At 44.5% G+C, this 72089-nt stretch overlaps 1 protein-coding gene and 1 long non-coding RNA gene across 3 annotated transcripts; both read left to right on the top strand.

Annotated features, from left to right (window-relative positions):
* Nucleotides 1–14959: 14959 nt before the first annotated feature.
* Nucleotides 14960–15437, top strand: LOC121202778 (uncharacterized). The gene is made up of 3 exons (XR_005898708.2): nt 14960–14975; nt 15235–15326; nt 15407–15437. It is a non-coding gene; the product is annotated as an uncharacterized LOC121202778 (long non-coding RNA).
* Nucleotides 15438–29748: 14311 nt separating this feature from the next.
* On the top strand, nt 29749–40238 carry LOC114847110 (SLIT and NTRK-like protein 5). 2 transcript variants are annotated; one of them, XM_029136494.2, is made up of 2 exons: nt 29749–30579; nt 32229–40238. In XM_029136494.2, exon 2 carries the CDS (start codon nt 32287–32289, stop codon nt 34915–34917), a length of 2631 nt encoding a protein of 876 aa, XP_028992327.1. In that variant the 5' UTR covers nt 29749–30579; nt 32229–32286; the 3' UTR covers nt 34918–40238. The 2 variants fall into 2 exon arrangements, with proteins under 2 accessions (XP_028992327.1, XP_028992336.1); XM_029136503.3 differs by lacking the exon at nt 29749–30579 and adding an exon at nt 31150–31628.
* Nucleotides 40239–72089: the final 31851 nt, after the last annotated feature.

Here is a 72089-nt window from a genome sequence, read left to right on the forward strand (position 1 = left end):
TGCACAAGTTCATCACTTTAATTTAATTTAAACATGTTACTTCCAGTGCAATGGTTTACTAGCATTCCATGAGCACCTACACTACAGACGCATTGGTTCATTGTACTGTGCATACAGTTGGATTGAGTTGAACATCGACAAAATGCTGCACAAATGCTGTTGTTGTTTTAACGTGTGCCACAGAAGCATGAGACAATATATTGAAAGTCACTGCTGCATATTTCTAATGTGAGTTAAAATCAGAGGAGCATCACGAGCATAGTATAGCGCCGTCGCTATCATTTGGTGAATCTCCATCCTTGAAGTATCCTGCTGTTTCATTGTCTTTAAACCCAGTGTGTGATCAGCTATAGGCCCAACAAACATCTTTTTAGATGACTCCTCTGTGCTCCGATCCATCAGTCACTCAAATTACAGCTACAGTAAGAGATTATTTCAGGCGACTCCAGCTGCACTGCTCAGTCTCAAAGCAGTGAATTTTAGACATGCTGTTCACCTTTTACCGCACTGATGAACCGATACTGTACAAACATGTACTGTATGTGACATTTTGACCCTTCAACGGAGAAAAAGCTATTACTACCCGATCTTTGCAGTTCAGTTGAGGCTAAGCATCTCTACCACTGAACATACAGTACAGTAGAGCATGCGACTTCTCATACTGGAGCTCTTATATCGCTTTTCATATGAAAAAAGAAAAGATCAGAAGCATGTTTGAGTTGCCCAGTATAGATTTACATGCACTACAGATGAAGAAGCAAATGCTTCAGTGAATCAAGGGCTGCGTAAAGCATTAAATGCATTAATGGAAAAATAACAAAACTTTAAAGATCTGTTTCCTTAAAATGCAGACCCCCACCATTTAATCCATCAGCCTTAGATGAAGACGCAAGATGCATCATTGTCTGCCAGCTGTTATTCAGAAACTGTTGCGTCCCTCCCCCCGTCTGTTTCTCCTTTTTGCTGCTGTTTGATGAAGCTAATTCACTGGGGCAAACACAGATCATAACGAATGACTAATGCTGCCAGGGCTTTTGTCAAAACAATGACATGAACATATATAAAAGCCTCCAAAATGGATTTTCAGGGGGCTCGAGGAGCATGTTTTCACAAATTCCGTGGAAGCTCGAATACATTCTCAGAAAACATTTCAGCAAAGAGAAAACATCTCATCAAAGAATTAAATTAATTAATACTTTTTTATTAAATTTTCAGAAAAGCCCAAAAAGAGTGAAGCACTTATTTTAATATAATCTACTGTACGTATGTCTTTTCATTTGAATTGCATATATGCAACGAGAAATTAGCAGCAGAGCTTCATTCAAGGCTTTGTTTTTGTACTGTCAACACTTCATTGTCATGTTGTTTCATTCAGTAGTTTGGTTTACAAATGCGCGTTTATAGTGATGTACGGCAGGTAAATATCTTCTACCCCTTCGTTGTCATGTACTGTACATACTGTACATGCTTGCTCCATGGCTGCCAGCCACTCTTGCACTGATCCAACCAGTTCACCTGCTGCTCTTTATGATCGGCAAATCGGTTACAGCGTCAGCTTCTTGTTTCCCACTTGTTCAGACACACCTGACAGGTGCGCTCGCTTGTGTTGAGCTGACGTTGTGCCTTTGAAGCTGAATTTTAAATGTATCTTTTTATCTAAATTAGTTTCAACGACAGCCATGAAAGAAATCAAATATTTGAAAATATGGGCTTTGTAATAAATATAAAATGAAACTTTCCAATGCGGCATACAGTGAAGATATTACTGTCAAACCTGATCTAACAGCGTATCAAATAATACTTCCCAAACAAATCTGCTTTTAAGAGCTGAAATAACCAGAACAGCTACTATAAGTAGTTACTGTGTGTTTTACTCAGCTGCACACGTGAGACTTCTACTTTAAAAAAAGCAAATTCACCTACTAGAAGAAAATCTATTTGTGACGATGGCGACCATATTGTTTTTAACCCGTTTTTAGCGTGTAGCGAATAGGTTGAAATGTGCCTCGGAAAAAGGAGCCTGCTGTGTTCGATGCAGCACGTGAACAGTTTTGAAAGGAGCAAACTAAATTTAGACAGGTTGAATTTGACACAGAGGCGCGGCGGCGTGCGCATGCGCCCGCAGACACAGTCATTAGGCTTTCAACAAACATCATCTGGGCGGAATGATGAGTCTTTAGTCAGACGCATTTGTTTCTTTCACATCAGCAAGAGGAAGGTTGGGGTGGGTGGAGGTTGGTGGCGGAGGGGCTCTGCTATTGATATGCCCCATACAGTTCCAACACCTGACTAATTTCCCCTTTTGGCTCGTCTGCGCTTCCTGTCGACTCCCCGCCGAGCCGGGCGCACAGATAAACAGGTCAATGCAAATGAGCCGCAGACCTTTAAAGGGAAAGTTGTTTCTAAATAAAGTCTGCTCAGTACGATACGCACGCTTCGATGAAAATTATAGATTAAGGTGATTGCAACTTTGGGGGGAAATTCAGCTGCTGGGGAGAGATTTTAAATGTCAGGAATCAAAAAAGCAAAGTCAGGGGCTGGATTTAGTGGATATTTATTCCGAAAATGTTCACAGGCTCACTGTAACACTTTCCTTCAAATTAGCCCTGGAAGTTCCCAGGCCTGTGGCACTTGCGTAGAAAATCATTACTTTCCAGGGGTTACAATAGAAAAGTGCTGCGTTCTGTTCTAATTTACCATTCAACTGGACCTACTGGAGCGAGAGTGGAGCTCCAAGATTAAAAATCATCCGCTTGTGACGGGGGCTGGTCATTAATTGCAAAATAGTAGAATGCATCGCGCTCGTCATACGGAGCATTAATACACGTTTGCACCAATTCCCCACTTCATAAACAAGCACATGAGCAGCATAATGCTAATCAGATGTGTTAATTGCTCCTTTTGAACACATTATATGACGCCATGCAATGTTACGAGCTAGTTGTTGAGGGGAAACACAATTCATCATCCTCAGAAAGCCGATATCAGGTGCGTGTAAACTGACCAAATCAGTCGAAACCAGCTAATTGGTGCGCGGAGTGTGGCTCCCACACTGAAGCAGGAACTAAAATGGCCATTATTATTTTTATGTTTGTTGCACCAAAGCCTGACCACAGTGTCCTAGGGGTAAATTAAACTGAAGAAAGCCTACATTAAATGCCGCTGTAATTGGGCTGTGTGGGATTTCACCTGTCAAGTAGTTAAATGTCCCTGTGAAAAAAGTTGGGACAACACTTTGTTAAACTAATAATTCCTAAGTTATAGGAGCTTGGCATATGCAGTATTTGTGCAATCGACGGGACGTGAATGACAATAGTAAAGGGACTTTACAGATGTAAGTGGATGCATCTAAACATATACTGTAATTAATTGTACAAATACTATTTTTGCACATGTGATGGTGAAGCGCCCCTGGAAGAATTAAAGTGCAGTTTAACTTGTTTGTATTTAAAGTGATGGCCTGATGAGCGACACGCTGCGCGTTGCTGAGGACTGCAGGTAGCCATAAATATGTATTTTTGGCAGCTATGCCTTCCCACCAAACCCCCTGCCAGCGAGTTCGCCAGACAGCTCCGGCAAGTTGGTGTCGGCAGTTTTTGGAGAAGTGAGTAATGGAATGCAGCGAAACAGGAATGAGAAATGAGAGTTTGTTGACACGGAGAGGCCGCTGAATAAAAATAAGTTCATCCGCTGAATAAAGTTTTCTGATTCCTGGACGATTCCTAGAGGTGTGAATTCAAAACAAAATTCATATCCTACTGGCTCGAAAATGATTCGTTTTACCTTCTCAATTGACATTTGCTACCATTTGAAGAAGCCTTGCGCTCTTTTATTCAGTTCACTGTGCAGGACCCACAGGCTTTTACAGCCGACCGCTGGGTTGGAATTTCCAGACTTCATTTATGAATCTACGCTGGGTACAGTAATGTGCAGCACTAGGAATAAGTGTCATCACCGCATAGACTGTCATGTACAGTATAACACGACTAGTTAAGTGCTCATTAGCAAAGCATCGTCACTGTGTTGCTCTGTAAATTAAATATTTAATCCATTGCGCAACAGAAAGGACTTCCCAACAGGTCACGATGGAAGAAAAGAAGCTTTGTGCCGTCTCCTACAGAAGTGAAACCATTCGACCTTCCACTGTTTCAAGCAGGCATCCTCACAGCAACTCTTTCTGCTGTGGATAACGCTAAGAATGAGGCCCTCACGCACTCATCTCGCCGTCTTTCAGACACCATAATACATCATCAGCGAAGTGCACAGGCTACAAAGACAGCTGGCTCCTCAGATTAATTTTACCATCTCCCTTTTTTTTTCTCCTGCATGGGAAAAAGTAATTCATTTACTCGATGCCCGGCGTGGGTGAATTTGCTCCTGTACTTTTCTGTGACTCTTCGCAACAACAATTGCTCGCCGACGGACGCGCAACTGCAAAATGTCAGGGATAATCGCTTTGACCAGGCACAAGGCCAAGGGCTGTGTAATAATCATTTCATCCTATAGCTTAGCTGGGTCACCTTATGTTTGACCTACCCGGTGGCGTGCGCATGTTTGTGTGTAGCTTAGATCAAAATGCATCCACTGGCAGGGAACCGCGTGAGGTTTAATGGAATGGGGAAAACAGCAGCAGCGTCGCTGGGCTGAGGTGAAAACGCTATTGTATACAGTACGTTTGTGACGTCGCAGGCACATAAGCTGCAGTGGGTTAAGTGAAATATATCCTGGAAACAAGCGAAACGCGATTACAGCAACGGTGGCTGGCATCTATGCAATACAGAGTCAATTAAAAACAAGAGGAGTAACCGCTGTGCAGGTCCCTTTTTATTTTATTTCTACACAAAAGAAAGTAGCAGGTGGTTCTCTTTTGTTGGTGTGTGTTAATTTTTGGTCTCCAGGCATTTATTTTAGTTAGCGTCTGATAATTTGGTCGTTTTATGTTAGTTTGGTACATGCATTCCTAGAATTTTGCTCATTTTTTTATTTTTCCCTTTTATATTCATGTCACATTGGTCACTTTAACTTTTTTCATTCACCCCCATTTCGCCTCTGCTCCTGTTCAAAACGTGTCTCACGCTGCACACGTGCGCCTTTGTTGTATCTTTCGAGAAAGTTGTGCAACCTTCAAACGATGAAACCTAAACGCTCGCTTCACGCTGAGTCGCCGGCCTTTGGGCCCAGTGCCCAGCGGGCGCATCCGCTAATCCACGGAAGCAACAGCGTCAGATTACAGAGCAACGCTGACATTGTGCAGTGTAAACAACTAACAAATGACAAAGTCCGGGCAATATCCCGTAATTCATTTAAAATGCAAGCTGTTATTAGTATTACATGGATAATGACTCACAGGTTATGTTATTATTTAAACAAGATTTATTAGCTGTCCTTTGTGAAACAACAGGCGACACAACGAAACCTTGTGTCTTCAGATAACAGTGTCACGCTGATTTCACACCTCAGGCAAAGTTAATGAGTATATGGACAGCAGCTTGAAGGGCAGCGCTGCTTAGTATGCAGGATGTGCCAACATACTAGTGCAAAAAATAACACAATAGGTGATAACAGTGAAACAGAACTGACATTAAACTGGCATTGTTTTAAATTGAGCAAATGAGTCATTTGAGTAATTCAACATTCTGGGCAAATAAAAGGGCTAATGATAATAGGACGCCAATAATCTATTTTTGAAATGTTTTGACTCCTGCTTCTCTCAGTGAGATGATGTTTTCCTCAGTGTTAATGACACTCTACATCACTAGTCCTACTCCTTTTGGTGCGTTGACAAAAAGTGTAGGACTGGCGGTAAAGGACAAATTTTAGATATAGACCAGTCGAGGGAGGAAATGTAGCAGGGCTGCCATGTGTAATGTCTGAGATAAATAATTTAACCCAGGACCTGCCAGCGCACGAGACAACAAACCTCATTCAATCTGCAGCTCCAGCTCCGTGGAGCGGTGTTGATAATGAAAACACAGCAGAATACTGTACAGTATGTTATGTACACACACAGCAAAGAGACAAACTCTATTTGTTTATCTGACATTTATTAATAATGGTTTTATGTCTTTCAGTCAGTCCTGTTCACCTGAGGAAAGGCTGTGTAAGAAAAACAAGCTAAGCTGATATGAATAATAATAATGTTACTAATAATGTGTTAGCAGTAAATATTTACTTGCAAAATGTTCCCAATTTAAAGACTCTGACCTCTGATGGTATCAGTTTGCAAAACTGATGAAGACCTCTAATAAAGGTGATTCAAATGGAATGGTGAATCAAACAAAAACTTTTTCCTGTGCTTTTAAGGAGAAACAGTAAGACAGTCTGAGTCTGAATAACAAAGCGCTGTCTGTTAAACAGTTCGGAGTTCGCTAGCATCGAAAAAATGCCTGTGCTCCAAGATAATATACAAAATGTTGCAAGTGTCAAGGAGTCAAATTAGTTCACAGGTTAAGTAGATGACGTGTGCGAGTGAGTGTTTCATTGGACTAAATCACTACAGTATGAGTACCTCAACATGAATATGGGAACATATAGTCATAAACGTCTTATTTCTTTTCTGTGTCTGCTCATTGTCTCAACTTCCTTCCAGATGTAAAAGCCTGAATTATTACACAACAGTAAAAGCACAAATCATATCACATCATTTTCTGGAACTCCTGAGAGCATTTAGATTGTGAAAGCAGAGGCCATTTTTGTCTGTGTTCTTGAAAGGGAGGCTTTAAAGGTGTTATTACGAGTAACAAGGCAGGATCCACGGCTGCACAGCTCCGCCAGCAGGGCTCCCATCAGCGCCGGCAGACTGATAGCGTGAATGATACAGCTGTTGATCAGCACCAGTGATTCAGCATTCATTTTGCAAGCTGCTGACTTTTCCGGGGTTTAACGGCGCACTCTTGTGAGGCGTTGTGCTCAGCATATCCAGCGCCTGGTAAAAATAACAGCAATAAACCAGCCGCAGCTCCAGAGGGGTGGAGTGTGTGATTCCACTGATGACCCTGAAGAAGTTTCCCTGCATGTTTTTAGTGAAAACACCACCTTCCTTTCCCTCCATATCCAAGGCAGATTTTGACAGACGTAAGTTTTTTTTTTTCTTTTTCTATTACATGAACTTCAGAGGATATTTTTTGGGGCAGCTTGTTTTTCTTGATACCATTTCATCACGTCCCTGAGAGCCCTTTGACAAACACGCAGGCTGTACAACTTAGCCATGAGATTTAGTTGTCACCCAGTGGTACTAATGGGGGAGTGTGTTCAAACACATGCTCCCGGTATCTTTAAAGAGAGTGAGAAGGCAGCAGAAACATACTTATCTCGCTGTCTGCAAAGGAACAGACGTTACCAAACTCCCACTATACTGGAGGTGAAAAGCAAAAGAGCTATTTGTTATATAACCACCACGATGAAACCTTTTCTGAATGCAGTATTGATGTATTTCTGACAACTTCTTGAAGTTAAGCTGGGGACTGGTGGAGACATTAAATCTTCACAAATCAAATTCAAAGGGATGCAAGTGTATCTGAGTCTACAAAGACAATGATGCATACTGTACAACATGGAGGGCCTCAGTCTTTTGCTCAGGGATCTTTTAGCGTGTGTCTAATTTGAACAGCTAAGCGACTCCTAGCTTGAATAAACCGCCGTCGTAGGTATAAAAGCATAGCTGCAAAGTATCCACATGTAGCAGACGAGAAATCATGTTACATCTGAGTAGACTGTCGGGATCCTCTAAAATTACCTTTCGCTTGCCAACACTGGTGTATTTCCAGCAGGAGAATACTTAACATCAAGCAAAGCCACTTTGCTGGTGGCTAACCTTAGGGGAACGAGAAACGAGCAGAGGAAAGTTTGCCATAAAAAGCACAGTGGAGGTTCAAAAAAGACAAGCCTCGGGAAACAGATTACATAATTTCAAATGATGCAAAACCTGAGCACAGATGACACAAAAGGAGACTAATGTAGCTTTCAGGTGCGCTTTTGTGTCAGGGTCCACATTTCCCATCAGCGTAATATCACCTCAACTGGCTCTTCGGGTGCCATTGTTACTTTTGCGGCGTTGCCATAGCGACAATTTCACAAAATCCTTGAAAGTCCTTGCGTTTTCAGCAACGGATTTCTGTTCTCATAGAATGCGATGAGACGCTTCTGAGTCTGTGTTTTTGTGACATGACTGTCAAGGATTCCAAGTGTTTGACGCCTGCCCAAGTGGAATCTGCAAATATTGTCTTTGTATTCAATCCAGACGTAGATTGTCACAGTCTTGCAGGAATCAAAAAGCTTTTTTTTTACGCTGCTCAAACAGGCTAATGCTACTTAATACCACATCAGTAAATACCAATGAACACCTTTCTAATTAGAAGCATTTTTACATGGCAAAACAGAAAAAGTCTAGATGTTTCACTATCACTGTATTTACTTACCAGCGTCCTTGACTTTACATCAAAGCTTTTAAAGTGCTTCATGTCTTTAGATGCTAACCTTTAAATCAAAGGAAATGCAGAGAAACATTTAGTTCCAGGAATATCCATCCCCAAAACCCACAAGCCAGGCCTGGTGTTAATCCAATCACAGTATGGATAATTTATCCCATCAACCAGTGGGAGACCAGTTGCTCCAGCCCAGTCGTTACCACTGGGTAGGTGACATTGTCTCTGTCAGCGTGGATCCAGGGGACATGAGGCAACAGGGGCGCACTGTTTCCAGACAGCCATTGTTCTCAGCCACAGAGAGGGGCCAGCACAGGTAGGGAACCGCCGAGCCTGGATGTGCTTAGCGGCAAAGCCTCGGAGGGCAGCGCGAGTGGGAAGGTGCGCGCCGGTGCCAGGAGCCACTCGCTTTGTCTCCTTTCGCTCAAGCGAGGAGCGACCCTTAAGCACAAAACAATCGCACCTGGGAGCTTTTCAAATCTCTGGCAGCTTCGAGCCTCTTAAGAAACCAGAGCCGAAACAAGCAGGATTTCTTTGGGTAAAAGCAGGGCGTCTCTGTCTCCAGCTGATAGGCAGCGTTTTGGAAGGGATAACCTGAGCAATTTAAAACCTTTTCTGAACAGGAAATGAATATGGTCAACTCACATTGCCAGTAGAAGGTGCTTCTGAAAGCTACGCATTATGCTATTCGCTTATTTTTCTTAACTCCTAAAATACCCTGCAATTTCTGCTGTTTACTCCAGCAGCCGCATGCCAATAGGCCAGCTAGTTATTTCTTATAATTTATATAATAGTAAGTGGTATAATAGTAAGGTTTCTCTTAGCAGTTCCACTTCCAGTGGTTTATATTAGCACACTCTTCTATTAGGATGGCTTTTCTGAATGCTAACTAGCTACTGATTTCGAGCATTTCACTCATTGCTCACTATCTCATTTCAAGATGATCGTGGATCGTCTCTGGTCCTGAGTCAGTGTCCAGGTGTTACCTGACGATGGATGGCTGCTGCCACTGACCTGCTGATTAACTCTGTGCATGCGAATGCAGCCCCACTCATCCGGGTCACGGTTGTCCCAAAAGTGCTATTTGGTAGTGACTGAAGTTAACCTCTCTGGAGTTGTTAAGTCGTTAGGACTGTGAGGACCCATTAAGTCACGTGTAGGTCAGCGTTCCAGCGCTGCCATTGCGTCTGATGCCTTGGTCACACAGCGTGTCACGGACCACCTCCTTTGATAAGTGGCGATTGTTCCAGTGTGACGCAGATGGTGTCCTTTGTGCCCCTTTGTGTTCCAACCATGGTCACATTCTTTTGAGTCAGCTAAATCAACACCGAATGTATCACTGTCATGTGAGCTTCAATGTTTTCCCTTTGGTCATTTGTTGTCAAGGCTTCATACAGCGACTTTGCAAAACAGGACAAGGACATGTCTGTCAGAGATATAGCTGGAAAACAGTAAGCCCATAGTTTTGGCATTCATTAAGGCATAATGCAACACATTACTGCCACTTTTTTCTAGCTCACGGCGAACATTGCTCTTATGTAGCAATGTTCATCTCCTGACGACATAAGATGACCGTTAGTTAGATTTCCACAGGTCAATTCATAATTAGAAATCGCCGAAAACAGCTTGTGCTCGTGTGCTGTCGTTGGCATTTGGATCATCGCAGAGGCATTGTCTGGTGAGTGCACCCACAGGGGCTCATTGTAGCGAACTGTGCGTGTGGATCGGTGTAGGGATGCAAATATGTGAATTTCACAGTTTTATTTTGAAATACATCTTACAAAACACTACTGTACCTAGGTGATGAACATGAATAACAGTGCAGTTGGAAATGAACCATCCGGGAATCGCTTCACAGTTTGCTAGAGACCTTTAAATGTTCTGTCAGAAACAATTAATCACCGGAAAGTTTAGCAGCACCAAGTGGCGTTGTGTGGACGAGGTACTGTAGATTCAGCGCGGACTTGCTGCAGCGATTAATGTCGGCGTCCAAGGTTAGAACGCTGCAAAGTGAGAAACAAAACAAACACCACCTACAAGCCAAATGCTAATAGACACCAGCCTTAGTGAGTCTTTGAGTGAACTGGACGCATAAATGTGTCAGCGCAGAGTGTTTTGGGAAACTGGAAATAAACTGGCTGCGACATTTACTAAAGGCTGCTCTCCGGCAGGGCAAAGGGCAGAATATGACATTAGTTGTAAGCCATGCACAATTAAACTATCCTCTGACTGGAGTAAAAATTAATAGATAGGCCCAAGTCTCTTATACCATCGTGATTGTGGTAGTTATGTCCTGGAGTAATTAAAGCAATCATAAAATCATTAATTATGATCATGGGAAAGACGAAAATACGGGCGCAATAATCTCAGCACGCGGTGAGACTCCAGCACGGCAGAAGCCGCTGTTCTAACAGACCCGCGTGACCTCAAACGGCAGCGGGACACAAGAAACGCCAGCGTGCATCACATCCGCGCACACGCCATCCATACATCGATTCCAGGCAGCGTCTCTGCTCTGCCTATGACCTGTTGTGCGGCGGAGCCATTAAACTCTGTTCCAGTCCAATGCTAAACCAAATTAGCCGAGGTCTTGAACTCCAGCGCCAGTAACATGTTACCATTTACTTGCTCCATTAGTATTCTGCGAGGACGCAGACGCTGTAATCGGCATTAGGGCTTCAAATGAGTGAGAGATTCCATGAATGAGCAAAGTGTGTGTGTGTGCGCAGCGAAAACTCGGCGGCAGAAAGCCCCACCGGTGCTCCCCTCCCCCTCCGGGGACGCTCGCCCTCCTCTCTCTGTTCTTTCTAAATAGAGCAATTCGATGAAATCCCACCGAGACACGGGATAAATCAATTTTCTAACACTGCTCCCAACACATCTCTGCTCCTTTCTGCCACAAGCTTTTTATTGCCTTTAAAGTTCTATTTTATTTCTCTGCGTTGTCTCAATTGAAAGCGGTTTGACCTTGTAATTAAAAGTCGGTAGCGGGATCATCTAATAATGGCTAAATGAGGACTGTTGAGGACCGAAAAAATTGGTTCAATCAAGGTGTCCCCCACCTCGAACCTTCCCTTTGTCGTAGCAGGCAGCATCCAACATGCTACCACTTCTGCAACTGAGTCCGTTCTGTCCAGAATTGAATATAGTGCGAACATTACTGCAAGAACCTGGCAGAAAAGGGCACAATCAGCCTTTCTGTGCCATCTGAAGTGATTTGGTTCCTATTATCAGGAGGCGATACAGCAGTTTTGTTTCCCAGGCTGTCAACTGCCTGAGAACTGCTGTGAATGGCTGAGTGGACCTGCCAAAGAGTCTTTGGTAGTGTGTCAGTTACAGTGGCTGGAGCTGCCCAAAATGCACACAGCCTGCCCAGCGCTTTTGATTAGAACCACCACATCCGGCCAGCAATTCACATGGCTGACAAAAGGAAACTATACAGGTTCTAATGGAGTAGTCGGCTGGGGATGAACTTTGAAGAAAGAAAAGTGTCACTGGGCATGAAACGCAAGTCTGGGCTGCTTTGGCCAGACGTCTTAAGCCCTTTTGAAATTAATTTATAATTAAAAACCTGGCTTGCCAACAGTTGATAATAGCGACCAGCAGGAGCTTCCATTTAAGTGTGCAAAGTTCTATTGAAGTCTCGGCTGCAGACGGTGCAGCCAGGCTCCAAAAGTTGTCCCTTCGATGGCAGGTTCCTGTAAATTACTGCAAAGCGGTTCCAATTTTAGGACTTATGACAAAGTCAGTGATGCTTGAAAAGTCAACGAAGTGAAACACAGCGCTTCTTGCTTTTATAGATTTGTTTTTCTGACTTCTTTGCGTTTGGCATCTGCAAACGTAACGTTATATCTGCAACCCGTCTGCCTCCCTCGGGACCGGCCGGCGATGGAGTTGCTAGCAGAGAAACTTTGTGGCCAGAACGGGCAAGGAATCTGCTTTCGTGACCTTAAAGCTCGTTTTCCAACCTGTTTGCTCAATTGTAAAATAATCCACAGACACCGAGGCCAAGAGCTCAAAAATAACTTTGGAGAGGTTTTAAATAAACAATTTGCTTCCTGGCACCACGTTCGGTTTCCAACACTAAAGCCGCCATAAAAGAAGATGAAGCATATTGTTGTTTTTATCGTCGCCAACCTCACATCCACCATCTCTATTTTTCTCTAACTTAGAAATATGACACTTGCTTTATGCAAGTGTGTTTTCATGCATTTGCCCTCAGCCAGTGACCCCTTCTTCTGTTTCCCTCGCTCTCAATCCATACTTAGACCCTTGGATACCCTTTCTTGCAGTCTTCTTTCATTTCACTCTGACCTCACTTCTCCTCTGGCAACCGTAACACCTTGTCATTGCCGCCCCCCCCCCTGCTGTCTCATGCATGGCTTGCATGACCGGATGGGCCGATACATGGCGCCGGCTTGATGAAACGTATTGATCGCGTTACTAGGCCCGGTCCATCAAACCGCCTTAGTGACAGCCTGCAACAGTTGCATTCTTCCAGCTTCCCGAGCACTTCTACTGTAATTATTTTAGAGATTTGACGATTAGAAAAACAAAAATCCTTTATTCTGTTTGTGCAATGATGTTGTGTGATGGGTGCAAAGATTTCCTTTTACACAAGTGCGACCCACCAAGGGCGAGTCTCTCCTGGCATACGTGCCTCCCTGTGTCCTTGCCAAAGTCAAATGTATCTTAATTATCACTGATATGAAGGCGGCAACATCACAGTCTGTGGCTCAGTGTGAGTCATTGGCAAGAGCACAGCGTTGTCACCAGTGGACGTCACCCATCGATACACGCTGGGGTGAATATATAATGTCCCCTATGATGCTGTGCAGGAACGAACATAATGTGATGCAGGGATGACTGTTCCCCTAGAGTAAAGAAAACAGGAGTTTAGAATAGAGTCAAAAAGACAGTAAATGCTTTAATATATAAATCACAAAACTGTAAATGTGGCAAAAATGTAAAATGTCAAGATGAAAGCCAGGATCAAACCTCACATTATAGCGGTTTGCTCCTAGATGCCCCGCAACTCCACTCGAAATACCGAGCATCAGCAGAGTCATGTTGTCAGTCAGACTGAAGTCTGACCTTAATGTGGCCTTTTTAATGTTATCTCTACTGTATTATTAAGCGTCTTCCACCAGGCCAGAACTGCAACATGTCAGGACCGGGGGCCCTGCGAGCTGGAGAGAAGAGCACCGAAGCCTTGAAAAGTAGAATAGTTTTCTTGCCCTGAAAGTTTTAATGGGACAATTATCAGGTGCACAATCAGCAGGAGAGAGCAGCATAATAGAGAAATGTGCCGCTTAAATTGTTGGTTCTAATCACTTACGTTGATGAAGAGATTTGGATCCAAAAAAAATAAAAACGCCTGATAAAGTGCATGTCAGCGAGGCTGTTAACCCCTGCCTGGCTTCGTGAACCGCCTCATCAAATAGGCGTCGTTATGTCTGGTTTGAATACGAGAACAAATATGGATATAAATACTTTATAGGACTGGCTGTTGCTGAAACGGTGCGCACATGTAATGCCTCCCCGGAGAGTTAAAGGTCAAAGGCATGAATGGCAGTTGTCAGACTCAGGTTCCTTCCGCAACGCATCACCTTTGGTTTGAAGATAATACGAATCACGCTGACAATGTCTGACATGTTGTGAAGGCTTATGTAAATTCACAACAGAACTGTTTTTACGCCGTTCATAATGTTACAATTTACTTTCAATTTTCAAAGTGGTGTCATTTGCCAGGGAAAGAGGCAAACGACAACACTCGGCGACGATGAAAGATCTTCCCAACGTATAATTTTGCTTGACAGCCTTTCCCCTGGCTACGGGAACTTTTAGAGTATTAGTCACTTCGGAGTCTGCGCCGCACCGGAGACAGTGTGTGGGAGAGAAAAGGAAGACGAAGATGGGTCGGGGGAGCGGGAGGCTGCATGGGTTTGCTGCTTCTTTCCCATCCCCACGGCGTATAGGCACCATAACACGCCTGGAACATACCCTAATGTACACAGCCGTTATTAAAATCACCCACACACTAATAGGATCTCCACTGGCTGGCGTCCTGTGTATACAACCCCTCATTCATCCATGCATCTTTTCATTTTACTTAGTTTTTAATGACTACACCCTCGGAGTCACCCTCACCCACTGAACTGCGCTGGCTCCTTTCACTTAGACCTTTCTCACCAATAACTCCGGATTTACTGCAGTGCAGAGGAAGATTTATCGCTACACTTAAAACCATGAAGCTGCCAGGGCTTTTTAGTAATGTAGCCACTTCTGCTCCATCTCTTTATTGTTTTTTTTTCCAGACAAACTGTATTGTTTTTAGTAAGGATATAACTGTTGCTCTGTCTAGACCTCAATGACTTATTGTATCTCTACGACTGCTGCACAAAAAGAAACATTAACATGTACAAACATGTTTAAGGTCCCCAGAGGATAAACTCATTTACTCATATTCTTAGCCCAATGACTGAAGTGCTTGCAACATGGCCACCGCCTGTCTCTGTTTGCCAGGAGGATGGAATCATGAGTAAGAATTCAGTAAGTGGGATTATATATATTTACTGTACAGTGGTTATTCTTTGTAATGTCAAGGGAGTCATATCAAATTAGGGAATCAGTTATCTTTAGTAAAAAGCCCCTTTTTTATTCTCATTTGCATGTTTATTTAGGACATAGACCAGATGTATTCAAATCCCTAATGTTAATATTCCAGCAAAAGCCCCCATGTGCAATTCTGTGATGGACTGGCCACCTGCTCCGACCAAAGCACGAACAGTATTTCCATTCTCACTTCCAGGTCTCTTCACACCAAAATGTCAAATAACACCGTAATGGCTACTAAGCATCTGCAGAGAAATCCGTCTAAATAAAAGGGAGAAGGAGCAAAGAGTTGAGTCACCCTTTTCCTGCAGAGCCTGCATTACTAACTGCATAACAATAATTATGTCTGAAAATGAGTCTCCTTTCAGGTCAGTGACAACAAACCTCATCATAGCTCAGGGCACGGTAGCAACACGACACCCGTTGCCAGCACGTCTTGGTAAAGCAAGCGGGATATGTGTTGAGGAGGATTTGGACGCAGCCGCCTCGTAACGGTGCCTGTGTACTATCTCTCTGCCCTCCCTTTAGGATGCGGAGCTCGATCACCCTCCTGACAAGCGCAGCCATCTCTCATTTGGACACCCATGTTATCCAATTGGCACTGCTCACATTACTGGCCTGCATCCTCCCTCCTTCCTGGCTGATTGATGCAAACCTGCTGACGCTGCACAACAGCAGCCTTCTATGGGCTGCTGGACATCTACCGGGAGATTTTAGCTGAGGTCCCCTCTAATCGGGCTAATTCTGAGTCAGCCAGGACCATTCCAAAGGGTGTGTTCATTGTGCTGTATTAATCTTTTGGTGAACTGATGCTGAACTCTTAATCAGTGGGGGGGGGGGTAATGTGCCGCAAGAGGGAGAGAAAATAGGAGACAAAGCTTGACAAATATCTTGTGAAAAGAAAGACATGTTCTGAGGAGCAGCTACTATAGTGAGCAGCAAACATCAGCCGTCAACGTCACCATTATCGTCAACCTTTATCAAAGCATCACTTCATAATATCGAGCTCTTTCTTTCCCATTATCTGTGCGATGAGCAGGAAATCACTTATCGCAGAGGAATTGTGATACAAATAAAAGGTGTGAAAGCACCTTCTGTTACATTGGATTCCACTTTAGCACGTCCTTTAGTAGTTTACCTCTGATACAGGGGTCGGACGAATCCTCTGCCTCCATCTTGGTTGGATCACGCCGGTTCCTTAAAGCTGCCCTTCGATGAGGAACAAAGGGCTGGTGGTGGGTTGGGCGCTAAGGTGGAGGAGGTTGGAAGTTCTGTGGTAACCTAAATAATTACAAGGCCTGTTCTCCCACAGTGATTAATTATATCTGCGGAAAGGGATTTCTTATTTTAGAGCCCTCCACAGACAGAAGGGCTGGTGGGGAGAAAGACAAGGAAGGAGACAAAACAACAAACCTCTCCTGACAGATTCAGGCTGTTTGCAAGACTTGCCGAGTAATACCTTTTGCTCGCTGGTCAGCACACCGGAGCCGCTCGGCGTGGGGACAGGAAGAGGATTTAAAGTGAGTCACTGTTTTACAGTGGGCATAATTACTGTAGCTGCATTTGAGAGCCTTGACAGAACATTGGGAGGAAATTTACAGCGTTACATATATCATGTGGGTAGGATTAGTCCCTCTCACGCCTATTACTTCACACCATTTGTCATTTTCCTTATCTGCGGCTGCCAGGGTGGCCTTTTCCGCGAGGTTGGTGAACATACATGTCTCATTTGGCTGAGTGGGTATTTCCCTCTGGCTGAATGCTTGCAGTCTGACTGGTCACATTGGGAGGCTGCATTTAAATCTTTTTACGAGGCCCCTTAACGTCGGGTTGGGGAGTCTGGGGTGGGAGGACACTGCAGCATGAGAAGCCCTGTGAAAAAAAGTCCTAGTGCTGAATCCTCATTGGCTAAAGTGTGTTTTCAATATGGAATTTAATTCTGTTTATGATATACAATGTCAAATATAACGTCCGCCTACACACATAAACATGGATGTGAGCACAAAAACACATTTCTGCAGTCAGTGAAAACATAAACAATCAAAAATTGAGTTGAATCCAAAAAGTAGCTGCACATCTTCTATTTCGTTGCTTTTAATCAGCAGTGTAGCAGAACTGGACAGTATATACAAAGTAGAACTTCACACATTCATCAAGGGGTAAGGAGAGACGAGGGGGGAGGGAGGGGGAGAGGCCTAGAGGGTACAGATCACTGCTCAAGGCTGATCAACGCTCGGTCCTCTTGCAAAGGCAAATTTAGCACCGTCCCTCCATGGCTTTACTAAATGCCCAAATTTCTCCAATTGCATTAATCGTAACCTTTTTCATGGCTGTGGTAGAGCTGGTGCCGCAGTTAGTCTGCCTCTTATTTTGTAAAATCTGTGGGTGGGTCTAGAACTCTAGAGTGTCTCCACTACACCACATCGGACAATACAGAACCTATAGAAATACTCAATTTCGTGCAATGAAGGCTTGCTTGACTCTGGCTTGGAGAAGCTGGGCAAACATAGGCAGGTGCCTTGTGCGATTCTTTAAAACTGGAACTTATGTGACACTTTGCACCTGTTCGACACACGAGAACACTCCAATGCACGAGTTGCTTGCCCTGTAATGCGCCGCCATTGTGGGCTGTTTGTACATCCTAACACCCACAAGAAAGGGCGCAAATGGCCACTTCTGACAAAAATGTCATGCTAACTTTTTTGAGATGTCATCCTCTTCCACAGGCGCTTCAGACCAGTTGCTCAATTGTGCTATAATTCAGACTTTGAGGAAGATATTCCCTCCTGTGTTACTTTTCAGAAGCACACAAAGTACACGTGAAGAAGCCTGACATCTCAGGTTGAAATGACATATCAACTCAGGATATTACTATGTGGCTGGGAGGTTGTCCATGCTTACGTTCATCAGTGATGTTCCAGTGCGATAAACACGCCGGACCTCGGCATGTGAGAGGGGAAGGTGTGACTCGGAGCAGGTTCTGTTTACCAGCAGGGTTGAGTGTGTGCATCTGCAGTCCCCTACTGTATGTCCATGTTGGCTCCTGCCATTGGCAGGCCATCTACAGCCTATGTGTTGTTTAGGGCAATCATTTCCATCAAAGCAGAATTACAGCGCTGCTTCTGGCCTCCTCCTGGGAGAGATTATTTGTCACTTACGCCACACTTTCAAATAAATGAAAAGTGCTTTTGATTATCTTGCCCTGGTCCCGGCCAAGAATGCTCCATCTGGTCTTTGTGTGAAAATCAGACTGTGAAGATGTGAAGTTGCATTAGCCCCCCCCCCCCCCACCTGCCAAAACAGCTCGAGGGCTATATGAATAAAAAAGAGCGTCATGCTCAGATTCTCCACTGACAAATGCAACACAAGCCAAATGCGAGATTGAAAAGTTGCGGATGCTCCCAGTGATACGCGGAAACAGACAACACGCACTGTTCCATTTCTGGCTAATTCTCCTGTGAAGCATTACGCAACTTGACTGAATGCGGTCAAAACAAATCTCTTCACAAATCTCCACACCTGTGCAGACTAATGATTTAATTGAAGCGGTTTGCCAAATAGTCCTCATGGAGGAAGAACTCGTCTCGCTCCTCTTGGTACTTACTGTATGTGCCTTAACGGCTGATCTCGCCCATGCAGCCATTTGGCTGATGGAAGAATAGTATGTATTAAAATGTTCTCCTCAAAGTTCAGCCCACCCATGAGTTATGTGCTGCATGTAGTCTGTGAAAGAAATGTTCTCGCAATTTATATGTCAGAAGATTGTCTGTTCCTGCCCCTTTGATACAAAAACGTCCAATTTGGAGGAAATTATGCAGTTTCATCTACTTTAATATAGGTGAATATTGCTCATCTTGGACCTTGAGTCCTGGAAATGACACAGCAGCTAGCGAATAGGAAAAGAAAAGGTTGAATGATATGAGGCTGTTCCGTGGAGATGTACAGTGGCTTTATTTTAAGAATGAAGGGTGATTGGGTTCAAGCAAACGAGAAAGAAAAAGAAGGGTGAGACGGAGTGTGGAAAAGACAGATGGGAGGAGGGCTCGGGGATTGAAAGGATAAGGAAATAAGAGATGTACATTTGCGTAATGGAGCTTAACCGGCTGAGATGTCCGACTGAGAACCGCATCATGGGATCGCGAAAGCAAATCTGTGTGTTTTTACCCTGTTGTAGAGGGCACGGAGAGAACATACAAACACAATGAGGCTGTATAGAATCAAATTCACTATATATTTATAATCGTTCAAATAAACTGAATCTCTGTAGTTTATTGACTCTCTCAGTCATGGCCATTAACGTGCCATTATCCAGTCGCCTATTAAAAACATAAAGCCAAACACAACAGCTGGGGATGTTGACTTGTTCTGGTAGCCGAGAGCCGGAGCTGCAGGGAAAAACTCTCCGCTCTGCTCGTCCACACTCCAAAGCTTTGTGATGCAACACCTCAGCCAGCTCAATGGAAGAATGAGTGAGTCAGACATCATGTGTGCAGACTGTGAACCAGACCCCGGAGAGAGCGCCGCCAAATAAGTGCGCGAGATAAAACACGGAATTGAAATTTTACAATAACGGCGGGTCAAACAGGTCGCGCTTTGAAGGAAGAACAAAAAAAGGATCTGAGTTAAAATAAACTAACAAATAAAAAGGACTTCTCGTTTCTCCTTCGAGCTTGATTCATGACACGCATGCTAAACAACCTTAACGTATCCTTATGAAACTTTTTAAATTTTGAAAGTGCAGCTTCCCTTAAACACCTGCGGCCTTGAGCAGCTGCTAAGGGTCTTTGTTGTCGTTCATATCCTCCACCACATTTGGCACCCTGATAGAAAAAAAAATAAAAAAGAATCTCATTTTAGCCTGACAAGTGCACTCCGCTGAGCGACCGCTCCTCACTCGCTTTCCCAAAGAAAAGATTTTTTTATTTGCCTCCTGCCTTTGAATCCTCTACACCAAGGCCTCGGATGCCAAAGGAACACTTTTAATTCATCACTGGAGGGACACTGAAGGCTGTTCTGGATCATTGGACAGACAGCGTCTGAAGTCTGAAAGACAGAGAGAGAGAGTGAGTAGAGAGAGGAGTGAGAGGCGGAGAAAGGGAGTGACTGGGTAATTTAAAAAGTCGCCCCTATAGAACGAATAAAGGACTTTGCAAACGGTGAAGTAGAAAGACCTCCACCATTTAATTATCAAGTAATTGTAAAGTCCATAACAACAGAGACCTGAAAGCGGGAGACAAGGGAAGAAGGACGGCTCCATGAAAATGTAATTAGCTGAATATCATCTCTCCTCACTCTCAGCTACTGTAGAACTTAAAGCGGCAGAGAGAGAAAAACACCAACGAGTTCCCTTTTGAGATAAAACTAAACGTAGTGTCACAGTTTAGATCTTCAGTGACTTCGATCAATATGTAATTACCTTCTGGGAGGAAGAAACGCCTCCCCCACATCTCTTTACTCTCTCTTTAACCCGTCCAAGGAAGGAAACAAAACATCAGTGATTGACTGTTGGATTGTCTGCATGTCCAAACCAGGCAACAGATGTATTTCTGTTGCTGGGCTGCGGCTTATTTTATCTGTTTTAATTAAGAATTTCGAACAATTCAGTTACCTGTGAGGAGTAGGATGGATAACAATGCGGGAGAAAGAGGTGGGGGTGGAAGGACGTGAACTCTGCTCAATCCTCAGTCGATTCCTCAGGAAAACTCGATCGGAGCGGAATCACTGCCATGTTAAGTTAGTCAGTAAAAGAGATGAAAATCTTCATTATTACCAAAAAGTAGAAAACAATGCAATTTAACATTTCACATTTCCCAATTTCCTAATTTAACCCCAACTACATTCATTTCCTGAAGACAAAGTTACACTGAAATGTGCTCGGGTCAAGGCTCACAGAACATCCTGAGAGGCAGTGCAGACATATTCTGAGTTCTTGGATGAAGGTGCAGTCAGTCACAAGTACACAAACCTTGAGAGTCAGTCCCAGATCCTAACTCAAAGTGGCTGGAGGCTGGAGGATGTTACCATTTCACAGGTCAAAGCACAGAAGTCGATCCATAACTTGACCTTGGTGAGATACTCGTTGGTCCATCCAATCAGAGACGACCACTTATTTCTCCTTGGCTGCAATAGTCTTACTTTTTACCTTTGCTAAATTTTTAGTACTGCTTGTTTAACACTGTCGCAAAGCTTTAGCACACTGTGCTGTCAATCAAGGGGAATTAGAAGCAATTAAGTATCAGGAAGCAAAGTTCTGAGAGCAGGCTAAGTTGCAGGCTAAGGAGCACGCCGAGGCAGAGTCAACGATTTTCCTTCAACTCAGGGTTTATTATGTCAAAGCTTTTAGCAAACGGACTGTTATAAATGATTGTCTGAAAGAAATGACTGCTTGCCCAATCAGACGGCAGCGATCTGTTCAAATCCCTGGGTGCCACCTGTTACCCGCTGCCCACAGGGCCCCAAGTGGAGTAACGAGAGCGAGAGCTGCCACAGCTTCACTAACAATACCTGGGATCATAACACAACACAGCGGATTGATTTAGTGTCTCATGCTATGTCTTTATTCCAAAAAGTTGCATATTAAACCTGACAATGCAAGACAAACAAGGTGCCATCTAGTATTAGTATCCATGGCAACCTGCTGATGCAAACATAGTAATTATGGATTTATGAACAGATTTGATCTTTAGAGAAAACTCTACTGTCTTTACTCGCACGCGCTCATTTCTTATGGATTTATTAGAGGAATAACAACAATAAGCCAGAGCCCAGATTTTGCTTTTAGTCCCTGCTGCTTTTCCTGTGCCAAAGCTTCCAGAGTCCTGCCATCAGTCGCCACCAATTCTCCAGTGACCGCTCTCTCTAAGTGCAATTTGCATGTTCCTTCCCTGCTGCCAAACAGCCATCCAGGGGTCACTGTATTTTGCTTCCTCTTTGTCTAAGCGCACATTGTGTGCAACAACAAACAGTCACACCAGCTACTGGTCCTGGAACGCCATGACAGCCCGTCCCGCACCTAGCTTCCAGGATAAACAGCTGCTGCGGCCCGATTGTGTCCTGTCAACGGGGACTAAGGGCTACATCGGCCGTCTATAGTGGGTCCAAGATGACGCTCTTCCCCAATAGACACATAATGTGCATGCAGTGATTTATTTGTTATTGCTTTTCTCTGAGAGCTGATCGTGTAGCGAGGCAGCACAAATGGAGACGCTACCAGCTTAATAATGTAACAATGGATTTCGGGAGATCCCAAACTAATAATGAGAACGATAGTTTTGGATTTTTCAAATTTGGCCCTGGAGGGAGAGTGTTCTTTGATTAGTTGTGCAGTTTGTAAAACCATTAGAAAGACATATTAGCAACAGGCTTGATATTAAACTGTTTCTAGAAGGTCTTACGCAGTTTGCAAAGGATCGTTTCATCCTATGGAGGCGACAGGAAGCCAGGTGCCTTCTGGACTCACTCTGTGCCACAGCAGCATTTCAGGCCCTCGCAAAACCAAAATGTTTGTACAGCGACACGTCTTGATGGTGACTCGGGTGACTTTTAATATTTAACGCATCCAGAGGAAAAAAAGGAAAGCTTCCTTTATGACACATTTCCTTTCCATCAAATAAGAAAAAGTTCCCGCAGTCGCTCTCCCATTAATAATGCACGGTTTTCGTCAGCATTTTGTGGAAGTGTTGCAGGTGTCTCCTTTAGTTCGGTCCCTCTCTCGCATGCACCCGCACCCTTATTCTGTTTCCCCCCTCCACATGTCAAATAACATGAGATTCAAGCAGTCAACATCAGCTTCAATCTCCCTTTGGAGCCTCCGCTGAAAGATTGGAGTTGACGTTGACTTATGAGGCACATTACTCTTTTCTTTTTATGACAAGTCACTCATAAGAAGTGAGACTGTGCAGGCATGAAAGGGAAGGAAAGAGTAATTTTATGCTAATGGACTCTCTTGGGGGAGGAAAAAGGGGGGATTGATGGCAACCTCACGATCACTGGAGGGAACAACATGAGCGTGACTCCCCTCCTAAAAAAAGAAACACAACGCTGTGGTTCTCCAACCAGCTCCCACTAGAAGCAAAGAATAAACATGAAATTGTTTGCTGACATATATAAAATATGGGTGAAAACACTTGTATATAGTTTGACAAATGTGTATTAATCTTTCCTCCTTAACAGATTATAACTATGTATTACTGGAACACTGATATATTTAAGCTAATAATTTGAAAAGATGGATAGCAAATATATGTCTGTCTGCTAAATATGTATCTGGACTCATCTGATTAACATACTGTAGCTGAGCACAAAGTCAAGGCTAAGAGACAAAAAGTACATGGTTGTACAGGCTTTTCTGAATATATACTATGTCTGGAGAAGTGCTTTTCTAACACAGATCCATTATAAGAGGATGCACATAAGCCAAGGTTGGGAAATGTGACTATACTTTAGACAAGTAGGCGCACAGATTCATTTCACCACGCTTTAAGCTCTTATAATGATGCAGCAGCGTTTTAATCTGGTGCCGCACTCATTCTAACTCTACTTCTGACTGTGTCAAATCTTTTTAGGCCATAGGGGTCTTTCGGTTTGCTTGGACTCTCCATTTAGGCCATCAGGGAGCCCACCAGGGGCTGGACAAATCCTGATTCACACACACACACACACACACACACACACACACACACACACACACACACACACACACACACACACACACAGACTCACGCTAGCTTGGTTCCAGTACGAAGCAAGTTGCTCCGCGAGTGCACCTAGGGGACAGCTTCAGCCACCAGCCCCAAAATCCACTGACTGATCCAGTGCCCAGACTGTCGGGCCCTGCCCGGCCGCAGCGCAATCTTTCAACCTTCACTTGCTGCTGCGAAGCCTCTGGTGCTTGACACTACACTGTGTCGCTAAAAGCAGCACGAGGGTGACTTTTCGTGAGGGAAGGCAAAGGATCGGGCACGCGAAACCTTTGATGTGGTTCTAGGGAGCTAACCTGAAGCTATAATAAGTGGCAAACACAGCATTTAATGGGACATCAAGCTGTTTAATCATCAAAAGATGAACCCACTGGGTTTTGGCACCTCGAGCGTTTTTGGATTTGGGGAGAAAAAAAAAAACAGCCTGTGTTGTCAAAGTCTAGCTGTTCCATTGATTTCTGAAGCATCCAAACATTGCTAATTGTTTGGGAATATTGTTGTGGAGTTTGTGTCAGAAGGTCGGAGCCAAGAGTTTCCTTTCTGCCGTCTCCAGATTAGAGGAGAAGTGTCTGAAACATCAAGGGCGCTGACATGTTTACGCAGACGAGCCGGCAAAATAAAACGCCATCCCTGTCACCGCATCTAACTTGTGACACAAGACATTAAAGAAGCCGGTGAATTGATTTGTACACGCTGATATTCTCATTGGTATTTTTTTTTTTTGAATATACAGTAATTATCTTGGCTATTGAAATTGAGGGCAAACGGTTCCTCTAGTGACTCGCAAATCCATTATTGCCTGCCTAATTGGCTTGGCAAGCCTCGCCCCCTCTCTTCGCTTGCTTGTTCACTTAAAGATTAAAACCCAGCAGTGATTTTTAATTTGAAATGGGAGAAAGTGGAGTTAAATGATTAACCGGAAATAATATATATATATATATATATATATATATATATATATATATATATATATATATATATATATATATATATATATATATATATATATATATATATATATATATATATATATATATATATATATATATAGACTTTGCTATGTGGCGAATATCTGTAAAGCACTGTCCAAAGTGCAGAGAAGGACAACAGAGGCTGATGACAACAGTCTTAGTGTCTTAGTCAGTGCGTATGAGGATTAATGAGAATGCATTAAAAAAGAGGCCTCCAGCATCGAACTCCCACCGGTCACCGCGCATCCACTTATTCTGTCTTTTCTAACACCTTCATAGAACTTAGTGACGATCATTTTAGAGCTATTCTTGTTCGAGAATGAATCAAAAATGAATGAGGCAGTACACTGAAAAAAGACAATGTTTTCACATGTTATTATTTGCAGCTCCTATCTGTAGCTGTAGTCATTACAATAAGATATGATGAGGAGGTAAATGATTTAAGTTCTATTTGTCTTTATTTGTCCTTTAATTTGAAGTTTGATTCGATACATCAAAACTAAATTTAAGGAACACCAAAAGTGTGACAGTGAGTTTGGAGCCACGGTGGTTGAGTTCAGTTGAAGATTCCTCCCTCTGCCGACATGCAGCCAACCAGGTGTGTGTTTTGTTTTGTTTCTATTTTACTTTGGTAAAATGTTGTTGTACATGCTACTGCATCCATGCTAGGTGTTAAGCTGCAGATACTGTCTGCTTTATGTTTTTTGTTAGTTTTCACAGTGGAATCATCAACAAACCACCTGTCCTGAAACCTCTGGTGTCTGCCTACGTCTGGATGGAATTACACTATCTGAAAATATTCTGTCTCCATGTTTCCATTGTCAGCATTTTGTCATCCCCACTTTTTTGTTGTGTTTCAAACTTAATTCATTTAACTATTCCCCCCTTTTACCTCATTAGTCTATGCAGCAACCAACAAACAGGTTGGTCCCGAGCAGCCAGTGATTCAAAGCACTTTAGCGTGAGCTTGTTAATGACTGACTTCCTGACAGACTCATTAACTAGCAGACTGGTGCGCTGCCGTGTTTCCTGGGCACCGGGCTCTGGAACGCTCCCGTAACCCTAGCGGCCTTCGTGCTCGCTGACTGCAGACAAACGAATGGACTTTGGTTGTGTTATGATTACGGTTCGCTGCTTTTGTTTCAGCGCGCTGAGAGCTAATAAGTCAATCCCGTCCACTGCCTGACAGTGAGGATGCTCTTATAGCCCCGTCAGCAGCTCGTATCATTAAAGCCCCTGGTTAAGTTTGCATGTTACCGATTCAACATTTTTAAATTACCTCGCCGGAGCCAAGTCGCGGGGAGGGAGGAACAATGGGGAGGGCTCCCTGTGCAAACCCTCCTCTTGCTATGGCCATCAATCACAGCTGTCAGAGCAGCTGGGCTCTCGCTTTTTTTTTTTAGGGAGGGAACTCACGCCACAGCTCTACATCATCCAGAGCTATGATGAATGCACAGACTTTTGCTCTGGTGCTTGTGATTAGAGCCGGGGCCATCCACAGGTAGCACCAGAGCCATGGACATTTGGTCCACACACTGTATAGGGAAAGGGAAATAAAGGTTTTGGGAGCTACATGTAGTGATGACTGCTACTTTCTCCAATAGGTATTTGTATCACGGGTTGAGCAGAGTCACAGAGGCAATCTGAGGACAGACTGGGACCCTAGGGTTTTCTTGTTGTCTTGCATCTCCCATTTTGGATGTTTAGTGTGTTCTAGGACAGTTTGACTTTCTTTTAATCCATTTTATCTCATTATCTCATTTATCTGTTGTTTTTTAGACATTTTTGTATTTCATACTTTGTGCTCCTCACAATTTCGAGGCTCATTTGCGTCTTTTTTGTTATTGTTGTGCATGACCCTACTGTGCCTGAGCGACGAATACCAAGATCCACCAAACTCCTCTGCTTTTATTTTGGAATAAAAACTATTTCTGAGGAACCTTTAATGAATATTTACTGTATATTTTAAATAAAAATGACAACACACAACTAATAAGCATGCATTGTATTTGCTTTTATGATAGCTGCATTAAAAATGCTGCACTCCAAGAAGAAATCAATTTAGCAGCGTGATTGGTGGAGTGATACCAGCGCACAGCAATAAAACGCTTTCACTTCCCCATCTTATCCATCCTTGGTTGTCTCATTAGCCTTCATTCCATTACAGGGCCAAATAGTGCTTCCAGGGTTTAGTCATTGTTTATGTAAAGCAATTTCTCCCAAAGAAATTTCGTGTAATTCTTCACCGCATCTTGTTATCAGCCGGGCCGACGCGGCGCTTGGATTGTGCTGTCAAACAGAAATTGTTTTCTAATTTCACATTATCAGCGTTTTGAATGGATCCCGGCCCCGTTGGACCTGATCTCGACCTGCCGGGCTATGACGGAAATTGCTAGCAGCAGCAGTTGGCCTGTGGACGCGCGCGGCCGGATGAGACCAAACACGTTGATCGCGTGTCGGGCTCCCTGCTGACAAAAGAATTTGCCTGCTATTGAGGCAATGGAAGTTTTAGCGCACCTCCTGTACATGTGACATATAATTACATAATAGGCCACCTACATGCTACTGTAAACAGTGAGAATAGAGAGCCAGTGAAAGGAATGGAGCTGCGGCACACAAGGCTTCCCTCTGAACCCTGTGCATCAGGCTCCACTGTAAAATTAAAACGCAATTTCTGGGAAGATTAGTTCTAAATATACCATTGTCAACTAAATTACCAAAACTGCCAATGGTGCCACGCTGCATTGTTCCGTACGTCCCCGCTGAGATGTTTTCCCGTAGACGTAGTTCATTATTTTCCCAGCCCACGGCTTTTGGCTCATGGCCTTTTTCTTTGATATCGCGCAGAACTGGGCCCACGACTCCCAGCTTGGATAAGAACGCTATCACAACTAATTTCACGTCAGCACATTAAGACTGATGTGCGTGAAGTGGGGAGAAAAGTTCATCATCATGTTGCAATAGTCTTTTAGCTTTTATTAACTTATGTTTGACTTGTGTTTATATTTCTCGAGTGTCAAATGGCATTTTTTAATAGTAGAAGACTGGGCTCGTTCTGGCATTTTTTTTTTATGTCAAGTATCCAGTTCATGCAAAAAAACCCCAACAACATAACAACAAAAAAACTGCACATGTTGGAGTCGCCATAGTGTGAATTTCAATTTGCTTCTAATTATTTAAACATTCGTCCCGGGCCTGGTTTTAATATGATGTGTTCTATGCAGCTGATCCTTTATAATAGCTTTCATGTTTATATGAACCCATTAACCTCTGGCAAGCAGAGAGTCACCTACATAGGGCAACATCCGTGGAAACACTTCCAGGCACACAACAACTTTGAGGCAAAGTTTTATATTTATACAGAATATATATATATATATATATATATATATATATATATATATATATATATATATATATATAATATATACAGTATACTGTAGATATAGAGAGAGTGAGTTAGAAAGAAAAACGTCGCACATACACTCACCTCTTTCATCCAGGCGCTACTTTATCAAGGGTATCTAGCTCTCCCATCAGCACTACACAAAGTCATTTAAGGCAAAAAATGATTTAGGACAGCTACTCTCCTCCCTTTGATGCCGCTGTGCTTCTCCGAGGAGCCAGCCACAGTCCCTTCCAGGGGGAGGAAGCACACACCCGGCTGCATTAGCGTCGTCATTGCTTGCATTCCAACTGGGATTCCATAGATACCAATTTGCCCGTCCCCACAGGATGGACCACTCTTAATACGATTACAGCGCTAGAGAGTTTCAGATAATTCGGCGCATCTCCATGGCTAATTTGGGAAAGGCGGCGCGGATGCCACATCCGCTTCTTGATGCTTCACTAAAGAGAGCATAAGAGTTGACTTATTACCACACAATACTGACTAAGTGGGAAATCTCTTTGGACATGGCGAGCCACCATATGCTAGATTTAATTTGATTTTCTCTTCGGGCTTTAGTTGAGTGCTTATAAAGTTTCTTGTCCCACAGTGAGAGGGTAAGAGGGCAGCTGCATGGCTTTAACTTGATTTGCTCTTTCTGCTGGGGGCAAATAAGTCATGATTTGGTAAAATACAAAGCTTACAGCAACACGGCAGCTTTAGTGGGCTGTAGTATTTGGTGCAGAACTGGATTAGGCCTAATCCTGCAGTAAATTCATTTCGTTCAATGCAGATCTCTCGTGAAAGTGTGTTTCCTTTGACTGTAAGCTTAATTAATGTATTTTGGGAAGTATCCACAAAGAGATGCGAGGTGCACGCATGGACGCTCGTGCATGGAACACCTTAGCTGCCCCGCCCACTCTGCTACGTTTAGACGCGTCCTCCTGGTGAGCACCGCGCCGTTAACCCGGCCCGCCATCTTTTCAGATAACAATAAATAAAATAACTCTTTTGATTCCGCAAATCGCTTTGTTAAAGCTGCTTATTCAGACCGTTCGGCAGCCGAGCATCGCCCCACTGGGAGGAAGGATGTGAACAATGTGCTGCTAATAAGTAAATGTATTCCAGCAGTGCCTAGACTTCTGCAATCATTTCAAGGCTGTGAGAAGGAATATCTCTCAGGGCGGAATAATGAAGAGACATGATGAATCCAGGATGAGTGTCAGGCCGGTACACATCCGCTTCCCACTCCTCCTGCAAGGAAGTCAAAGTATAGTTGAAAGGATCCTGGGTATTATGCTATTACAATAATAAAAAAGAAAAGCTCCGCATGTCCAGTTGTGACTTTCAAAAGCATGGGAATAGGATGGGCCCGGCTTGCTGGGGAAATAGCTAAAGCTTTGAGTGACAAATCAAATGGTTGTTGCTGCTGAATTAAAATACACTGACGTACAAAGTGCAGCCTGGAAACGCAAGCCTGCCAAGAAACCTTTTTCATCATTGTGCTGCCCTCTACGGGTCTTCTTCCAGTCTTCCTCCTCCTCCTCCCTCCTCCTCCTCCTCCACCAACCACCTCCCCGTCGCTCCCTCCTCTCCATCCCACCACCTCCACATTACCATACCCCCTTAAAGAGTATTGCGCGCGTTCTATTGCTTTTCATTTGCGCGCCGTGACAGACCTGGCATTTGGGGCACAATGCATTTCCCCCCGTTATTCCACCGCCGCCGTTGCACAGTAATCATTTCATAACGAACGCGGAGATGCGCCGGTTTGCACCAACCAACATCAAGTTCCACTAGTTGAAACGCTGGTGGGGAGATGATTCTCGTCCGCACACGTTAGATGCCTTATGGCCAACGCGGGGCTGGAGACGGGGGCTCGGACGCGCGCATCGAAGGCGAACGCTGGATGAACACGTCCACTGATCTCCGGTGGATTTGGACGGTGTGGAAATTGAAATAAAGAGACCTTGGCCGTCTCTACATAAACTGGTCCAAGCCGCACCACTGGCAGCAGACAAGGGGATTCGTGCCTCTCTCCTCCGCTTCGTCAGTGCGCATGGATGAAAGTCACAGTTAAAATGCATGCGGCAGGACTTGTCTGATGTGGGATTACCGCGTTTTCACTCGCACCCTTTTCTTTGCCATGCTCGAACTTTGGTTTTGGCTCTTTTTCCGAGATGACACCGCTAATTTCAGGGGACGCTGGAAGAACGGCGGAGCCCGTTTTGCCGCGCTGGCTGTCACGTTACTGGCGTGAATGACTATATAGGTGCTCTTAGACGCCTGGTTTATGGAGCTAAACAACGAGGAGACTTGACTTTTAAGGATTTTTCTTTTGGTTTTGCGTTGCACTGCCGACGTAACGGGCGGAAAAGGGAGGCTGAAAATCGCAAAATCCATGTTTTCACCGAGCTTGGACAGAAACGAAGGGGCACAGCTGTGATTTTCGGGATGCTTTGGCGTTCACCGGGAACAGCACGGTAAGAGGACAATGATTTTTCTCTCCGTCGCCCGTCCGCGCTGAGCCGTTATATGCTCGAGCGTTCGGGGGGATCTGTCCAAGGTGCTGAATTCCTCCCCTCAGTTGCATTGCTGAAGTTGATCCGGATTTAAGACGCTGTATAGCAAGGTGTCTGCCGGTGCCGCTGCTGCTATGGCAATAACAAGCACGGAGCCTGCATTTATTTGCCCACACATATTATCACAGTTCATTGTTCCGACTCCTGCCTCTGCACCGAGACAGACGGACGCGCTGGCTTCCAAGTTATCTATATTATATCCAGGTGGCGTTTCTAGAGGTTATGGCGATAAACTCCGACGTGAGAATAAAAATAAAAGATGAAAGTGGGTGTAGCGTTCATGCGCGTAAAACGGAGCCGTGTCCCTTAATGATAAAATGCGCAAATTAGGGGGGGGGGGGTCTACTGAGTTGGCTTTTGCGTTCTTTTAAGGAGCGCATACGGAACGCGGATGTGTGTGTGCGTGCGTGCGTGCGTGCGTGCGCGGCTGCGTGCGCCCGCGTCTGTGCCGAGGAGAGGGAGAGCGATAGAGACACAGAAGGAGAGGAAGAGGGGAGAGAGGGAGACAGAGACTGTGCAGCCTTCTACACAGCAGATGCCACACAGAATAGTTAATTATATCGTTATTTACTTGCAGTCAAAATGCAATTTCGAGCAGAGATCCGCCATGAGATAAAACACGCTCGCTTATTCGCCTTTGATCAACTCCTCGCCTTCCCTTTTTTCGCCAGTGGGCAGAAGAAGGGCTGCGACTGTCGCTTCATAGGCTGAGATCCACATTTTCCATCGCAGGCCGGATTTTAAGATGAACACCGACCGCTTCTCGCAGCCGATGCATCTATGAGAGCCGCTGCCGTCTATTTGAGCAGATATGTATTTTTTACGTTGAATCGTTTTGATCGTAGCAGGCGAATCACCCCCCCCCCCCCTCGCGTTTCTCATGTTGCTCGGACGTGGGGAGAAGGGATCCGACAGTTTGCCCACTGTTACCAAGTCGTCGGGTATGCGGGGTGAGTGAGAAATCTTCATAGAAACCAAATGCTGTAAAGTAGGAGTTCGCCTTCGAGACGAGTGTTAGTTTGGAGATTTCCAATCCTAAAAATACAAGACGCATTATTATCCAGCACAGACGACAACAGATGTGGCTATGGGGATAATTTCACAGTGAGTTTTTTTTTTTTTAATGGATATTCTCCAGAGGCTGAATTAATAAATGACCCGATCAATCAGTCTGCGCACGGTGGATGGCGAACGTTTTTTTTTTCCCTCCCGCTCCCGAGATGAATTGGAATTCAGGCGAGCTATCAGAAATGCGCAGTGGCCATCCACCGCAGGTAGTTGTGTTGGGAACTTAAATGTATACGATCCTTTAGGTGAGCATTAATGACGGATGTATCCAGGTCGCTCGTGCTCTGACACACTCGCAAGTCAACATGATGCCGACATCTGCAGAAAGGAGCGAACACTGATAGGCCTCCTCCTCTGTGCTTCTTATGACTAATATGTGTCTGACTCGATATCCATGAATGCATTTTGTAAATGTTGCACGTTTGCCAGATGTGTTATTGGAATATAAAACAGAACCCGTCCTTTTCTTTCCCCCTCTTTAGATGACACCTCATACTGGTACCGCACTTGAGTGAGCTGGGGCATCCTCTCCCAGGAAAAATGCATATGTGGATCCTAAAAATAATCCTTCTGATTGCATCATCTCTGAGGCTGGTCGAGATGTATGACAATTATGGGGAGATCTGTCGAAATCTGTGCACGTGTGAGGAGAAGGAAGGGATCCTGACTGTGAGCTGTGAGAACCGGGGGATCATCAGATTGACGGAGATCAGCCCCGTCCACTTCTCCATGTACCACCTCCTGCTCACAGGGAACCTCCTGAAGAAGCTGTCAGTCAATGATTTCATCAATTACACCGGGGTGACTATCCTGCACTTGGGGAACAACGATATCTCAGAGATAGACTCAGGTGCCTTCAATGGACTCCAAGGATTAAAACGGTTGCACCTGAATAACAACAAGATTGAGGTTCTGAGGGACGACACCTTTGCGGGGCTGGAGAGTTTGGAATACCTGCAGATTGATTACAATTACATCACCAACATCGAGCCCAATGCCTTGAGCAGACTGCACCAACTGACAGTCATGATTTTGAACGATAACCTGCTCTCTGCCCTCCCCCCCAATATCTTCCGCAACGTTCCCCTCACGCACTTGGACCTGAGAGGGAACCGGTTAAAAATGTTCCCCTACATCGGCCTCCTGGAGCACATGGACAAAGTTGTGGAATTACAACTGGAGGAGAACCCGTGGAACTGCTCCTGTGAGCTCATCGCCCTCAAGGCCTGGCTGGAGAGCATAGCCTACACGGCCCTGGTGGGGGAGGTGGTGTGCGAGACGCCGTTCAGGCTCCACGGCAGGGACCTGGACGAGGTGTCCAAGCAGGAGCTCTGTCCCCGACGGCCCGTCGAAGACACGGTGAGGCCCGCGCCGCCCAGCAGCACCAGTGGATATTACCAGACAACACCGGCGGTCGTCACGGCCTCTGCGACCTCTTCGGCTGTATTGAGGTCCTCTTCTAGACCGACCAAGGGTGCGAGGCAATTAGGCAACAGAACTAGGTTAAAGCCCACGTCCCGAATACCAGGCGGTAACCCTTACAACTATGGCCCAATCATTGCTTTTCAGACCAAATCTCCTGTGCCTTTGGACTGTCCCACCGCCTGCACGTGTAATCTGCAGATATCTGAAATTGGGCTAAATGTCAACTGCCAAGAGAGAAAGATTGAAAGTATTTCCGATCTGAAACCCAAGCCATACAATCCTAAAAAAATGTATCTCACTGGAAATTACATCCCCGTAGTACGGAGATCAGATTTTGTCGATGCCACTGGATTGGATTTGCTTCACCTGGGAAACAACAGGATAACTGTGATCCACGACCGGGCTTTTGGGGATTTAACCAACCTGCGGAGGTTGTATTTAAATGGTAATCTCATGGACAGGCTTACGGGAGAAATGTTTTTCGGTCTGCAGAACTTGCAGTATCTTTATTTAGAGTACAACAAAATCAAGGAGGTGGACGCGGGCACGTTCCGCTACCTCCCTAATCTCCAGCTGCTTTTCCTCAACAATAACCTCCTCAAAACCTTACCTGTGGGCATCTTTTCCAGCCTCTCGCTGTCTAGGCTCAATCTGCGCAACAATCACTTCCAAAACCTGCCCGTGAGTGGTGTTCTAGATCAGCTGAAGGTGCTCTTGCAGATAGATCTTTTCGAGAACCCGTGGGACTGCTCCTGCGACATAGTTGGTATGAAGATCTGGCTGGAGCAGCTGAGCGCGGGCACCGTGGTGAACGAGGTCGTGTGCGAGACGCCCAAACGCCACGCGAAGGTGGACCTGCGCTCCATTCAGTCGGAGCATCTCTGCCCCGACTACTCTGACGCCTACGTGTTGCCCACCACCCCCACGAACGAGCCCATGGACGAGAGGGTCGTCACCACGGACGCGCCGCAAAAGTTCAGCCCCCCCAGCAGCACCGTCCCCCTCTCCGTCCTCATCCTCAGCCTCCTGCTTGTTTTCATCATGTCTGTGTTTGTGGCCGCAGGGCTGTTTGTCGTAGTGATGAAAAAGCGCAAAAAGTCACAGAGTGACCGCACTAGCACCAACAACTCAGACGTCAGCTCTTTTAACTTGCAGTACAGCCTCTACAGCAACCGCTCCGGGCCTAAAGTCAAGGCCCCAGCCGGCCACGTCTATGAGTACATCCCACACCCCATGGGCCACATGTGCAAAAACCCCATTTATAGGTCACGCGAAGGAAACACTGTGGAGGATTACCGTGACCTCCACGAGCTCAAGGTCACATACAGGAGTACCCCGGACGATGACAGGGATAGCAGTACAATGAGGAGCCCCGCTTACAGTGTGAGCACCATCGAGCCGCGTGAAAACCCCTCCCCTGTGCAGGACGCCGATCATTTCTTCAGAGGCATCCTGGAGCCGGACAAGCAGTCCCCTCATCAGTCCATCCCATCCATCCCAGCAGGGGCCAATTTAGAGTACAAGTACACAGGGCCGGTGTCCTACACATACAACCCAAATTTTGATGTCAGACGTCAGTTCTTGCACCCGGAGCGAATAAGAGAAACGGTGCTGTACGGCACGGCACCCAGTACTGTGTACGTGGAGCCCAACAGGAACGAGTACTTGGAGCTAAAAGCTAAACTGCAGTCTGAGCCCGATTACCTCGAAGTTCTTGAGAAACAGACGACCTTTAGCCAGTTCTGAGCAACATGAGTCACGTATGTGACGAAGCATTTTCCTCTCCTGAACCCTCCTCTTTGAAAACCTGTGGCTCAGTTTATAGGGTGCCTTGGCACAATACAAACCAAGCAAACCAGTTCAAACGGGGTGTGCCGAACAGTCTTATTCTTATTTCTGAAACATGACATTACAGGAATGGATACAACTTTCTGAAACACGGACGAACAAAACTGCTCTACTTAACTGATGATGCAAAATCTATTTTTCTATAGTGAAGATCGAATATCACACAAAGTGTAAGTGTACAGGTAAATCTTACCCACCTTCATTTTCAGGAATATATCCGTACATAAGGTATATTGTGAATCAGAAAAGAAATGTTTATAAAGTCACTCCCGGACAAAAACATTGTACAGCAGATGATCGAAACTGTGTAGGACTATTTTCTGCTGTAGTCTGTAAGTAAGTATTTATTGATATAATCTGCCATGTCTTTTCAAAACTTTTGATTCTACATCAATATTACCTGTGTCATCATACTCCATCATCCTCTGGAAAAAGGCTTATGTTTGTAGTTTCATTTACTGTAGCTCTGCATTGTAAAAGTGGCTTTTTTTGGAAGTGGCACACCCCGATGTTCAAAAGAGACTGCGTCATTTGAAGAATATGAAAAAAAAGTGTCTTTGTATGCTTTCTGCACTTTTTGGAATTGGGAGGCGAGTTAGCCTCCACTGAGCTCTCATAAAGGAGATTATTATATTAAAAATGAATATGGGTATTCATTCTTAATATGTAGAACTGATATGTTATCAAAATCGAGAATTCCTAGATGCTATTTGAAGTATGAATTCTGTTGTGTAATACTGATATTTTAATCAATGTAACACCTATTTTTATACAAGTATTCGCAGATTCTCTATCCCTTATCAATTTTATTTGTTTCAAATGCACTTATTGCACTATATTGACCAAATTATGTTATTGTCATCAAATAAACATGATGTCAGGTTCATATAATGTGCTGATGGAGACATGAAGGCTGTTGGTGGTGATAAGAAGGAGGCCGTGTTGGGTCTGGTCAACACTCATATCTTATAGTATAATCATACAGACAGAGATACAGCACATGTGCTTCATTTAAAGTGGCAGCTAGTGTCTGTATGAGGACTGGAATCAATGGGCTTCACTCAGTAGGCTTTATGTGGTTTTTGCAATTATGCCATGACGACAGCATCCGTGTTGCCGCCCGGCGAGCGAGGAGCGGGTCATTTGTGTAAACACCATCGGAGCTGACTGGAAATGAAATGCTATTTTGGTGCTGTGACAAAGCCAGCGGGTGTAAACTTTGACACTGATGAATGCGTACAGCTCCTGGATTAAGAGTTTGTTATCACAATCATTTCTAATTCAATCTTTTTTTGTTTTAATTGCCTCGCTTCATGTGTGTGAACATCTCTGCTTTAATTTAACAGTTTGGGTTGAAAAGCTGTTTGGATTTTCTGATCTTTTAAGTGCTCATTTGGATTTTTCTTTTTTTCTTTTTTGGTAAATTGCTCTTCCCTTGACCCACTTAAATCCAATATGCAAAGTAGCTCCATAAAAATGCAGAGGATGCACTGTGCCACCATTTTCAGTGTACAGAGAACGTCACCATTTAGGAATGCTGTACTCCACAACTGAGGCAGGCAGGGATCTCTCTGGAGAGGAGGCACACAACTCGGGTCATGTCCGTCCCCTCTGAGGATCACTTTATTGTTCATCCGGCGTATATTATTTGGATTGCAACAATTTTATAATCAGTGTTCTGTTGATGCTTTACAACTGTGTTTTCCAGCGATTTCCACATAATTCCATAGAATGATGAGAAAAAGGAAGAAGCAGAGAATGAAACTCGCTTTCTCAGGGTCCCGCTTTTGTTGCATCTTTTCATAGAAGCCCAGAATGGGAACAGAAGGCACCATTTGGGAGATGAGGAGTCCTGGAACTGAGTGTAACTGTGGATGTGTCATACATGTAGCAGGGGATGTGAATCACAGCCAAGTTGCGTATGCAGTGGCCCAGCATTGGTGGCCCATGAGACAGCACAGTGTTGATAGTGTTTGACAGGGGCTTGTATTTATTCGGCTGATGCCAATATGAAGCACACCGACAATAAAAAGGCGCTCACAGAGGTGCATCATGGACTACAGTATTTGTATCCATCCATCCTGATCAGTTCGTTGGCAAAATGTTTAAATGCAGCCCAGATGGCCGTCTACTGTTTAATTTAATTTCCTCAAACGTTATATGTTTCAGGATGATTTAGTTAAATTCAAAGGACTCTAGAGGAAAAAAAAAAACACCTTCAGCACAATTACATAATCAGTGAATCATGCATTCCAAATGGGCTTGTTTAAACAGCATGTGTGTGTGTGTATACACCCCTCACACTTAGACTCCCAGTGTGAGGGTTTAACACAGTTACGACCAAATCGTTGCAGCTCAGTCGCTGGAGTAGTGATGCAATAAAACCCTTTGCAAACAAACACTTAAAACGGGTGCTGGTCAACTTCCGGATTCGGTGAAAGGAAGGAAGCGGTGAAATATCTCCCGATGCCTTGCCTCATGCTGCACAGGAGCCCCTCCCAGATTTATAGCTAAACCAATTTGATGGGGGCCTGACGCAACGCGAGGCGTGATGTAGGTGCAGATGTAGCTGTCAAAGTTCACAAGGCGCGGTTGGAGTTTTTCTCTCTGCCTCGAGCTCGGAAAAAGTGCAACAGAGGCTCCGGCTCCTCCTGAAACGCAGAGGTGCGACGGCCAATCCGGCCTCCTCGCCGCGCGCCTCCTTTGCTTCCGCGCCATCTGACAGTCAATCATTGAGAAGCGGGTACAGTACGCGGCGCGAAGTTGGCTCGTCCCTCGGCTATTTTCAGCGCGCTGCTAGAACACTACTGCCTCCAAGTTAAACCCGGCGCGCTGAAAATACCGAGCTAATTAAACAGTTTTTGGATTCCGTTTAGCCGACTTTTGCTAAAAATTGCGTTTGAACGCTCGTCAGATGGTGCTGGCAGAACTGAGTGTTTATGGTAAATAAAATCAGCTTGATGCGACACATGCACAGGGCCAGCGCCGCCGCCTGTACGGCCTCGGGGCAGGAAGAAGCCGCGGGCCCCCATTTGCCACCTGTTCCTCCGCCTCTCCCCGTGTTGCCCGTACGTCCTTGTCCTGTCGGAGCAGTGATCAGGCAAAGGCAGAAGTTTAAGAGCTCAATTAGTTTGTGATTAATGGGGCATTTATTTAGGGATCTGCAACATATCAGGATGATGTAAACAGAAGGTATTCAATTAGATGCTAAATTTACAGCCCCCTGCGGAGAGCAGGGCATCAAAATTAGATGTGACACAGGAGACACCTTGTTTAATCCATTTTAGTTTACATTGTGCTTTGGTAAACAAATTTACACTTAATGAAATGATCATAAAATGACTGATAAACAGTAAGTATGGAGCAGAGGAACCCCTGGCCTACGTTTATTGGTAAAATAGGAAAAAAACACAGATGTAGCACACGCCTCGAATCAACTAAGCAGTAACCGATTGACAGATCTGGATTTATATTCTGCACATGCAAGCGTGTCTCGCACAGATGCAATCCTCGTGCACTTCATTTCCCCCGTTTGGGTTGTAAAACGAGACAACGCCGCAGCGTGCATGATAATTAGGCCCGTGTGTGTGTGTGTGTGTGTGTGTGTGTGTGTGTGTGTGTGTGTGTGTGGCCTCCCCCTGTGCACTTAGACAGATAGAGGGGGTGGACATGTTCCATATGCTGGAGCCACGCCTCACCTAACCATCCCCCCCCGCTGGCAAAGCCTCGTCCTGCCACCTAGTCTCCACGATGATGCGAGCAATTGAGTTCAAGGAGATCTGGGTAATTGAGAGGGCAGGAATGGCATCTGACAGGCACCGATGGCTCCAATGATTACTTTAATCAGAGTGGTTAATGGAATTCCTTCAGGCATGTAGGAATGCTCAAATGTTCATCAGCACTCAACTGATTTTTTACCCCACCAGCTCCTCTCTAATGCCTCCTCTCCTGCCCCGCGCAGCCAAACAGTAATTACCGATCGCTCCTCCGTCCGTTCTCCTGCGCTCCCACTTCCTGCATAAACACTCGGCATCTGGTAACGCGCCCTCGCTCCTGGGTGAATCCAAAGTGCACATCGTTGTGGTGAACATGCATTATGTATGGCGTTTTTTTTTTTTTTAACATGTAATGTCGTGGAAAGTTAATGTTTGAGCGCAATGTCAGGTCAAGTCAGTCATCAAATCAGTCAAGCGCTTGCTTACATAAATGCACTGAACGTATGCAGATACATTCATTAAAAAACGAGAAACACAGAGATGTTCCATTTTGATTTAACTAGATTAATTACCATTTTAGCAACTTGCACCAGCACTGACAAACTTCCACTGTCCAACCTTTGCTCCATTATGCATAAGAAGTGTTTGTTATATTTTTGTTTTCCTTCTTGTGTTGCATAATTTGACACAAATGTAATAATGAAAAAAAAAATTTGTCTGTTTCTAATTATCTGGGGGAAAACATTTCCTTGTTAATACTGTGCTTTTTATCCAAATGAAGACCAAGAAAGTAACCACACGCAGGCTGATCAGACAGCTGTTTATGTCTCTGAAATTATTCACTTCTATATGTTTTACATTTTTTCCTCAGTTTGTTTTGTTTTTTTGTGTGTGAGAACGATTTTGACAGGATAATATGATAATCATCGAAGGTTTGACCAAACAGCATTAATGCAAAGGTGTTCTGCTGTTATGATCTGTATAGCGCTACATAAAATACATATAATTTATACGAGCAAGCCAACCACGCAGACGGTTTTCTACAGAAGACGACTTATTACCATATAGATAATGTACATTTCAGGCAAGTCTTTGCTGCAGAGAATTGTTCCCTCCTGGTCTAATTTGTATTGAATGAGTGAGATAAAGACAAAACCCCTGAATCCAAACGCTCGCCTATTATTCTCTGAGCTGTGGGTGTATGTAAAAAAAAAAAAAAAAAAAAGAAACAACAACAACAACAGCCTCCTCATTTGCGGCTCTGTGTATTGATTCTGCAACTGTATGTGTAAACTGTAGCTATAAGCTGACTGGTGGGATAAACAGCAGCAAATCTGTGATCGGAGCCTTATGGAGGTATTTTTATGTCAGCTTCTGTGCCCATACTGTAGAGGGAGAGATAGGTGGATGCTACGGCGTGTTGTTTCATGTTTTATTTAGCTGGCTTTTGTCAGGGGTTTCACTTTCTGTCTGCAGCACGCATGCCTGTTTTTTTTTTTTTTTTCTTCCCATCATTTACCCTCCACTCCTGCTCCGTTCCCACCGGGCAGCCTGGTTGTATTCATCAGGCCTCTCGTTTTGTTTGTTTGTTTATGGCGGCTGCGCCCGTTGATCCGGAGCCGCAGTAGCCCTGTCGTTTGATGAATGGCAACCGTAGTATTACTGACTCCCCAGCCGAGCCTGATGACGCCCGGGCCAAAAAAAAAAAAACAACACAAAACAACAGGTTGATGTATGGCTTTCTTCAGAGTGTCAGGTCTTTTAAATAGGGCTCGTCCAGGCTGGCGTGTCGTCTACGCATATGGATAATGGCTTAAAAACACAGTTAATCGTAAAGACATTTTGTTGCAAGTTCAGGTGATAGAATGAGGGAACTTCGATGCTTTTGGGGGTTATTTATGCAATATGCAAAGATGTTATTGCCTCAACCTAATCACATTTTTTTTGGCCACCCTGTTAGGACATAAATTATAACTCATCATATTAGAGCATTATAGCGTAGGTTATTCTTAATGGGTTGAAAGGGATTGTTCTTAGAATAACCTGGTCATGTTAAGAGGTGGACACGACAGTTGTTTAACCTGTGTATTTTGGCATAGATGAGCTGAATTCTAGCTGAAGTACTTTGAGTTTAAAAGCTCATGCCTCAGTCTGAGAAGGGCAGAGCCCCACGGTTCGGTCTGGTGGATGGGAGCATCTCCTGCAGCAGAGCAGGGCTCTCATTGTCTGCTCTCTCTCGCCTTTCCTCTTTGATAGCAATATTTCATCACTTGGAATAAATTCAAAAGTATTGGTTGAAACTTGAAATCAGTGGTGGTTTGAGTTTGCCTCTCTCAGTCTGGCAGCGACACTAGATCTGCCCCTGCTTGTCTTTTCATGGAGCACGCGTTGAATCCTATTGATCTGCGCTGTAGGTGTACAAGCAGCGTCCCTGTGCGTCTAACCACACATGTCACTGCTAATTTAAACGACGCCGCACGAACAGAATTGTCTGCCCTGCGATCTCATTCTGCAAAAGCTCCTCCGCGCCCTTCCTCAAACAACCGCGCCGCGTATCTCCACCGTCAGGCTCCGTGAAACACTTTGTGTTGTCCAGGAGCGTTTTATTGCACCGTGCAGCTCATTGTTTACCCCCACAGGTTCAGTCAATTCTCTTCAAAAAAGAAAATGTGTTTACTTAGTATGAGTTTGGTTTGCAATTAGAGGCTCTATTGTTATTGGTGAAATAGTTCTCTCCAGAGGTGTGTGTGTGTGTGTGTGTGTGTGTGTGTGTGTGTGTGTGTGTGTGTGTGTGTGTGTGTGTGTGTGTGTGTGTGTGTGTTTGTGTGTGTGTGTGTGTGTGTGTGTGTGTGTGTGTGTGTGTGTGTGTGTGTGTGTGTGTGTTCCTGAAGACCGACTCGCATGTGGGTGGCGTGTCTTTGTGGGTCCGCTGCAGTGCGTCCGCTGCAAATTTCTAGTAGTTAGCTCCCTTTTTCTTTCTCTCTCTCTCTCTCTCTCTCTCTCTCTCTCTCTCTCTCTCTCTCTCTCTCTCTCTCTGTCTCTCTTACTCTCGCTCTCTCTTTCTCCCTCTCTGCACCTAGCGCTCTCCTCCCTGTCCCCATTTTGTTTCCATCTCCATAGCGTTCAAAGTGAGGAGAGGAGTCTGCAGAAACAGGGGCCTTGCTAAAGGAATTAGACTGCGCACTGGGAGATCGCTCAGATAATGAAATGGTGGGTGGTAGAAAAACTCATTTTCTCACTCATGAGAGAGAGAGAGAGAGAGAGAGGGAGAGATACTAATTTGGCTATTGGAAATAGCACTGATATGAAAAAAAGAAAAGGAAAGACAATTTCAAAATTCAACAGTGCTATTTGATTTCAGCTTATAAGATATAGACTAAAAGGATCAAGCTCGGCGCTGGGTTTAACCATCCGTAATGAACTCGTCATGATAGGAAAACGACTGTTTTCCAACCGAGCCCTCCTCCCGGAGCTCACGGAGTGACAGTGCGCTTGTGTTTGGACAATAGCAGGGCTGAAGTTGGCAGAGTGTGGGTGTGCTTGTTAAAAAATGGCTCCTGTGGAGGGGCTCTCAGAGCTCTTACAGCAGTATTGACGTCAGCTACTTGTGATGTTCTCTGTTCTCTCTCTCTATCTGCAAATGCGTGTGTGCGTATGTGTGTGTGTGTGTGTGTGTGTGTGTGTGTGTGTGTGTGTGTGTAGGCTACAGTACATGCACAAAGAGATAGTGTAATAAAACATAAAGGTTGAATGGTGATTCAAGACCAAATGATGTAACGTGTGGAGCTTTTTATCAAGAAAACGTTGCACTTTATTGACAAAGACCACTCTTTTTTACACATGGATCCTGGGGCATCAGCGTCTGATCACTTTGATGGGATCACCCTGTTGCCTCTCATTAAAAGAGAATCTATTATCAATACAAGTATAAATATGGCTGCACTGACGCATTTGTCTTCTCACTTACACGCTTTGTCTTACTTGACCTTCAACTGTTGCCACCTTCTATTCAAGTGTTTCTATTGATGAATTGTGCCTTTTGATTAGCCTGTATTCCTTGAAACTCCTGGTGTTTTGGTTTGGTCCAGCCAAATACGCATAACCTTATCCAGATCCTCCTATTTAAGTCATTTTGCACACACACCTGCTCCGAGTGGTTGGAACGAGTCAGTGCTGTGTATTATAGCTCATTTCCCATGTTCGAGTGTGTTAACAGGAGGAATTAGCACCAAATTAAACCACCAGAGATTCCCGGCTCATCTAACTGTCAAGGCGTTATTATATACTCCATAAAAATGTGTAAGGTACCTTGGGAGCACGTGGTTATTGAATTATATCAAAATTAAACCATTAGCAGGGAGAAATCAATTTAACCAGCGATGTGAGTTTACTCAGGGAGGACGCATTATGCGCGGGATGGTTTTTGACGGTGATACGTGAAAAATAACCCAAAAATGCAATAGAGAGGTTTTTATGAGGTGCCCTGTGCAGAAATGCATTCCATCGGTTTCTCTTTTGTAGGTTTAACCTTAACAGGGACGTCTTCCACATAAAAAGATCCTCTGTGGAGAATAACGGGGGACTTAATTGGCCAGCAGTAAAAGGTCTGTCCGTTCATGCACTTGAGGTTGACATTCCCATTTTTATATTCCCCGTCCTGCTGGAGAGGCCGAGGAGCTGACTCAGCACTTTGAGAGAACACAGGCAACATGTGACGCGAGAGCTGCTCCACTCTTTAACCCTTTGGATTAGCAAAACGAGAAGCTCCACGGATGATTTAAACGTATGGTTCTATCATGTTATATAGTGACGTCGGAGGTATCTGGGCCGATATCACCTGGAGGATTTTTATTCCCACGATATATTGATACAGTGATGGAAAAAAAAGCTTGTGTCCATTCTGCTGACTCCACATTAGCTGCTAAAGGGCAGTACTGGCAACCTTTACGCTGTGCGATCCAGTTAGAAATAAAAGTAAGCTAAAAGGAGAAAATAATTACAATAATTGCCACTTGTGGTAATTACACTGAGAAGTCATGAATATGCATATTTTAAAAATAATTCAAATGTCAAACATTAGCAGTATCCTGTTTAGCTTTTCCCACTCTTGCTATCAAAGTCCTCATCTGAAGTGATTGCATTTATTCAGTCTTAGCCTGATGAAATTAATAATTCATATGAAGATAATTACATACTACTGTGCTTTAAACATTCATTTGTGTGTTTCACAACCTGTTAATGGCTTTTAAATGAAAAGTTGATTTCAAAAGAGGATAATGCTCAAATGCTGTGGAAATTGGGGTCCCTGTAGGTTCGGAGTTAATGTGAAAATTCTAATAATCAATTTGTGCCGGTGAGATTACTTATGTGCTAATAATTAAAGGCGGAGAGGCTATTACAAACATAAGGCCCGCGACGGTTGGAGTGTTATCTTTGAGACCTACTTTTAGATTTCAGGTTTCACTTTTTTTTTTTACTTTTCTTCTCTCTCATCATTATGAGATTTTCTTTCAAGTTGTTTTGCAGCCACGGCTCATCAATAAAACTCATCACTCGGTTACTGCAGGAGAAAATGTTGGTGATGAAAAAGCCTTTTCATTTGGAACAACAAAGGAGACACTCGATGTCTGGGCCGGTGGCTGGTGGGAATCATCAGCGGGACCGCGGCAGTTGTGGCATTTCAAGCAGCTCGTCATCTTCATCAGTTTCCATCTTCTTACTCCATCGCGATCTGAGACCGGCTCAGGCTCCGAATGCGCCGCTTCCCACAATCCCCGCGCTGGCAACCCCCTTGCTCAAGGGCAGCACCACAGCAGTTGTTGTTTGCCTCCACTGCCAAGTATTGTGATTTTTACAGCCAACGAATCCACTACTGCCTCGTTGTCCCCGGCCTGTTTACCGGACCTCTGTCCTCTGCTGCAGTCCCGCTCCGAACGAGATGAGTTACATTTGCTGAAATGGACAACACAACAGCCAAAACACATACAGCATAAATTTTTCAGCAGGGTTTTAAAACACACTGTCAATAGCAATCGCTCTAGCAGAGACCAGCAATAGGTGCAATTTCATGCTGGTGCCGGGCTTTGAGCGCGTTGACTTTTGACCGTTTTCATGCTGAAAATGACAAGCATTTGCCGTCGCCCCACGCTGGGAGGAATGTGTGTGGAAAAGCTCCTGAAACTGCATTTAGACGACCGGGGCGCCGTCCACTCCAACCTCTCAGCACATTTCTCCCTTAAGGCTTATACCGACTGAAACCTCAGATGCATGAGCCGTGTTGCAAATCAATAGCGATTGTTAAGGACACTAAAACTCATTCCAGACGCTGTTGAGAAGCAGGACAATCGCGCCGCTTACTGCACCTCTGCTCCGTCCCCCCGTGTGTCCAGACTCCCGCTCAGAGCTGCCATTCGCCGGTCGCGCCCCCGTTTCTCCTCAGTCTCAGGTGCACTTTCTAATTCCGTGTGGAGTGCGGCTGCAGCAGGGGGTCCTGCACCTTGCACCCACGGCGCCTCCGTCTGAAAAGAGATCTCGTCCTTCAGCCGAAGGAACAACACGGCCCGGCATCTGAGACAGCAACAGACGACCTGTATGTAAAAAAACACTAAATCAATACTTTTTTTGATAAGTATACTCAACGTTGATTCACCGAATGTGACTGGAATTACTATTGATTAAAAACTGAAGGGAATAATGATAAGCTTTACTTTCTTTAAAGCAGTGACTCGATGTCACGGATAGCTTAATTATAGTTACTGTATGTGAATATTACAAGTTGTGGTGTCCAGGTTGGTCTTCTATGACAAACACCTACAAAATAAGTACAACAAGACTCCAAATATGGATTGTTGACCATCTAACCCCCCCCCCCATTGCCTCTCAGTAATCTACCCCAGATCGTACGCGGAACGACTCGCTCAACTTTGAAAAACAGGCTTTAGTTACAGTAGGATAGTCAGACCTGGGTGATAGCATGCATCTAAATCATTCATGACGTTTGTTTTAACCTGCCTACAGTAACAGATGGCTGAGATTTACCTTGTCAGGACAATTTAGATCATGTCAGGTATGTTGTCACTCACATTCGCAACGTGCCACATGCTTTATTCTGACTGCAGTTTGGGGGAAGTCTGGCCAAGCCTACATCTGTACATCTGTAACTGAAGGCTGATCCGGGACGACACTGACTGGATCTTCATGTATTTTTAATAATAGGATCTGTAGGACGCTGTATTTCGCTAACCATTTATTGCTTCTCTCTCTGATGAGGTGACATTGCACAAACAGTGCAGCCTAACACACAAATACTCCCATATATCATTGCAACAGTGCACATAAGTTGCTGGTCCTGCACTTGATGCCTGGAACTGTTTTCTCCCTGACCAAACTCTTGGCAAAAGGAGAGGAGGGGGTTATTGATCCCCTGTTCCTTTTTAAGGCTAATTATCCACTCCGCCGCCAGTTCCTGTTATCGATGTCCTGCTCTTCATCCCTGCTCATCACACTGACGGATAACTCTTAAAAAAAACACTTCTGATGGTCATTTGCCCAGAGAAAGGAAGGAAGGAAGGAGCGTGAGGAGGCACGTCGGCCATTCCTGCACTGCAGCTATTTACTACTTACGTAACATAATCTAATACTAAAGATAGTGATGTGCAAATACAAACTGACAAATCTGGTGAATAATGAGCGGCGGTGCTTGCAGTTATCAAGTCTGTGTCTCAAAATGGGGGTTCTGACCTCCAATTAATGAAAAGAGAGCCTGCGGCGGCCACATTTATCATGACGTGAGCTCTCAGCTAATTCTTAAATATATTTATATCGGGCTAAAAATAAAAAAGTAGACCACACACAAAAAAAGCAAAGTCACAGAGGAACAAGGGGATGATTGATTCAGGACGTCAAATAATCTCACAGCTGTAAGGGCGCATATGGTCAAAACGTCCTTGACACGAGCTTTTTAGCGATGGAATTGGCAGCGGCTTTCATAACAAACAGCTGCATTATTCACGGGGAAAAAAAGGTGTGCTGTGAATTCCAACCTCACCCTGGCTCCAGGAAGAACTGGAGCCTGTTTATTGAAACGCTCCGGCCGCGATAATGAAGGAACATTCATCTATTCCAGTGGTTTGATAAAGCATCGCCAGACCTCGGCCGGCCACGCTAATGGATTAGAATTTAATATGGGGCCTGTTTTTATTAAAACAAGCGTCCCTCAGGAGAATCCCTGGCAAAGGGCTGTTGTGGTAAACAACGCCCATGGACCCACGAGCTTTCTCTCATGTCACATCTCTACTCCTCTCCGTCCGCCCACCCCCCCTCCAACCCCTCCGCCTATCGCTATGCAAGGGAAGTGATTGATTTGCTTTCTCTTGTGAGCGATGATAAGCTGCAAACTCATTAAGATGGCTGCTGCCGCGTTCTGAGAGCACGTCGCGCCGCATCCCGCTCGCGCTCACTCCGAGGCCTTTATGCGGAACTTTCTGAATTATTGAGGCGCTTTATTTAGGCGATCCGCTGACCTGCAGAACAAATAGCATCCGTAAAAAGTAAAAGATTAGAAATTTAATTCAAAGATTCTGGCTGTTTTGTTAGTTTTCCTACTTGAAAGACCGTTGGAGATTGATTTAATCCCCGGGAGGGGAATGATGAGCCGCATCTCTGGAGACTGAGGCAAAATAGATAGGGCAGGGATGCAGACACTGGCATAATTACTACTGTGATTGTAAGTATTGAAAGTACTGCAGCTGCAAAATGGATGAAACTTTTGCCGGCGGCTGCTATTAGGCCTATACAGGTACAGACGGATAAATCCTATAAAGGATTAAATACGCTCAGTCATTAGAAGAGCCAGTGTTGCCATTTTGCCACAGTCAAAGTAATAAAATAAGGTTCTCCATCAAGAACATTTCAACCAATACCAACATGTTCCTTTTGCGTTCGAGTGTGTGCAGCAGATCATCACTAAGTTTGAACTTGGAAACGTGGAGAAGTGTGACTTTCCGTCTAACTGCAGCTCTTGCTTCATTGCCAGTGTTAACACACGTCTCCGTCTAATCCTTCCAATCTTCCGCAGATTCGGACACGTCTGCGAACGCTTAACTAAGCTCAGGACAATTCGCCGTTTCTGAATGCGCTCCAAAAAGACGCGCAGCCGCACGACAGCGCGGCAGTTCAGCCCGAGCGTGTGACTCAAAGCGCTGCAGATCAGTAAAACAAGCAAAGCAGTGTCTTTTTATTCCTATCAAAAAACGATGCTAAATCAGATGACGATTCATGAGCTACTGTATAGAGAGCTCCACTTAAACAGGCTAAATTAGTTCATACATGCAGTGAGTGCATTAATGAATCCACTCACCCATTTGTGAAGGTGTCATATACCTTTCATTCATTTTCCTCCATGTGTCCTGTACCTGTGTGGAGTTTTTTGGTCAAACGAGGACACCGCAGAGCGATGTTTGCTAGCATGCACTCTGGTTTATCATGTCTCCCATTAACATATGCAAATGTGATGAAGTCACATTAAATCCCACCAGGCGTCAGTCATTCCTCTGGCTCCGCTGGCCGCCCGGTTCGCATCGCGCCACACGGGCACCATCCCAGAGTCCAAGTGGTTTAACGCAGACTTTCATCCAAAATGACAGCAATGTCAAAGGACCGGAGGCCGGGCCCACCTGCTCCCCTGCCCACGCTGCCTCTTCAGGTACATCTGGGGACCTCGCCTCACCCCTTTCAGCGAACACACCATTACTCTTGGAACAGCCTGTAGAGGGAAATGACTACAGGCAAAATACGCTGAGACAATTTCAACTCTTTCCCCATTTGCGGCAGCTCGAGCGTGATCATTGAAATGGCATAGCAGCTCCCCAGAAAATGCCACGAGTGGAAGGTGAAGGCGCCGCTACAGTGCACCGCTGCCCACAGCAGTATTTGAACTCGACTCAACTCCAATACATCTACCTCATTTGTGTGCATAACCAGTGAATAATAGGGAAAATTGCACTTGTCCAAATCCATGTCCTTGGCTTTTTCTACCAATGGAACTAATAGCACCAGCCTCACCCTGTAAGGGTTAATTTATCTTACGCATGTTTTTGTAAAATCCATCTTCTTCCTACTCTCCGTCTCTGAATACGTCTCCAGTAAAGACTTGGCCCTGGCTCAGTGGAAAACAATAGCCGGGTTGACTCATTCTCACTCAATCTCATATTCCTTTAGCGATGTATCCAGCGAAGATAACCGGTGCCAGATTATCAAATATCTTCTTAGAGCATTGGTCGAATAGCCTCCATTGTCAGAGACAATCCCGGAGCTGTCAGTTGAGTAATTTCATGCAAATCCCTTAAGTTCGGGACATTCAGAATCTGGGCGCTGACGTAATTTACTGGTAAACGCTTGACAATGGCCTTGCATTCAAAATGATTAGCAAACAAGCTGAATGCTGATTAAAGCAAGTGGTATTCTCAGAGCCACTGAAGTGGTAAAAGGCACAGCGATTATTTAAGTTCCAGAAAGGTCTTAATATCTTGACACTGATTTTATTGTTGGCAGCCAAATGCCATTGATATTTTACACAACAGGAACGAAGAGGCCACAATAGGAAGTCGTTTCATTCTGTCTGAATGGTCGGAATTAGGTCTTTTGAAGTGTCTAAAGCAAATCATCAACAACTGTTCTGCTCGTATAGTCTTATAGTGCTAGCGAGACCACTGCATAATCAGTCTCGTTGGCATTGTACTGCATTCAGAATGAAAAAAAAACACACAAACGACTTGTGGACCTCATGTTGACCCCATTTCCTTTGGAAATGCACGGTTACCAACACAACATGGGCTTGGCTCCTTTGTTGCAGCTCAGCTGTCCTCCAAGCGACTGGATTTGTTTGTAAAATCCCTCAGGGGTGCAGATGAAATAGAGTTTTATACAATTGCACTGATTGCTTGGATTATAAAGAACTTTTTTTTTTTTTACAGTACTTCTCATATCCTCCCATATTCAGCGAGTCATGAATGCTTTTCCAGAACGTTTTAACAGTCAAAGATACGAATTGCTTTAATCAAGTTCCTCACTTGTGCAAAGCGGCACGTGTTTTATGGTGCGTTGCTGTGTGTAAGGCAACGAGACAGAAAGGCCTGATGCCACCGTGCAGTACGAGCGTGAACACGCCCCAGCAGCGTTACTTACTGGATAACAGATTGATTACAAGTGACCTTTCACTCTTACATGTACCTCCCCTCTCCCTCCCGCATCGTCCGCGGATCAGTGCCCACACGAGTTTGCGGCTCCAGATCATCTCATACTGTAAGTGCTGAGCGCTGGAAGTGATGGGACCTCCCGGTATGATCTCACTCCTGTGGCTGGTGAACACCCAGGTAGGTTAATACGGTCATACAGTAGGTATATGCATATGGCCCAGAGCCCATATACTGTAGCGCTGCACTTCAATGAAGCACGACTCTGCAGGAAAATCAATAAGTCACAGGAGAGAACAAGTAGCACGGCAGCAAAATGCGTTTATTGTTCTTAATGGAGACAACAAACAAATGAACAATGACACAGCTACCTCATTAACTATTTACCGGGGTAACTAGGTTCTTTATAAACAATCATAAACATCATTAGTGAATGAGAACTTAAGTTGCCAGGTTGTAAGTAAATTGCCTTGGCTGAATCTTCCAGTGTCTAACTCCATCTTTTAGTTATAATTTATCTGGAATACCTGTCAGATTAAAAGCCCGGGTGAAGATTTTACCACATGATAGTTACTGATTAACATTTATCAGGGCCGATCTGTCATTAGAATATGAAAAAAACGCAGGCTCCTTTATTATGTCATTTGGTGACATTTGAAATGGCACACTTTACAAAGAAAGGAAACCATGACCTTTAAGACGTCCCGACGTAAGTGCAGAATTAATTAACACGGGCCTTCAGCACTGTAATGCACTGGGTTGTGTCTATTAACCCTGTGCAGTGACCACATTTGGCTTGTACGAGGAATTTATTAGGGTTTAAGACAGACACGCTGGAATTTCAGACCAATTCTAAAACAAATGCATCTTGACAACCTTTCTGATCCAGCTTTGAGCAACAATCTACATGAAAGTGAACATTAGCATTCCCCAGATGATACACCCTATTCAATATGGTAACCAACAATCTTTGACCGTGCTGACATGATACAGTATAATGTCTTGTGTGACAAATGTCTCAATCTATTGAATGATACAATGGAAATCAGTAAATTTGTGGTTCCCAGAGGATACATTCTAATAACTAATTTGCTAATTACTCTAGCAACTAACAATAGGCCAATGACCATTGTAAACCTTATACACTGCCATCAAAAGCATGTACATTTTGTTGTAGTCAAGTTTAATTAGCCTCACAAATCCGCCAGTATGGCAGAACTTTCTCTTATGTTCTGTATTGCTGCAGATTTTATTTGTGTTGCTGACATTTACCGGGACTTCTCCCGAATCAACTCCTGATCAAAGCCACATTATATAGAATGACGGGGAACGCAGGCGGGCTGCGACGTCGCACACGCCGATGTGACCTCCGTGCACAGTCTGTTTCCGCCGCGCACATTGTCTACAGTCACCAGTGATCTTCAGTGGATGCAACAATGATGGAGTCTGACAGGTGACATGCGTTCGCTGAGAAGACAGATGGTTGGATATGAAGCTCAGCCCCTGACACAACAAGTTTAAAAAAAGCTTCCCCGTCGCCGACACACAAACGCCCACACGAGCGCAGTCACCTTTACAGCTCGGTACTTTCACTGCTGTCTAGGTTCATCACTAAGTAACAGTGAGTGACAAGCTTTACAAGGTAAGAGAGATACAAAAAGCATTTGGCAAAAGTAATTTGACAAATCTGAAGCTCACTTCAGTGAAATCTATCCTGGTTTGCTTTGATTGGATCAGTGACAGGGAGCGACGGCGCGTTTCTGCTGGGGGAAAAAACACTGTGAAGTCCTCGGGGAGCTCCCTCGTGAGCACCTGTCCCTTTAAACAAGCGTCCATGTAAATTTGTGTCCACCAGGAGATGTCTGGGCGCGTCCCATCCCAGCAGGAGGCCCGGCTCCAGAGCAGCTTCGGCTCTCGCCTCCCGGCTGACTGACGGGGGCAGAAACAGGTCGGAGCGACGCGACTGATGCCCCGGTCCTCGTCCGGCTCCAGCTCCATCAGCGTCTCCCTGTCTCTCGCCTTGTTGGGTCACATTGGCATCCGCCACCTCGAAACACAGCCTCTCCTCAGGCTTTGCCTTACGTTTACCGATGCTCGTATTAGTGAGTTAGGTGGGAGTTGGCGGCTCTCGGCCCCGGACTTATTCCTTCGCATCAGACAGCCGGTGATGGATGACTTAATTAAGGTGAAAAACAATGAGTGAGTGCTTTTCATTGTGTTTGGTCTCAGTGGTTTGTGACAAAAAAAAATGGATTACTCTTTTAAAAGGGGTCTCCTTGGGGAAATGTCACATATATCACTTAAACACGTCTATCCGGTCCCACGGAAATGACTTACACATGTGTAGAGAGCATCCATGGCCTTAAAATATGACATTCAGGTGTGTCAGTCTAAAAATAGCTCCGTGGTGCAGACCAAAATAACCAGATACACCCTGCAAACACGCACCATCATCATAATCCTCATCCAGCTCCATCCTCACCATTATTTCAGCATTTTCTTTTATTTATTTTATTTAGGACTTGCTTTTGTTTTCCCCGTTTCTTGTCTTACCCTTAAGAAACTAGCCGGCTCCGCCCCTTACACAACAGTCTCTTAAAAGACTATTGTGCAAGCTCAGAACTGTGCCACGTATCTGCGAAAACATTCATCCAAGGCCACGGTCCAAGAAACACACACGTTGATAAAGCACCAGCGCGAGTGCGGTTGCATAGCCCAGCTGTAATTGTTATTTACAGCCACAGCCTGGGGAAGATACTGCAGCAAAGGGATGGGGTGTGTGTGTGTGTGTGTGTGTGTGTGTGTGTGTGTGTGTGTGTGTGTGTGTGTGTGTGTGTGTGGGTGGGGGGTGGGGGGGTCTTTGGCTCGCGTGGGAGCCGAGTGGAACGGCCGAGCGGCTCCGCAGCACCGCAAGCTAGATCGATGCCTTGCTCAAAGGCACCAGTTAGTGCTTTCACCCCCCCCCTTCCTCGTCATCTGTGTCACCCTTTAAATTATTCCCTCTGTGTTGAGTCAGATTGCCGCTCTCTCCCACGTCTGAAGGCACGAGCCTGGAAGCGCAACGTCCTGGCAGCGCTCGGTTTGCGCCGCTGCTCCATCGTCTCTTTTTGTTTTTTCACGCGCTGTCAAGAGATCAGGCTGCTTTCTCTTCCCCGTGTCTCCGTGCGGGATTACAGCCCCCCCCCCCTCACATTTAATCTGCAGCCAAGAGACATGTGGTGAGCGTGCGTGCCTTTCTCAGGCTCCGCGTCTGACCATTTGTGACCACCTCTCTCCCACTAACACCCACTCCTGCAGTCACTCTAATATTACAGCATTTGCTTTCTCTCAACTGACGCGCGTCCGTGGATGTTTGCGGACATGATCGGGTTCACATGCATGAATTCTTTATCTTTACTCCCATGTAGAGCCACAACGCTGCAGCCCTTGGTAACACACTAAAACACACTTAATCATATTTTTTCTGCATCCAGTACTTCATGCTTTCCCGCTGTTCACTCCAGAGCATTCCTGTACAGTACATGCACACGAATATGGATCTTCTATGTTTGTGGAGTTGCCACAGGGTATCCAGCGTCCCCCTTTGACCATATATTATTCATTTATTTTGTTTTTTCTCCAGGCAATCTGCACAAACATCAATTTACTGACAAATGTGGAAAAGTTCTCATGAAAACTTGTGGCAGCAGCGCTTCTGAACATTTTTCACCCCTTGTTGCAAGTAAAACAATAGTTGAGGTTTCTTGAAGGATAGGTCAAATAAAACCAATACAAATTGATGATTTGTTTATCAGAAAAAAAACTGATGTAACCTGATTTTATATATTTCTAAAAGCAAAAAATAAAATAATAATAAATTTCGACTTTTGCGTGGTGTTTATCACAGGTTAACATTCAACCAGTGTAAAAAGAGGCTGCAGGGTCTCTGCTCAAAGTTGTCGATGCACCGTTACAGGAGCTAAACTGGCCTCAACATTATATAGTTTTATGTATTTATTTATTTTTATTTCCTCGCCTTTGTCTCAACCTGTTTCGTTTCGCTTGACCATAAGTAAATGATTGTTTACGGTGAAGGCAGGAATTCCAAAGGCGTTTCACCGTACCCATCCATCACTGTCACATTTCTCCCAAACAACAGCGGAATAAAGGATCAGTCAGTCATCCTACATTTCTATAATGGCTGTGTGCCTTGCTCGCGTCTCTGTGCGCCGCTGCTTCTCTTTCATGCCATGGCCTCAGGCAGCCCCACCTTATTTCACCCTGCCACGCACCCGCTCCTCCATTCAATGTGACACAGGTGACACAGCTACGGGCAGTTAACAAGTGAGCGGGTGAGCCTGCCCTGGGCTCTGGTGTTGCTCCCCATGCATCCTCTTTGCCTCCAGGATGTATAATGTATACAGGCCTTTGCTTTTGTCTTCATGTGCTTTGAGAATAAGGCTGTGACATAGCAGCGTGACACAACAGTATGCTGGCGTTCAGCTCCGGGGAGCAGTGTTCCTTATATGAGTCCTTTCGACATGCTGCTGGTCGTAGTGTCCCTGCCTGTCAGAGCAGGCGCGGGATAACATATCGTTCAGCACAATGGCAGTGGGAAACTGAGCCACTCTTTGACTCTGTGGCGCTGACACAAAATGTGTGCGCGTTTGATTTATTCCAGCCCGTCTGCCTGCATGTCGTCAGTCAGGATGGCCTGATGTGTCACCTTCTTGGCAACGGCAGGCTGAGAAATCCAGCCGGTACCAGTAAACGGTGAGTTACTTTTATGCAGTGATTCTGTGTTGCTGCCGTTTTTTGTTTGTCTTTTGTTTTTTTTGAAAAATCTTCAATTAGTAGACGATATAAAGGGAAAGATTATGGACTAGCTTGATGGATAAATGCATATTAAATGCAACCAGGGCATTATCTTTCTCCTGTTGCTAGTTATGCTTTTCCCTCTAATCGTACTCTTCACCTCATCCGGTCGAAGCAGATGGCCGCCTGATGATGCTAGACACTTCTTGGATGGTATGTAGTCAGATTGTGAAACTTATGTTACGTTTATTCATCTTAGCTTTGCCTCTTTAAAGTGAAATTAGCTGCACTTAATTAAGAGTTTAACCGAAACATGACATTCTTGTCAAAAGACTTTTCTTGTCTTACCACACTTAGAACTCTGGTCTCAAAGTTTGTCAGTTCTCTACAAAACTTGTCCACCATTGACGCTGACAGGCCACAGGCACAATATGTTACAGTAATTACTAAATATGACTAAATTAAAGACATTCAAACCACTCATACCGTTTATTGGACCAGTTCACATGTATTTCCTTTAGCTACAATAGGCTTTTTTTATGTCTAACCATTATATTCATGACTGCAGTTAACAGTGTTTAGGGAAAGAGAGAATCTGGTTTCTGATGACAATCCTTTGGCTTTGAAGAACAGATCTGCCCACTGAAGCAACTGATTCCATTGATCTGCTGCTGCTGTTGAGCAGCGTGAGCTGCAAACCTGACTGCACTCCGGCAACAACTCAGCTCGTCGATATCAACTTGAAACACACTCATTTAGGAAGGACATTACGAGACAATGGAAGGCTGTGACTTTGATGGGGATGGACATTTGCTCAATAGAACTTTAATAACTTCAGTACTGTTTGCAGTTCCATCTGTTTCCTCTTAGATGTCCAGAGTATTAATATACTGTCCAAAAATGTAAGGTTGGAGTGTTTGGCACCTCGCTCCCTCCACCTTGTCCTATGGTTTCTCACCTCGGGACAGTACAATGTGTGCTGTGAAACAAACAACAGCAAAACAAAAGCAGCTCATTTATTGAACCAAGCGAATAAAGTTTTTTTCTGGTTCTGCTTCCAGGTTTGTTGATTTTGCTTGTTATGAGCATAAGCTCCATGTGACATGTGGCACCTTGGGGAAACAGTGCTCGACGTTTGGCTCCGACTGCGAGACAAACTAAGTGTGTTTGTCTTTGCAGTCGAGCGGGTCTCCTGTGTGTGCACTGACGACAGACTGGGAAAGGCTGCGCGATCGCAGCGCTTTAGCTCCCGCGCGTATTCGGTGACTTCTTTCCTCTCGGCTTCTGAGACTTTGAATAATTCGCGGGGCGTCTAACCTTTTAATCCTTGGAGTGGAGGCCGACGGGCCACGGCTAGGAGCGAACGAAGAGGCGGGGAACAAATAAAATGCCGCTTCTCGGCTTCGCCTCCCGAGCCGCTGCTTACCTTTCATGCACGAAAAGCACATTTGTAGACGTGTCTTTGTCAACTGTCCAATATCCCACGTTGCATTTTGGCAGGAGACGTGAGCATTTGTCATCCAGCTCAAACGTGTCCTCTCTTTATGGCACAGCGTGCGACTCGTGTCTGACGCAGAGGATGCTTCATGGGGAAATAGTGATTCCAACTTTCCCTGCACAGCTGGTGGCCTGTCAGCTCTAATTGTTTTTCCACCCGTCCCGTTTTCCGTACGTGCAGCTTCCCCCCTTTTTTATTTGTACATCACAGCCAATCAGTGTCTGGCTCCCACGCGAGCGAGCGCGGAGGTAATCAAACGTTAGTGAAGGTGCACGTTAAAGCTGCCGGTTAAACAAATGCGCTGTTCTTTTCATCCGCCCCCCGCTCCCTCCTGACAGTGACTCCGAGACCCATCCAGAGACCCATCCGTGCCGGCACATTCGTGAAACGAAGTAGAACAAAGAAGGAATTTGTCCTGGGTTCGCGAGTCAAAGATTTGGTGATGGCTGAGTTTGTCACAGAAAAAAGGAAAATGCAACCGTGCATTTCACTGAAGCAAGTCACTCTGGTGTTTTTTTGAGCATGAAACTAAAGAAAGAACTCACATTTTTTTTTTGTTTCTTTATTTTTTGCTCTGTCACCTCGTGTCCTCGATGGTAAATTAGACTCCAACATCTCACTTGTGGGATGTTATTATCTCCACCAGATCTCACAAGTAACAGCGGGCGATAACTTTCCTATAATGACTAAAGTCATGGCTTTTGCTGAGCGTGCATTGTCTTGTTTAACACACCTCTTCTTCCCATTGTCTCCACAACAGAGCTACCGCACATTAGCTAAAGCAACCTATCAACAGCCGCAGCTATAGTGTAGTAGGCTGCTGTAACAACAACAGCAACAAGACACCAAACAGCTACACAAAGACATAAAAAAGATCAGCAAGAAATACAAAGAAACCACTGAGAAACACAAAGTGAACATAAGAGCGAAACAACAACAGAGGGACATAAAAGCAGCACGAAGCAATAGAAAACAACTCCAAGAGTGGGCAAACATTCAGAACAATACGAAAAACTCACATGAAAGGATGCGAGATAACCACAAACCTCAAAGATGCAAAACTTTACACCAGGAGCACAAAACGGATACAAATGGACACAAAGACACAAAACCTTGACCCAAGCATGAAAAAACTGCTGAGCAGTTGTTTAAGAGGGCTTTGTAACGTCAGGCCTTGCTGCTGCAGGTTCTATAGAAACATACAACCCCATCTGGTCTCTTTTTACTCTTGATACACAATTGGCAACATCTATGTACACATATATAAAATACTGCTTGCTGCCACTGAAGTGGAAGTCCAGCCTCTAATTGTCTTATAGATCTTTGCCCCCCCTCCTCCACTCTCCTTTAACCATTTGAAAGTGGATGGCTGGCACTTTTCCTCGTGACCTTGGGAGACCCAAGTAACAATCGCCACACTGGTTCAAAACTGCAGAGATGGAGTCTGCCTGACATCCAGCTTCATAACGGTGATGCCTGAAAGTAAATAAAATGAACGTGGCTTCATGTCGCTCAGTCTTCGTTTGTGTGGGTTTTGTAGTAATTGCTTAATCATTTCATGTACAGTATGTATTGTTTAACTAGTATTTTTGATCCATGGCAGTACGTCCTGTACAATCACTAACTACTGCTAGCAATGAGGTTCTGCAACAAACACATAGAGATCAGGGATCCTCTGTGAATGGAACGAAGACCACGTGGCCAAAAACCACAAAGTGGAATCACTACAGCTAACGTGTAAGCGGCTACCAGGCTTCCATTTCCCTGAAAGAAGCTTTGTTTCCGAGTTAAGGGATCCATCACCAACGATGTGGGAACAATAATTTCCCACGGAGTGAAGGAAACGGATGCATTCCGATGCGAAGAGCTGCAGATCATTGCCGAGTGAGTGATGGCGAGTGGAGCAGGAAGGTAAAGGCGGCAAGCGGGCCGCGTGGATACCACATCTCCTTGGATCTCTGCCCCCCATTCACTGAAGGCCTTTGATTCCCTCCTTTGATCCTTGACTTTTAGAGTGGACAGAGTCTCATAAATACAGAAGTAGAAAACACCAGGTGCGAATGCATAACTTACGGCCTCGGCCTCACCTCAATCACTTTTACCTCCATCATTTTTTACACCTCCTGCCTCTCTCTCGCTCTCGTCCCTCCTCCTCCTTCTCCTCCTCCTCACCCCTCTCCCTTTCGTCTTCCAGCTATCGGCATGTGACGCAATCCTGTTGCCATGTCGTTGTCATTCAGCGTGTCAGAATTAGCTCCCACACTGCTTTGTGTGTGTGTGTGTGTGTGTGTGTGTGTGTGTGTGTGTGTGTGTGTGTGTGCGTGTGGTGCGTGTGTGTGCATCTGAGTGTGGCACGTTCACACTTTGCGCTTGAATGTGTGATTTCTAGTCGCCGCAATGTGCGTGTTTGTGTGTCTAATTTCTTCGCACGACTGTGTGCCCCCCCCTTTTTTGTCAAGGTTGCCGTGTGCCCACCTCTGTGTAAGAGAGCTGGAGAGGGCTCGGCTGCTGAGTCAGGCTCTCCTCAGAGAACAGGCTTCAAAGTGGGTGGGGAGAGAGAAAGACATATAGAGAGGCAGCCAAACAAGAGGGTGGACCTCCACTATCAGCCTGTGTTTTGATTTCATCACCTTTTTTTTCTTCTCTCAGCAAGAGAGACAGCCCTTCAAGCCTCACTCGCTAATGAATTATACCCTACCTCACACACCGGGTAGCTGAGATCTAGACAATGACTGACTGTGTAAGGTGCGGGGAGGCGGGGGGTGCCGGGCGCCAAGGGGAACATGGAACGGGAACAGGTAGAAGGACGGAGATACAGTAGAAGTGAGAAAGTCTCATTACTCTGCACTCCTGTGATCTCTGCCCGTCAAGGATGCTGAGTAGGGCTTTGGTGAGTCAAAGTGAACGAGCGGGAGAGGGTAGAGTGAGGAAATTAATAACAAAAAAAAAGAAAAATCAAAAACAGAAAGCAGCAGCAGCCCAGGATCCAGAGAGCAGCAGAGCCACAGTCAAACGAATAATTTACCACCCGAGTCCTCATCTTTTCTCTTTTCCACCCCCCCTCCTTCCTCTTTGTGGAGACGAAATTGGAAGATAATCCATTGCCCTGGCTTTTGAGGTCTGGCTTTGAAGAATGAGACAGACGGGCCTGTGCCAGAAAAGGAGAAGCTAAAATGTTTTGGGGCGTTTGATGGCTCAGTAGGAAGAAGCCTTCACAAGGCGCGACAAGGCAGAGCAGCTGCTTAGCTTTGCTAGTATTTTCTGTATACAGGCTTACGCGCGCGTCCCGAGGGTCTGAGCCACATTATGTCGCGTCATGTTACGTTGCTGCCTAGTTTGCCTACAGCACGTTCTTCAGTACGGCGGGGGTAAATAAGACGGATGGAGGCGAACGTGGAGCGCAGGACACGAGCGGATGCTCTGAGAGTCCGTGTTGAGCAGGCTTTTCTTGCCGGGAACCACCCAGTTAAGAGGCCGACTCCACACGGCGGAGCCTTCAAAGCTCGCAGGAGTTGGCAGGACTCGAGCGCGTGCTCCCCGACAGTTCCCCGGCTCGCCTTTCACATCACTTTGTTAGCCGGCGCCGTGGCAGCCCCGCTGCTCGGCTTCCTGGCGGCCGCGTCCGGGCAAATGGCCTCACCTGTCAGCACCCTTTCGATTGAGCTGCCGGACGCTCTCGACTCGCCCGGACGGCAGGCCTTGTTCTGGCCTGTCACGTCGGGCGCCACGCGGCGCTATCGCTGGCGCCAGTCTCCCCCGTCTGTTAGGCTGCGGCCCGCACGAAGGCCGAAGGCGGCGAGACCATAACAAGGCGGAAGCGTGGCGGCGGTGCCGCGGGGGCGGCCGCGGCATGGATGCCCTGACTGTCGCTTTGCTTCGGTCTTCATTTCACCTTCAAGATGAGCCGTCGTGTAGATAAACAAGGTCGCGAGGCTGGAAAACAGGAAGAACAACGTGATCATTCATGATCGGCGCTAACGACCCCTGTCACAACAGGTTGTGTTGTGTTGGGTGTCAACTAGAGGAGCAAATAAATGTCAGGCTAAACTTTATGGTTTAAGGATATGACTCCAGCCTTGTTTTATGTATTTAAGAGGAAACGATTGTCATATCATGTTACTATTTGTCACTTTTCCCCTTCGAATTTTAAGCTAACCTTTGAATGTGCTACTAATGTATAATTTACACTATGCAATACTACGTCATTTTCAATGATGGTTAAGGTGAAAAAAACTCTGAACTGAACATCTGCAACATTTGTATTCATGTTTTTACTCTTCAATATCACAAGGAGCATGCGGTCTAATCTGAGATCTTGGTAAACATGAACGCACACTGCACCGGTGTTGACGTCAGGTTTTGTGATTTAGAGCTGATACATTTGCTGTGTGACGCCTTTCACACAGCTGCCCCGCTCAGTACCATTTGGAGTGTGAAGAGCAGCCTGTTGCTGATCGGGAACTGCAAATATTTGTGGAGGCTCCTCCAAATGGCCTCTAAGCTGCTTTCTGAGAGCCTTTCAGGTCAAAGAAGGAGTGTGACCAGATTGGCTTCAGTCGGTTTGTGTCAACATCGGGTTCTAACATAACTGGGTCAAGGACTCTTTGCACATTGTCCTGTCAGCGTGTCTCAGTGGTCAGAAAAAACAAGGTCTGCTGGATGCTAAATAACAGACACAGCACATGAAGACCTACTGGATGTGTTTGGCCAATGCTTTATTTGAAAACCATGTTTCTAGTAGTACTGCATCTGATTAGCTGGAGTTTATCCTAAAAAAACAAAAGGTCCCTCTTTCCAAAATGGCAACAGAAATTGCAGGACATTTTCTTTCCCGGGTCTCAAGAGGTCACGTTTGACAGTCAGCCCATTACCTAGTCTTAGGTCAACATGCACGCGAAGGATGCCCTTATTCCCATCTGCTCAAATTAGCTGGGACAATGATGTACTGTTCTGCCTGGTCCATTGGTCCAAATGGCCCATTACAAATGAGTGGGATGGAGATGAGGGGGTATTAAGGAGATAGAGGAGAGAATGAAGTGAAAAAAGGGCCATTATAAGAAAAGAAAGCAGTTTTTTGGAATTGTTGATCTGGACTAGTGCCTTCCTACGAGGAGTTTGCATGTTCTGATCTGGAAGAGTTCTGGGACTCCTCAGTCCAAAGACGTAACTGTGTGTCTGATGTTATATAACAAGCTTCGTGTTATACAGTAGCTGCCTCGTGCATGATATCCAAGGCAAGCTGTAGCATATGACACACACGTGGCTGCCACTTTGACCATGACCAACCTGACCCATTGAGCCTGCTCAGCAGACAGAGCTCAGGCCTCCCGTCACATGCAACACATGGCGGCGGGCTAATTTCCCTGATTACTCCCTCTTCTCTGGCTCAAAGCGTGCTAAATGGCACGCGCTTCGACAGCCTAACTCCGGCTTGCAACTGTGTAATCAAACGGTTTCTTGCTTTTAATCCCAAATAATCAGTCGCCAGTATGTTAAAGGCTGCAACGCGTTTCACAGCCTTGGGGGTTCGGTTCTTGTTTTCCAGAGAACGCTCCCCCTGGACTGAAACCGTTTAATTTATTCCTCTAATGAATGCGATTCGTGAAGCGAGCCTTTTGTGTTTCATGCGAGGTCGCTTTTGCGGCGCTATTTCCCAAATGCTCGGCTGATACCAAACTCCCCTCCGCCAGTCAGTCTAACCACAGCTTTCTGCACCGTGTGCCTCACGATTATGGCTTCGCGGCGCCGCTTCTTCGGAGACGCCGGGCTCCACTGTAATAATCGCAACGCTCGCTGAATCGGCGTCGCTGTATTCATCTCGTCCTGTCACTTCTGATTCAGCTGAAACCGTGACTCACGGCTCGAAATTAGGAGAATACATGCGAGCGCGCTTGTCATTCACGCAACCTGTTAGCTCCCGCTCGCACCACGGAGCAGCAGAGTGAAGCACGCAAGCTCTGAACACTCATTCCCCCCCTCATTTCTGCAGATTTAGTGGCTACTTTCGTCTTCCATTTTTTTTTCGACCCCAGCCAAACCCACTGTTGCCCGCTTGCACAAATGTTCAAACAGTGACTTCTCCCCGTTTAAACCCATATGGGATTAAAGTAAAGGGGATTCTCTCCTCTGACTATTCCTCTAATCTCCTTAACAATGTGTTGCTCCCCTCTTTCTCCGCAGCTGCTGAAACTCCACCGAGCTTGATGATTCAGCCTCCCAACCGTGCCGCTGTGCCTCTTTTCGCCGTATTATCCCTTTTTGTGCAGTAATTCCTGCGAACTGAATGCCTTCGCGTCGACTGACAACTAAAAGACGGAGGTGAGACAATGCGAGTCGCTCCTTGTTAGAGCGGCTTAGAGATGAACCTCAGTCAGGAAGTGACTGACTTATGTTGGACTTACTGTACCTCTGAATGAGGATGGTGAAGCGTTTATTGTAAATTATTCAATTTTTAGGTGATTGATGATAGATCCATGAATCTACATGTGTTCATTTGACTTAATAAACATTTCGCTGAATCTGTTCCAAGAACAAATCTATTGTCGCCTCTTCCTTTGTGCGTTCTTGTGTTACTCCCCCTTAAACATTTCACTTCCTTCTGCCTTCTCCATTATTCCCATGATATCAAGACCACATTCTACACACTTTATGCCAAAGCAACACTATAACTGCTCTGTACACGTCGGGCTTCCTGCCATCCCAGCTTTAGGCTTTGAATGACACAGTCGGCTGTTTTCTTCTCATACCCGGCTCATTCGTGTCTGTTGCTCTTGGCGTGTTCCTCCTGTCCTGCAAATTCCTTGCTTGCCATGTTTAAAGTACTTTCTCTTTTAGTTTAAGACCGATGCATAAAATCTACAACCAGTGAGGCTTGGTTGCAACAGTAACATTGTTGAAATTGTTTTTTGTTTATGTTTCCCTTTGCTATCACTTAATGAACTTAATCATCTAAAAAGGAGTATGTGATTTGTTGCAAAAGCGAAATGTGGGTATGTCCAGCATTTTTCTGCAACGTTGAACAAATTTCACTGTTTCATATTCGGCAGACACTGAGCTCTACTGTAGATGTGTCTAATTAGAGTGAGTTTATTTGCTGAAAAACACAACAATGTGAAGGTGGGAGGTGAAAGAAACTGCAGTTGTGCTGATAAAGTCCTGCATTCATTCCTTGAACCATTAAATTCGTTTAGTGCAACTTTAAGTGAGAAAAAAAATATCAAACAAATCTGAGGACATTTAAAGTAATCAACTTCAAATTAAAGAGATGAAGAAACACAAACAAACACACAAGTGATGCATTTGCTTAGTCCTCATGGGGTCGTCTAAGAAGAGGCGTAAACAGATCAGCAACAAATAGACAGATCATCACTTTGGAACTGACACACTATCAACAGAGAAAAGCTCACAGGGTGACCCTAGAATGGAACCCACAACCTTCTTGCTGTGAGGTCTAACCAGTAAACCACTGTGCCGCCTCAGATTGTTTAGCTTCTGTTGAGCTAATGTTAATCTCATATCTCTCATTTTATTGATAATGAAGTCACCAACTTTTAAGCAGTGTTTGTTTATATCTACCCGTCCACCCACGGCTTAACGGATCCTGTCTGTTAAGGGCTCGAACGACCTAAAGCCGCACACCTGATGTTCCCCTTCCTGAATAAGCAGATGGTCTATACCTGTGGAACTACAAACCGGCAAAAGCGAATCAAATACAAGCGCTAGGACACATTCAGCATGTGTTTGAACACGTGTTGGCATTAAAATATTTGTGCTCACTTGAGTGTAATCCATTCATATCAGAAGCCATAGCAAGAACTGTTACGGACAAGGGTCAAACTGGACTGAACTGTATACTACTGTTGCAACCGAGGGTCAAACTGGACTAAACGGTATTTTAAAACACACTCACTATGAGTGGGGAACAGGCTACAAAGGCCTTCAAACTGGAGGTAGGACCCAAATGCACGACCCATAGACAGGACTGACAAATAATGATTTGATATATTAAACATGTAGACAGAGGAAAACACGAACTAAGGACGCTGCGTAGGCAGGATAAGCCAGAAAACAAAACATGCAAACTAACACATAAAACTCACAGGTAAACTAAAGGTCGCTGCAGAGCAGGAAACTAAATAACTATCCTAAAACACAAAACATGCAAACAACAGTATCTAACGTAATCAGCAAACAAACACACAAACCTGGACAGAGCACGATGGCACGGTAACAAGTAACACATAATGTGACGAGTAACAAGTAACAAATAACAAGTAATGCACCAACAAAAACTGTGCACAAACTGAGACCTTAAATACAAGACAAGACAGGTGAACCCAATCAAACTATTACAGGAAACACAAGACAGGAAACAAGGACACAAAACCAAAAGGGTGAAGCCAGGCTGCCCCTGGTGGCGTGGAAGCCGAGTCACAACAAGAACACCATCATTCATCTTATTGTATGTTTGAATGTCTGAATTGCAAAGTGAGATTTATTTTATGTTTACAGCACACAAAAGTTAGATACCCTTCTAGCTGGTCAGTACAACAAATATGGGGCTATACACAATAATGCAGCATTTTTCCATCTTTGTATATACTTGATATTTGCCTCTCTACTTAAGATCTGTGGTGCTTTTAGCACTCTATGATGTGTGCTAAAAGGACTGCTGTTTTCAGGCCCATAATGGCCATATGGTAATAGTAGTCGGTGCAGATGCAGCTTGGATGAATGGACGGATAATTCTGAGCGTGAATGCAGCGCTGATGTGCTGCTTCTAAGGTAAATCTATAAAACCTCGTTAAAAGGCACCAATTATAGAGCCAGTGTTAACGTGCATTATGCTCATCCAGAAATGAGTTCACTGCTGGCTGCTTTAATCAAGAATCAAAGTCTTTCTTAGCATCTAAGAACTATTAGAACATAACACCGGCTCAGGCAGATGTCTTTAAGGTTCCCAGGACTTTTTTTTTCTATTTTGATCAGAACAAATAAAACCTCAGATGTCTTGGGTTCCTGTGATGGACTGGTGGCCTGTCCACCTCTAAGCCAATGACAGCTGGGGTAGGCGCCATCACGCCTGCAACCCCAACGAGCATGAGCAGTTCGGATAATGGTGCCGTCATTATAGTAATGGCCTCGTGCCAGTGAGGTTCAACGAGCCTATGATTCGCTCGGACAAGAACTTTTTCACCAGTCACGCTTTATTTTGTGAGAAAACTTCGACCTCTGTATACACGGTTATTTCTCACCAAGGATCTTGACACTGTGGTCATAAAAGCCAAATGGACTAAAGATTATCTTTAATTATGTCATTTACATCTACATCTTTCATCTAGATGTGGATGGCTTTTGCATTCACTATCATGAAAGGCAGCGCCGTGCGTGGCTCATGTGGCTTTGCATATGTCAAGTGTTGCGTTCGACAACAACGCGTTTGGAGCCAGTTTCAACAGGTTGATTACTGAAGATGGTGCTTTTGATTTCGAGTCCCATCGTATTTGCCTCTGAAGTGCCTATTTCTGGCAGGGTGATATTGATTGTTTACAAAAACACACTGATGCAAGACGCGGCACCTCTCGAATCCATAATTAGACACAGAAACCTGGATACTCGAGGAATGTTTCTGCCCTTTGAAGTCAAACCACTCTGGGACGGGGGAAGAAAATAAATAATTATGTGTTTCTTTTAAATGGAGTGCTTCTCAGAGGAATATAATACTTCAAGAGCACATTACTCTCTCCCTCTCCCATGTTCTTATGAGCCATGGGAGACGTGCTTAACAGTATATAATTACTCCAACCTGCAGCTGTGCAGTACTGTCTGAAAGGTAAACTTGCAAGAAATTCCCAGTGAGAGGCCATCTTATTTTTGTTCTCTGGAAACAAGTTCTTTGATGGCAGGAACACCATCATCTGTGCTGCAGGTATCCTGTTTTAGAATCCCTCTATCAATCAGATGGAGCCACATGAAAGTTTATCTCCAGGCAAAGCCAATGGGAATGTATGTATCTGGTTACGTACGAAATTAGTATGGAATAATTGGAGTGCTGCTCCGATTGGGGAGGAACATCTTTGACTAGAATTTACTCTGAGGCACACTTTCAAGTGTGTGTTCCCAGCTTTTGTATTCAGCAGTGGAACTTATCAGAAAGTTCCATTGAACGCAGCACTGCACGGCGGTTAATCCCAGAGTAACTCCACCCCCTCTCAGATACTGGTTGGTAGAGTTCTGCTGTTTGAGTTCATTGCGTCCGTGATACTGTACTGATGTGTGATCACATTAGTCGATAAGTATTTGGCGTAATGTGTGTTTAATTTTGTTGTAAAGAACCCAGTTTGTGTTAAAGGGGTGAAACATGTGGGCGCAGTACCTGACTCCTAACAGTAGAGGCATTGGGGGGACTGTGGAGAACTCATTGCAGGAAAATCACTTTGTCTGTGTCTCATGTTTTCTCGATCTTATTTCAGCTTTGTAATGGGTATAACACCGTATGTTTCAGTTTTGATGCACGGAAAGCTGGCTTTACCGGAGTTAGCAACGGTTGTAACCAGAATATAGAAAACGAAATGAGAATATGTTGCAACTTATTTATTGATACTGCAAGTATGATGTTGTATAGTATCTTGATGTCAGTGCAAGTATTCACTCCTTACTAAACTCTAGCTGACCAAAGAAATGGAAGGTGAAGGTAGTATTTGGGATTTTTAATGTTATTGTGTGTATTTTTTGATCTAAAGTATAGAGCTACAGTTACTATGCAGTAATCCTACCGAAAATTAATATGAATGATTGTGGTATCAGATAGAAAGATTAAGTTGTATTTGCATAAAAATATAATAAAGGATTCTGATTCTGTGCAAAGGAACACTGTTGTCAGCGGTCACCCCTCTTCTGGGACCCAGGTTAAATGTCATCCTCCAACACTCGCGTGATGCCATCATCACTGTATCAAATTGTACCAAAGCTTTACACTGATAAAAGGTGTGACGCTGATGCTTTGAGAGCAGAACCAGTCAGATCAGACTTAACTTAACAGACGTTTGGAATCAGATATGATTATGATATGATGACTGGGTTGCATGTGTTTGAGGAAGGATTTCAATAAATAATCTGTTATAATTTTTCAGAATTAACTTCAATCCTCAATAGACAAAAGTTCAGTGCTGCTTTTATTTGGTTAGCAAAATATAAAGACAATAGTGTGGTGTGCATTTACTGTATTAGTGGATGATGATGGTACTTTATTCAGTGCCGTGGCCCAAGTGTCTATTCATGTATTCATGGCTCCAGATTTCCAGCTTCAACTAAAGTGTGATAGCTTTGACTTTTGTTTCCTATCATCTATATCTACATTTCTTTCTGCCTTTGTTACTACCACACCTTCAGTTCAGGTACAATTCCTCATTTAACAACCAAATCCTAATCTACAGGATGTCTAAATACATTCAGCTTGTACTGTAATAACAAAAAACAGTCTGATTTCTTTATCTGCTTTATGGTCTGGGTTTAGTTCAGGGCATGTCAGGAGCAAAGGGAATATGTAAAGTATACCTTTTTTCTTGTCGAGACATGAGTCCAGACACTTTCACTTAGACAAAACCAAGCTTGTGTTAAAAACAGTATGAGATTTTGATAAATTTCTTCTACCTCCAAAATGTAGCTGTGATCCTATTTTGAGCTGTTTAAATCGTATTGATTTCTTTTTTTACACCTTTTGTCTGAAGGAGTCTGACATGCCACTCTGATCCAAAAACAAACTTTTTTTGTGGACATACAGTATAAATAGCACCACATTCCCTTTGTTTGAGAGTAATGCTGTGATATTTACATAAAGTAGATGTTTTAAGCGTAACGAAACATTTACTTTCTAACTTAACAAAAGGGAATCCATGCTGTGTTGAACATTTCCACTTTATCGTTTTCATCAATGTAATGAAAGCGTTTATCTTATACAGTATATTATCTATAATGAGATAGCAGAGCAAAAAGTTCCCAGTTTAAAATTGAACCCACTTGTAACCTCTTCTCGTCTCACCCAACACATTCTGTCTGCCCCTCAAGTCATTTCTTAATACTGGATCGTTTCACCTAAACGCTCCTCCCAGCAGCACCAGCTTGTTTCTATCAAATTCGGCGCTGGCAGGCAGCACTTCCGTGGGTTTCAACTTACTGCCCAGTTTTTGCTCCTCTGCAGACTTGGCACTTCCACCACCCTACCTGACCTGCTCATTGAGCCAGTCAGTCATAGCCTGCTGTGTCTTTAGGCTTCTCCAGGAGCAGAATGACCCTCAAGACTTGAGTCAGCGTAGTCACTCACGTTAGGGATGTCTTTCCATCAACTTCGGATCATTTCTATTTTCATCTTTTCTTACTAATTGCTCTAAAAATGTTCTCCTCTCAGCCTCTTTAGCTGGTTACAGTTAATTTTCTACTATTTCTTAACAAAATTATTATTCTGTAGGATTGTTTTCAGGATAACATAGCCGTAAGTGTGTACCAGCATTTTAAGCTTGATAAAATGCACATGACTACTGTATATAAGAACAATCGTGTTTTAGACTAAATTGTAGGGAAAATAACTCTAGTTGCTGTTCTGAGCAGATGCAATTTTGCATTTGCAAGTTCCAAATGAATATAAAAGAAAAAAAACTAACCCAACATGAATTTACATATTTATGTCCTGGCAGGTTTTTTCTTTTTTTAAATTTCAGCCTAAACCTTGAAAAGGAAATCTGTGAAGTTGCATTTATATCCAAGGTAGTTACATCATTATGCTGTCAAAGAACATCTCCAGAAAGAAAAGAGAAAAAAGTGACCATGTTACTCCAGGGTTCACTTATGAAAACCAGGTATATAGAAGACTTCCAATCATACGGTCAAATTATTTCAGCCAGAGTATGTCATGTTGTATAAAAGGGAGATGAATGTGCTGGACCAACAGTACAAAATATTTGTAATTAAAGCCTTTTTTGTGGAATTTAATGTGGGAATAATGATAGACACATAACTGCCAGGTTACATCACTGCAGGTAATTTGAGAGCAGCTACAATATTCAATACATCCACGTTCAATACAATCATTACAGCCACCTGTCTAATGCTAATCCATTGAGGCGCCGTCTCCCCAATTCAGTTTTGCTGCCATTGGTTGAGCACAGAGGGCAGCACAGGTCACTTTGACCAATCTGGCACCATATGCAGCAAGCAGTGATGCTCTGACACCCATCATTCATGGCCAGCATTAATTAGACTAAATATACACTAGCTTTGTGTGGGGTCAGATCACACCCTGTGCACCAAGGGGTTCATGACCGAACACCTAGTTTGCAGTGGACGAATACTTACTGTTTCATTATTAGCATGAAATATGAGGAGCTGGTTTAATACAATGCCATAATAATGAGCTATGGGGTCCCTTGTTGCTTATGTAGAGGGAATAATGAAAAGTTATATAAGACCTAGTTAAATCCATTCGATTTTGAGAAGCTTCAAAATCTCATCAATGTACAGGAAAATGGAGGGACATTATCTAAAGCCATAATTATTTGCGATAGAGTTAACATTTGCAGGCGCACACTTCCCCACCGCCAAAGTACCATTCAATTACAATAATGGGAAAAAGGGAAGTCGTAGTGTGTCCAAGCTGCACTCCCACAGCAGCTTCTGTATTATATATGCAAGCATTACATAAGACGTGCATGTTGTGGCCACGCATACAGAAACAGAGGTTTGGGCCAGCGACGCGTCTTTGTTTGATTTACTAAACGTCCCAAGTGCTCTGTAGGAGTCGCGTCTCTATTCCCTCATTTCACATTTCATATATCTCTGAGAGGAGTAAAAACTTCATTACCAGGCTCTTCTGGAAAAAATCATTAGCACAAAGGCCAAACAGACTTTAAAGAATACTTGTTTGAAGAGAAAAAGTCATTTATTTCCCAGTGTATTATTAATTGGTTTTATATTTTGTGAGCAGGAAGGACCATAGATTAATGGTCTACAGCAGGAAAAAAGCTTGCAGGGACTTATTTGGGAGGCGTTCAATCTTGTTGTATAATTTAATGATTTGCAAGTTCATGCAACAACTCTCTAGAGGAATGCTTTCAGTGAAACGGGAGAGAATAGAAATTTGTGGGTGCGAGAACATCATTGCTTATTGTCTTTTATCCAGCCAGAAGGACATTGTCAGACACGCTTGGGGTGCGGGAAGAAGTCAAAAGCTAACGTGAGCCGCCGCAATTGTGGCGAAGAAGAAAACAGAGGGAACGCGGCGTTTAGCCGGATCTTTGGGGTAGCGTTTGAAAAGTACAACAAGCTCAACAATATCTCAGCAGCAATGGAGGCTCGCAAAATGTGCTCGGGGGGGTATCAAACGGATGAGGCTGCATTTAATTTTCTTTGAGGTGGCCCTGGCAATAAAGTGTGGCTCGTGGTGATAAGCGCAGAAGAGCTGAAGCACATCATTTCAGTTATGTAAACCGTTGGAGGGATACAGTGGGCATTCTCCTCCACACTGAGTGTCAGTGAAGGTGCAGCACATTAAAGAAATGTCTTTACTTCCTCCGAGCTAAAATAATGTATTTCCCATCTTTTCACTAAAATATACTTTCTTTAAAAGGATCTAATTAAACTGGGATATTTGTACTTTAATCCGGCCTGGAGCCAGGTCCATAAACAGGGTTTCAGCACCAGTTGAATGTCACATCATAAACATAACGATCAGGGCGGCGAACGTTCGAGCGAAGTCATTCCATTGCTGGGGCTTGACCTTGACACCGCACGGCAACCGAGCCCTCCCAGAAGTCTGTTTTGTCAGTCACTAGTCATCCTCATCTCCATCCTTAATCTGGAGTAGCAGTTATTCCCCAAATCCCACCGCAGCCTTCGAGCGGGAAGCCGGCAGCTCCCAACACCGAGTCAAGAGAAGATGAGACACTTTGTGACAATGGGAGAAAAAAGGGGGGAGGGGGAGGAGAGGGGGCGAGTTGAAAGCTGTCAAGCAGCCATCGCATACGGTTCACATCAAGCGCGGGTCCGCGTTTCAGGCAGCTCACTGCTACAGCGTCAGCATTACTGTATATGAGCATAACGACAAGCACCTCGCTCATGTCTAATTGTACTTTTTAAAAGGCTTATTCTATATTCATCATTAGTGTGACAGATACAGTGTCTTGGTTATGCCCCATTTGCGCATGCTTCCATTATAGAGCAGTATTCATGTTGAAAGTCGCCCTAATTAAGACATTACAGACTGTGCTAGAAGTGGAAACACACTATATTTGAGCAAAGATAATAATAACAAGATGTTTAATTGTGTTACCTTAAATGCATAATGATGTGTTATTAATTTTCAGAGCAATTTTGCTAACTTATGAACCGTATCAGGAGCAGAGAAGCATAAAAATGGGTCAGCAAACGCTGATGTAGCAGGGCGTACAGATTAATCACAAGTTGCATTTTAATAAGGTGCTATGTGCTGCTGTTATTTAATCATTTATTTCACTTGCTGCATGTGTGTGTGTGTGCAGAACAATACAAGCATAACACTTCAATGGGGGCTTCATGCATTAATGAATTTGGGGGGTTACAAACACTCCAGAAGCAATGGGGGAATTTAATTGCTCACAACTGCAGGGGTTTGAGCTAATTCTTCATGTGCTTGTGCTAACATGCTAACTATGCTAACTTTTAACTTACTACAGTATGTGATACCTTGAGGTTCATTGCTTTTAATTGTTACAAGGAGGTTTTAGGTGAAAATTCTTGCACAAAACAACTATTATGTCATCATACTGTACTTGGAACCACTCCCCAGAACCCTGTCACCTTGGACATGTTGCCAGTTCATCACTGAACCATGTGCAGAAT

The sequence above is a fragment of the Betta splendens genome, chromosome 2 (genome assembly GCF_900634795.4).
Source record: "Betta splendens chromosome 2, fBetSpl5.4, whole genome shotgun sequence".
In the NCBI taxonomy this organism is placed as follows: Eukaryota; Metazoa; Chordata; class Actinopteri; order Anabantiformes; family Osphronemidae; genus Betta; species Betta splendens.

Bases quoted from the DNA above. Each gene is read 5' to 3' on its own strand.
- LOC114847110 (XM_029136494.2), top strand. From the start codon at position 32,287: ATGCATATGTGGATCCTAAAAATAATCCTTCTGATTGCATCATCTCTG.